Here is a 72,089-nt window from a genome sequence, read left to right on the forward strand (position 1 = left end):
ACGAAGCATAGAAGATTCAAGCATACGAAACATGACTTGCATCGGCTTGTTTGTCATGGAAAGTACTGATGTAAAATTGATAGCAACTGTATTGTGAGCAATTGAGGCGGCCATAATTTTGTTTTGAAGAAGAGAAATCGAAGTAAACACCTGTAAAAAAAGCTCAGGCTCAATTTCTCAGAAAAAAATTCGTATGTTATTAGCAAGGTAAGGGTGAGGACGATGCAAAATCTGATTATGGATTTTCGTTTCAAAGAGTCACAAAACAGTCCATGTGGAAGGCTATCAGTGGAGGGATTTTTTAAAATTTTGAAAAGTTTTATACGTCGGTAAAATGATTAATTTCAAATTTCAAGGAGATAATTGTCATGTCAAACATGGAGACGAAGAGTCTGAGTCATTTTTACTAAATGACGTGGAAATATCGTGCCCCCAAAAAAACGAAACTAAACCGGTTGGATGACATAATTAGAGATGAAGCGTTTGAAAAGTCCATTAATTTATCGACTAAACCAATATTCCCCCTAAACACGTGCATAAAAAATTTTCTTGGGAGATGAACCGGCGGTAGTTTGACAGAGAACTCTTCATATCCTTGTGTTAGACATAATGATGGCGACTCTTCGTATGGTTCTTATATATAAATACAAGTAGAAGGGTTAGCTACACAATCACTTGAAACACAACATAGGTAAAGCAAGATGGATAAGGGAAGCAGTTCAAGCCAGCCGGATCTTGCTGAGAAGTTCATGGAGTCAATAGTTGAGGCCCAGAAAGCTGCTATGGAGGATAGCGTCTTGGAAAGGACGTTGTCAACCTGGACGAAGGTCTAGGAACTCCAATCCTCCCAAGGGGGAGGACTTGTTGCGACCCCTAAAGGGGTGGCAACTATGAAGAAGTATCAGCGGCGCCTCCGCATTTCTGATGCTTCAAACATCTTCTCTGAGGAAGGTGTCTACCTCCTCATGCTCTTCAAAGAGCGGAGGACTCTGAGACCGATTGTTGTCTCAGAATACTTTATACGCACCTCCATCGGAGGGGTGACCACCTGGTTGGCCTTCTGGAGGATGGCGGTTAAGAAAGAAATAGCTGATATACACTCTCGTCTTCATTAATGAAACTACTGTTATGTTTTACTATTGTCTATCTCTTTTTATTTCCTGCATTACGAACAACAAAAATAAATCATATCAAGATAAATCGATTAAACCAAGAATATTTCGGAAATATGAAAAATTAGCCTATGGTAACAGTTTCGTGAATATATCAGCTGCTTGTTGATCCGTATGAACATATTTAAGTCGAATCTCTTTCTTCATGACATGTTCTCGGATGAAATGGTGTCTGATTTCAATGTGTTTTGTCTTAGAGTGCATAACAGGATTATATGTGGTTGCTATTGCACTGGTGTTTTTGCAAAAGATAGGAGATTCAGTAGCTTGAATGCCATAGTCTTTCAATTGATGTTGTATCCATAGCATTTGAGCACAGAAACTTCCAGCCGCAAGGTATTCTGCTTCAGTGGTTGATGTAGTGATGGACGTTTGTATCTTACTAAACCACGTTATCAGTCTATCACCCAAAATTTGACATGAACCGCTTGTGCTTTTCATGTCGATCTTGCAACCGGCATAGCCTTCGTCTGAATATCCTATAATATGAATACTGGAATCTCTTGGGTACCAAAGTCCCACATTAATAGTGCCCATAAGATATTTAAGAATACGTTTAACGGCAGTAAAATGAGATTGCATGGGATTTCCTTGAAATCGTGCATATAAACAGACAGCAAACATAATATCTTGTCGGCTAGCGGTTAAATATAATAGTGAACCAATTAATCCTTTGTACATCTTTGTGTCCGCTGAGATTACTCCTTCATGTTTGTCCAGTTTGATTGATGAGCTCATTGGTGTAGTATCTTGAGAGCAATTTTCCATTCCAAACTTTTTCAGCATATCTTTTGTATATTTGGCTTGGTTAATGAAGATACCATTCTTTGACTGCTTGACTTGCAGCCCCAGAAAGAATTTTAGTTCTGACATCATGCTCATTTCAAACTGTTCCTGCATTATCTTATAGAATCTCTCACACAATTTAGGATTAGTTGATCTGAATATTATGTCGTCCACATATATTTGTACAAAAAGAGATTACAATATTTTGAGAATTTAAACAAAGTTTTGTCAACCGTTCATTTGAGAAGCCATGTGATACGAAACCTCGTACGAATGAGAAGCAAACACGATTATCAAAATCGCACCCTCGACTCAATAACAAACAAGGATCGATTTGTTGTCCCGATCTTTTGAAAAAAGTAACGGTTTGTGATATTCACCTCTAAGTTATTAAAACTTAGCAACAAAAATCAACGATAAAACAATTGAATTTCAAACGAACCTTCAAAGATCTTGTTTTGACAATCCGAGAGAAAAACAATCGACAAACGCCACAAAGATGAAAATCTTTGATAAGTTTGATTTGGTTTTCTTCTTGTGAAGAACAAAGCTAAAAGCTTTGAAAATTGAGAGAACCTCAAGATTTTCTTATATCATTCAATTAACTTTCGTTCATGTCTATTACAATACATTATATAAGCAATAAAATACAAGAAAAGTAGTGTAGAAACATTAAATAAAGTTGTCTAGCGAGTTTGACACGGCATGGCGCGCGATGGCGCGACTTCTCGCGCGATGGCGCGCGAATTACTGCACTTCTGCAGCACCCGGCGCGCGGGGGCGCCACTTCTGGTGCGGCCGCGCGCGCAGCTCATCTGGCATGTGCTAGCGCGCGCTAGCTTCTGGCGCGGGCGCGTGCACAGTTCTGCTCCTCTGCACTAGCGCATGCTGCTGCTTCTACACATATGCGCTAGCGCGTGCTGCTGCACTGCTTCTCTCGGGCCATTTTTCACTCATATGCTTGATTGTTCGGTACTCCTTCATTATATTCTTTATTGAACTCCACCACTTGCTTGGATATGCTTGACTCATCATTATTGAGCTTGAAGGTCCGAAACAACGATGCTCTCTAAATCTCCTTCCACTCATTTGCACGCCATGCTCGGTCAGATTCGTATCATACTCCTCTTCTTCAAAAAGATTTGTCCTCAAATCTTGTCTACCTACACAGAAACGAAGCAAGTTAGTAATAACAAGAAGTATATTATCAATATGCTTACCTTTAAGCTCAAGATTGTAGAAGCTATCATTTATTTGCTCCCTCAGCACTGGAAACGCCAACTTCACGGTCGTCTTCCCTATGTATTCATCAACCTCAACATACATCAAATTATAAATGACACTAAATGATAAAATATCACTAAGTATCACAAATGTCAAATTCATCCTCTTCTTAGACCTAGTCAACACCAAAATAATATCCATACACGTGTACGACCATAGCTCACTAGAAATACGATATAACTGATGCAAGACATATGAATACACTCGACACGTCATTATCCCGTATGCAATACATGTATGACATTCACACTCAACACATCGCTTCATATGCAACCAACACATGTAATCATGCATTATATCAATGATAAAATAGCAACAGTATGCTCCACATAACTCATGCAATGAATTTAGAATAAACAATTTGTCCTCCTTAAAATTATATTCATTATGATCATAAAAATTATTATGTTCAATGCATGTTTCGCAATTCCACTCAGTGTACCTCCTCATATGCAACCATAGTAAAAATTCATCTGTCATATCTATGGCTCTAGTTACTTCATGGTTACCAATCAAACAAATGTCATGTGCCTCAATATCAAGCAACAACTCATGCAATGAATGTAGGATGAAAAATTTATTTTCTTTAAATAGGTATTCATCATGAACAAAGAAATAATCATGTTCATCCTTGCGCATCTCAAAACCATCATCAAACCAACATAAATCATGCAAATAGAACACACTAAATGTATTATCCATGTAATCTTCACAACCATCACTAATCAAATATAAATCACGGAAATATGACATGTCCCATGTACTATCGATGCAATATCTCATCTCATCACAAAAATCTAAGTCTAATGTATATAAAACATTTGTGCAAGCAAACCTCATCAACTTAGTAAATAGTGAGACATCAAAATTCATAGTAGGTACATGCAATTCATCCATGGTCTCAAATTCATAACAATCCAGGAATAAGGATAAATTTACATCCGACCCCTTAACCACCACACTTGCAACACATTTTCCAAGCTTTGGAAAATGATACATCAAAGAATTAAGATAAGGACGAAAGTCATACCTCATGGGTTTTGTGTTGGCAACTAACCTTACCTCATCGCGATGGTACTTGTATTCTCGAGGCTCGGACCCTTGGGTTCTCCCTTTAGTTAGACTCACTTGTCTCCTTGGCATGACAACCCCAAGAACCTGCAAATAAGAAATAGCAATGCTCGGGATTGAACCGGCTATATCATCACCATAACAATAAACCACTTTGTACAAAGGTACATGAAATGGTTTATGCAAAAATAAACATCTCTCCATCTCACTCTTTTGGGCCTTTAATTTCTTTTTCTTTTCTTTTTCTTTTTCCTTTCCTTTGGCCTCTTTTTCTTTTCTCTTTTTTTTTTTTATTTTCTATGACCATCTCACTCTTTTGTTATCTTTTTCTTTTGGCCATTTGAATTTCTTTTTCATTCAATTCAAGTAATTTCAATTGATTCTCAAGAACAACATTTGGATTCAATTGAACACATGAAATATTTTGTTCTTCAAGAAATTTATGCACAACAATTTTTCCTTGCCTATCCTCCTCCTCCCTAGTACATAAAGTAGGCACTTCTCCTCCAACTAATGATTCACTTTCCACTGTACATCGCTTAATAACATTCGACTCACCAACTAGTGGAATACTATAATCATCAACTTTATCAACCACAACCTCAAATTCATGTTCAAATTCACCAACAATCTCAACTTCAGATACAGGTTCAACAACAGCCTCTACATCCACTTGAGATTCAATTTCAACCGCAACATCAACCTCCATTTTAGATTTAAGCTCAACTGGCGATTTTACTACAGTAACTTCCTCACGTCGACATTGACTGATATCATGCCCGACTTCTAGACACCAACAACATATAATATCACAAGTACTAGAATTTGAGTTTTTAAATGTACCTTGATATTAATATTTTCTAGCTTCACGTCTCGATTCCTTCTTTGGCGTAGCAATGATTTTCTCTCCCAAGCTCCTCCGCCAATTGGGTTTAAAAGACACCCTATCCACATCACGTTCACTTCTTCTGCCCACTCTTCTATTCTCCTCACATCGCCTATCATCACCATGATCCACGTGCAAAGCTCTATCCCCACAAAATCTACTAACTCGTCTATTCCCATCATCTTGCCTATCATACTTTTCCTCTCCTTCACTCCGCCTATACCTCTCACGTAGAGGCTTAAACTCCTTCTCCCATATTCTATCCTCATATTTGCATCTACCCGCATTTTTAGATTTAAACCTACTCCCACTAGCACTACCCTCAAGCCTATCAAACCTCTCACGTAAAGGCTCCATTTGGGTCCTCATTATCCTACTAAAATGATCGAACAATGCCTCCATCTGGACCTTAGAAAGACCTTGGTTCGTGTCATCTCCTACCTCCTCCAATTTTCTTTCAAACATTGTACCTGCGAGAAATGTTAGTAGAAATAAAAATATTCCTCACCCAAATTCTCACAGTCACTCCAAAGAAAATTCGCTCCTCTCCTCTCTATCTATTTTTTTTTCACTTCAAATACTCACCGGTCACTCCAAAGAAATAACGCTCGCAATCAAGTGTTTTCACTCGAATATGATGGTTCTATCAAATATGTGATCAATCTTTATATTTTTATTTATCAAATTAACAAGATTCAATTTGTGGACACTCGCAACTATCTCACTTGGACTGCACAAATCCAAGAAATACGAAGAAATATATATAGATGTGTATATTTTTTTTATTCCCTTATATCTTGAAAATTGAAGACATAAAGATGAACAAATTTTTCGAGAATTCCAGGTTTACGAACGACGAAGGATGATAGAAATAACGCAGATCTTAAAACAGAACAAAGGATACACAGATCTGACAACAGAAAAGAAAAGATAACACAGATTTGAAAAAAGAACGAAATTTTGGAAAGATCTTGAATAAAAAACGAAAGGATAATACAGATCTGAGAACAGAACAAAATTTGAGACAGAATGAAAATAGCAACGAAAGGATAACACAGATCTGATAACAGAACGGATATTTTTTTTTAGACAGGGAAAAATAACAACAACAACGATAACTTACTTGAATTCAATGAGCCAAAGCTCTGATACCAAATGATGCGAAACCTCGTACGAATGAGAAGCAAACACGATTATCGAAATCGCACACTTGACTCAATAACAAACAAGGATCAATTTGTTGTCCCGATCTTTTGAAACAAGTAACGGTTTGTGATATTCACCTCTAAGTTATTAAAACTTAGCAACAAATATCAACGATAAAACAATTGAATTTCAAACGAACCTTCAAAGATCTTGTTTTGACAATCCGAGAGAAAAACAATCGACAAACGCCACAAAGATGAAAATCTTTGATAAGTTTGATTTGGTTTTCTTCTTGTGAAGAACAAAGCTAAAAGCTTTGAAAATTGAGAGAATCTCAAGACTTTCTTATATCATTCAATTATCTTTCGTTCATGTCTATTACAATACATTATATAAGCAATAAAATACAAGAAAAGTAGTGTAGAAACATTAAATAAAGTTGTCTAGCAAGTTTGACACGGCAGGGCGCGCGGTGGCGCGATTTCTCGCGCGATGGCGCGCGAATTACTGCACTTCTGCAGCACCCGGCGCGCGGGGGCGCCACTTCACGCGCGGCCGCGCGCGCGCGCATGCGCCGCTTCTGGCGCGGCCGCGCGCGACGCTCAGCTGGCCTGCGCTAGCGTGCGCTGCTTCTAGCGTGGGCGCGTGCACAGTTCTGCTCCTCTGCACTAGCGCATGCTGCTGCTTCTGCACATCTGCGCTAGCGCGTGCTGCTGCACTGCTTCTCTCGGGCCATTTTTCACTCATATGCTTGATTGTTCTGTACTCCTTCATTATATTCTTTGTTGAACTCCACCACTTGCTTGGATATGCTTGACTCATCATTATTGAGCTTGAAGGTCTGAAACAACGATGCTCTCTAAATCTCCTTCACTCATTTGCACGCCATGCTCGGTCAGATTCGTATCACCATGCTCAAGCAAGAATTTATTTAACGTGTCGTACCATGCTCTTGTGGCTTGTTTTAGTCCCTACAATGCTTTATCTAATTTATAAACATAATCAGGATGATTGTGATTAATAAATCCAGATGGTTGTTCTACACATACTTCCTCATTTAGCAAACCATTTAAGAATGCAGATTTAACATTCATTTGATATACCTTAAAATCTTTAAATTCCGCGAAGGCCAAGAATATTCTAATTGCTTCTAGCCTAGCTACATGAGCAAATGATTCGTCAAAGTCTATTCCTTCATCCTGCCTAAAGCCTTGAGCCACTAATCTAGCCTTGTTTTTTTTATTATCGAACTGTTTTCATCCTTTTTTTTTCTAAACAACCATCTGGAGCCAATAAAATGTACACTTTCAGGACGAGGAACTAGATGCCAGACTTTTCTTCTCTCAAATTGGTCGAGTTTTTTCCACCAGAGACATGGTCCATATGGATTTGGCTCGGTTGGTTGAGTGATTTCATCTTCTTGTACTAGTGTCTCTTCCTCTATTTGAATAATTTCTAGATCATTTGTCTGTTGAGTTTTTTCTTGAGCGGTTGGATCTTGCTCCAAGATGTGTTCATCTGTTCTTCTCAAATATATATCGTCATCATTACTAGCTTCAAGGTTAGTATCATCGAGTTTATTAATCAAATCATGAACGCTGCTACTACTATTGTCATGACATATGGATGATTCATCAAATACAATATGTATGGATTCTTAAATAGTGAGAGTTCTTTTATTATAAACTCGATATGCTTTGCTCACTGCTAAGTATCCAAGGAAGACACCATTATCAGCTTTTACGACGAATGCAGTTAGTTGTGTCTTGCCAGTATTATGAATGAAACGCTTACAACCGAAAATACGTAAATATCCAACTTTTGGTTTCTTGCCGTCCAGATTTCGTATGGAGTCTTTTCATGATTTTTATTGATCATAGAACGGTTTTGAGTATAACAGGATGTATTGATGGCCTTCGCCCAAAACCGTTGTGAGATACCGGATTCTGCCAGCATGGTCCTAGTTGCTTCTTTTAATGTGCAGTTCCTTCTTTCAGCTATTCCATTTTGTTGAGGTGATCTTGCATCTGACAGTTCATGTTTTATGCCATGATCTTCAAGATAAGATGACAGGAATTGGTTCAAAAAGTCAGTTCCTCTGTCACTCCTGATTCCATGTAAAGATGGAGAAGTCATCAATTACCACAAGAGTGTATTTCTTTCCCCTTAAGCCCATCACCGGTATCGGTCCAAAAACATCCATGTGAAGAAGTTCTAGGCATCTTGTTGATGAGTTTCTTCCTTAATTCTTGAACATTGAGCGGACTTGTTTAACTTTACCCACAGCTCTACCTTTAGAATTATCACCAAAGGTGATCGTTGGACCTCTGTAGTTGACTGCTTCTGATAAAAAAAAATTTGCTTCCAGTCATATGTCTGGAATAACCACTATCCAGGTACCAGATGGATTCTTCCAAGTCCTTTTTCTTCGATGCCTGAAATTATTTAAATAAGAAATTGGTACCCTTTCTTATTTGAGTACTGAGCTTATTAGACCCTTAGGAATCCACACTTGAATTATCCTGAAGGATTTTCCATGGTGTTTCCTAAGGTGAGTTCGGTTATATGCATAATTAGGTGGTGTATGCAGTGTCTTTTCTTTTTCAGTATGTTGTTTTGGCCGTCTGAAAATCACTCAATTTGTACTTCTTTTGAACAGGTCGGTTGTTGTAGTAACGGTTAGGTCTAGTTTCTGAGTGATATCCGGTTGAACCTGACTTTCTGCGGGCCCAAACTAAATCGTTGAGAATGGCTGTATTTGGCCTGCGTCTGAGCCATTATCAGTTGGATTTAGCACTATCAATTTCGACGTATCCTAAACCACATTGCCTTCTGTTGTTTTCAAAATTTACATTCTGAATTCCTTGAACTTCAGGCTTATCATGTTCATATACTGTAAAAGATCTGACAAATTTAATTGGTTTTAAATTGTCTTTCGCTAATAACGGTTGAGTTGGTGCTCCTGAGGTGCTGCATTCGTTGATGCTATAAACTAGTCTGGTTTTGTCTCCGACCGGTTTCTGCATCTCATGCATCCTATTAAGAGAGGCAGAGGACTTGTTCTATGTGTTGACTGTGTTTATCAACCGTTTGTTTTTTAACATGGCATGGAACAGTCTACACAGGTCTTTATTCTCAGCCGCTAGCAGACTTAACTTTACTTTTAAACTGTCAACCTCCTTTTGATGCGAACATTTAGAGAGAGTCAACTTGTTTTTCTGCTTTGGCTTCATTGAATTGTTGCGATAGTCCTTTGAACTCATTTACCATATCATGTAGTGTCGTGACCATGTCTTCTCTTGTGAATTCAATAGAGTCAAAGTTAAATATAATTTCTTCTGTGGATTCTGGGTCTTCATTAGCCATGAGACACTTTACCGTCTAATTTTCGCTTTCACTGGCTGATTCTTCATAAATGGATCTTTCTGACTCTGAGTCAGTCCATTTACCTTTATCTTCTTCTGCGACCAAGACTCGTTGATTCTTCCTTTTGGTGAACTTTTGGTCGTCTTTAGACTTTCTCCTGTCAACTAGTTTCTTTTCCTCTTTTCTTGTCCTACTTCATTCTGCAATAAAATGTCCCTTCTTTCCACAGTTAAAGCAGGCTTGACCATCATCAGTATGGTCCTTTTTGAAATAAAGTTTATTCATCTGTGAATGATTCTTACGAATGAATTTACCAAACTTTTCCTGCAATAAAATGTCCTTTCTTTCCACAGTTAAAGTAGGCTTGACCATCATCAGTATGGTCCTTTTTGAAATAAGGTTTATTCATTTGGGGTTGATTCTTACGCATGAATTTACCAAAATTTTTAACGAAAAAGGACATGGCTTCATTGCTTCGTAGCTCAGCCGATTTCTTACTTGTAGATTCTTCAACCAGAAGAGTCACTGTGGTAGCTACCAAGGATTTTGTTTGTTGGGAGGTGGATGGCTCTTCTTCAGTTCATATTCCAAGCTTGAATTCATATGCTTTAAGGTCTGCAAAGAGATCATGGAGTTCCAGCTTGTTTAGATCCTTTGACACTCGCATTGATATGGATTTTACGTCTCATTCTTTGGGAAGAGCTAGCATAACCTTCAGAGCAATTTCACGATTGGAGTAATCTTTTCTCGATGAAATGAGTTCGATGATAATACTGCTGAACCGTTCGTCAAATTCTGCAAGATTTTCTCCTGGCTTCATTTTTGAATTATGAAACTTCTGGATAGCAACCGTCAACTTATTTTCTTTAGTCTGATCGTTGCCTTCACATAGTTGTGTGAGTTTTTCCCAGATTTCCTTTGTTGTGGTGCATGTCTTGATTTTGGCAAACATATTTATCCAAGGTCTTGTAAAGAATATCTTTTGCTACATTGTCGAGATTTGCCTTCTTCTTGTTCTCAGCTGTCCATTCAGAGCGGTGCTTTTACACCATCTGAGGAGCACCTTCAGTGGTAATTGCAGTTGTATTCACTTTTAAGATCTTCATTGGCCCGTCAATGATAACATACCACATGTCGTCATCCTGGATGCTAGATGAGCCTGCATACGAATTTTTCAGTCGTCATAATGTTCTTTTGAAAACATAGGGATTTTGTTAAAAGATTCCATAAGTGATTTTTGAATATCGATGTTTGAGAAGCCCCCAGCTCTGATACCACTTGTTGGGATCAAAAAAGAGTTTAGAGGGGGGAATGAATGAACTCTTTCAGATATTTGCCTTTTAAAGTCTGTTTTCAACCGTTTTGAGGTGGTTGAAAATTCTTCTCAAACTGTTAGAAATGTGAACCATTGTTAAGTGCAGAAAACGGTTCACAATTTCGAATGATATCTTAAAACCGTTGGCAGGCTTATCAACAAAATATAGCTAGAAAAGTAAGGGTTTGCGAGAAACGAAAAACACAAGGTTTTTTAATTGATGTTCGGAGATTGAAGACTCTCACGTCACTCCTTCTTCCTCTTTAGGAATGATTTCACTAAAAGACTTTGACTTTACAAAACTCTTTGCAACAGCCCACTCTAATCAGGACTTATCACACTGCCTGTTTTGAAAATCTTAGTAATCACTTTATACTTCGGATTTTAAGAACACTTAATTCATCAGACACCACGACTTAATCAAACAACCAAAAGGTTACTGATGTAAATAAACACTCCGATGTAGGTAGCATGAAGATGATCCTTGAATGATCGAGTATTTTTCTGTTTTGAGCGTGGTGAATGAGCGTTGAAGTAAACTTTGATAGCGCTCTAAATATGTGGAGTATGCAAGCTTATGAAAATATCACTTCAGTGAGTTGAATAGTTTTTCGCATTGTTGATTTTTGTTGCCTGTTGTGGGGACCCGGACGCTGATCTTTTTCTTAATCTTCATTGGGACTAATTAATCAATTATAAAACAGGGTCTAATTTTTTTTTTTTAAATGCGGAAGGTAATGGAATCAACTTCTATACATATCAGTATAAAAGTATTATTCTGATAAGATATACAATCATACACACTCAGGTTCAACAACTATTATCAAGTGTTTAACCCTATCTCTAATCCAAGTCCGGAGCCTCCACTCTAATCATGATCTCTCTTCATCTTCTTGACCCTGATCCAGCCCCACCTGTTGTCATGCACACATACAAAACAAGACAACAGCCGGATAACTCCGGTAAGAAGTACATCCCAGTATAAACAATGTAAACATGCAATTATATAAAAACATATACAAAAGCATATATCAGTTATCATTAGCATGTAGCAATTCAACAAACATGAATGATATAAAACTGTAAATCAACATGTCATATCAGACTCAACTCAACCGACGCGTTATCTCAGACTCGACTCAACTGATGCGTCGTCTCAGACTTGACTCATTTCTATTCTAGGGATCCCGATGTCCGAATAATAATAATTATACCGAATCTCAGTCGCTAGGAATGACTCAATTCCTAAACGGCATCGATATAATTCATATATCCAGTGTCTGGGCGAATCAGCCGCAGAATTGACGAATCAGTCAAGAATTAGGCGAATCAGCCAATAACCAGACGAATCAGCCTGTAATTAAGCGAATCAGCTTAAGTTTAGACGAATCAGTCAATAACCAGATGAATCAGCCGGTGACTAGGCGAATCAGCCCATGACTCAACGACTCAGTAATCAATACATGCAGTGGCTATGAATCAATAGCCTACAAACATCAATCTCATCAAACATTAGCTATAAATCAATAGAATATAATCATAAGCCTCATTAATTGCAAAGATCAATGCAATAAATGAAAGTATGTGATTTAGGGAGACTCGAGTCAAACCTCACTCGAGTTGTGCAATCCCAACTCAACATTAATTTATACCTTTCTTTCTGATACTCTGACTCGGTCGAAGTCTCGAACCCCAAGCCTGTTAATACTCAATCTGACAAGAACAATATCGAGGAGTATAATATCAATACACCACTCGAATTAAATCTGTCCTGCTCAATACTCAATCTAATTCACTATCGATGGCATAACGGTATAATATCAATATACCCAACAATACCATATCAATCAGATATTAATTCTAATATCTCATAATCGATAACAAGTCAATTCTGATATTCAAATCAACTCCAAAAATACTCCGAAAACCATAACAATTTCATATGGTATCTGTTCCTCAGTCCGGTTTCAATTATACGATGTCTAACATGACAAGAACATCATATCTGAATCATATCAGATTCTGACAATACTATATTTTCAAATCATATCAAAACGTAGCAAAACTTATGTCCAGTTGTAGCCTACGTTGATAGGAACACAGTACCGCAGTCGGATTCAAAATCAGACGGACGGATTTCTCACAAAAGGCGTAAGGATTTTTCACACTTTTTCAGAAACTTTTCTCCATTCTTTTATCCTTCTTTCTGAAGGAATTTCGAAGGCATATATATATATATATATATATATATATATATATATATCTATACATATACGCTGCATGAAAGGCAAATGGCTCATCCCACCAATTCCACGTCTCGCGCTCAGGCGGTAAGAAAGTACCGCTCGAGCGCGACACTTTCTGTCCGGATGCATGTCCTATTATCCATTGGCACTCGGGCGGTAGTTTTCTACCGCTCGAGCGCCACACTTTCTGTCTGAAATCCCAACTTATGGTGCATTGGCGCTAGGGCGGTCTCTTTCTACCGCTCGGGCGCCACGAGTTCTGTACAAAAATCTTGTTTTTCTTGCACCGACGCCCGGCCTTTCCACGTAAGCTCCTACAACCTCAATTCTACCAATTCATCAACGTCTGATTACGGTAATTAAGTCTCGGGCTTTACACATACTACCTTCTCTGTTAATATAGACATTCTTTTCAACGGTCAGTATGAGTAACGTTAACCTGCAACAGAGGTAAGCTGTGTCACTATCATCTACAGCCGCATTAAATGTTCTTCAGATGAGCATTTAATGTTCTTTTTTCTAGTAAGGCCTTGAATCCCGTTGCTTGATGAGTTGCTTCAGAGTTACGTTTGTAGCATCTATTTTTACCCACACATTCTTGTAAGGTATAAATGATATTTCTTTTTCTGGGGTGGTTATAAATGTTGATCATTCTCGGGACTAATGCATAAACTAGTTGACTTTGAATCGGTGCAAACCATTAAATGTACTGAGCCGGTCAAAGAATGTCTTGTATTAAGTGAGCAATAAGTAGCTCTCTTAAAGACTTCTTCGAATCAGCCAGATCTTCTTTTACAACAAACAGTTGATCGCTTATTTACAGCAAACCAGTTGCGGTTGTACTCTCTATGCTTTAGCCGGTTGAGAAGTAGATTGGTTGTTTGAGCTAGGCGGTTGAAATGATACATGTTACACAGAAAATATGCAGCTGTTTCCTGAAACAGTGAAGTGTTGTTTTGATTTTGTCACTCACAAAATTCTTGGGTAATAATAATTTCTTAACAATTAGCCTGCAAATCCAAATGATAAACCTATGCTCAAATAAAATGATGCAACAACAACCCGGCAAGAGGCAATCAATGAGAATATTTTTAAAATTTTATGTGATACCGAAAGAAACTTTTTTTTTTTATTTTGAAGCATATACCGAAAGAAACTTGAATAAGAGAGAAGAATGGGAAAAAAAACATCAACTTTTTCATACAACTCACACAACACAATTATTGTACGATTACACAGATTATTTGTTTTATAAATTTAAAACTTTCTTTATTTTATATTATATTTTTTGGCTTCATTTGTTTATTATTTACATCACAAATTTGCTTCTGAATCGGATGATCTTTTTTGTATTTTTTATTGCAGCATAATTGGCATCATGTCCCACTTACTCTTTCCAACTCACCACTTCAATCATCTTCTTCCTACATGAACAAAAACAAAACCCATGTCCATGTGAAAGTTTAAACTTTAGATTTTCCGTTCTTGTGAACATGAAGAACTTGAAGTGTTCCATGGCCCACGCAGGATGGAGTAACTGAAGGACATAACTAATTTAGGTATTCAAGAAAGTCTTTAAATCAAATTTTAAAAAAAACAATCTAATCTTATTTTAAACTCATTCTTATCCCAAAACTCAATTCCCTGATGCAACAACAACCTGAATTATGCCCAAATAAAAATATTCGAGAATAATAATGGGAAGTTTCATCAAATGCAGTTTATGATTAAAAAACCTGGATTAAAAACACAAAGACGACCTTTAGATCGGTGGATTCAAGCGAACCTTGTTGAAGATGGTATATTCAGTTAGCACTTCCACATTCCATTCCGGCCACTATCGTTCCATTCCACCATTAAAGCGCCACTATAATGTCGAAGAACAACGCTATAGAGAAATCACCGATTTGCCCTAAAACTTGGAACGTCGGTGACCGTTCCCGTTACGGAACAGGCATTCCGACCGCGATGGCTAACCATGCCTACAAGTGTTTCAGGTGCGGAGAAGACAGGCATAAGGCTACTGATAGCCCGAAGCAGAGGCATCCCATGACTGGAAGGGCTTATCTGATGCATGCTGAGCAAGCAGAGCTAGAAACTACGCTTATTACAGGTATTCCGGCTATCTAAGCATTTTATATTGCTTTACTCCTTGAATTAATAAGAATGAATTCTATGATTAATTTGAGGTGCATTGAATTTGATGATTTAGAATGGCATGTTTAATTTCAAAATTATTAACTATGGGATCGAAATGTGGAGAATTGAGAATTTAGGGACTGAATTATGTCAATTTAGAAATTTATGGGACTACTTGGCAATTTTTTTGAAATTATTGAGGGAAAATTTGACATAATTCAAAATTGTGGGGGTAAATTGCCATAATTGGAATGCTGGGGAATTTATTGCTGTAATTCAAAAATTTCGAGCCACTTTGCAATATGTTCTAGACATTAGGGACTAATTTTCTAATATGAGAAACAAGAAGGGCATAGAAGATAGGAAATTCGTGGATTTTATGGCCTTGTTTGAGTACAATGCGACTATCATCACCTGTAGAATATTGTCAGCGGGTGTAGCTACCTACGCTTTGCTAGATTCTAGAGCTACACATTTTTTCATATCTGAATCCTTTGTGAAACGATTGGAGATCTTACCGGAGGACGTGGAGATGGGATTCAGAGTCACAGTGACTTCGGGCGAGCATGTGATTTCTACAATCATGGTGAAGGATGTGAAGCTCAAATTGCAGAAGAATGTTGTTCGAGCTGACCTTATTGTATTGCCGATGCCCGAGTTCATTTTGGGCATGGATTGGCTTACACTGAACAGAGCTACTATCGATTTCCAGCAGATGTCAGCATCTATTAGACCACCCAACAGGAAATCATTAATCTTTGAGGCCGTAAAAAACAAATAGTCGCCGCACATTATTTCATGTATTCGTGCGAAGAAGCTTATCCGATGAGGCTGCCAAGGTTTTCTTGCTAGTATTATATCCATACCCGACACTGGCAATTGATCAATAGAAGATGCGGAAGTTGTCAAGGACTTTTCGGATGTGTTCCCTGACGAATTTTCTGGCATTCCACCTGAGATAGAGACATCATATTGTCTAGCACCTGCTGAGATGAAAAAGTTGAAAGATCACATTCAAGAGCTGCTAGAAAAATGATTTATTCGTCCTAATTTCTCTCCATGGGGCGCGCCAGTGTTATTTGTGAAGAAAAAAATAGGTGTATGAGACTCTGAATCTATTATTGAGAACTGAATAGAGTGACGGTGAAGAACAAATATATGTTGCCCAAAACCGAGGATTTATTGATCAGTTGCAAGGAGCTTTAATATTTTCAAAGATAGATCTTTGATCGGATATCATCAGCTGAGAGTAAAAGAGACGGATGTGCATAAGACGAATTTTAGAACGCGCTATGGGCATTATGAATTTTTGGTGATGTTTTTTGGACTGACTAATGTCCCAGCGATCTTCATGGATCTCATGAATCGCATGTTTCAACCGTACCTCCATCAGTTTATTATTGTCTTCATCGATGATATTTTGATATATTCCAATAGCCGAGAGGATCATGATCAGCACTTGAGGATGACTTTGCAGGTATTACGAGATCGAAAATTATATGCAAAGTTCAGCAAGTGCAAGTTTTGGCTAGATAAGGTGGCATTCTTAGGCCACATTGTTTCGAGGGAAGGAATAGAAGTCGACTCATGTAAGGTCGAGAAAGTTAAAGAGTGACCAATGCCGAAAAGTGTAAAAGAAATCCAACTTTTCTTGCGTTTAGTTGGCTACTACCGCAAGTTCATCAAGGGTTGTTCGTCCATTGCAATACCCTTGATATCCTTGAAAAAGAAGAATGCAAAATTTGCATGGGGACCGGAGTGTCAAAGCAGTTTGATCAGTTGAAGCGAGCTCTCACCACCACATCAGCTCTAGCCATGCCAACAAAACAAGGGGAGTATGTGTTGTATACCGACGCTTTGAAGCTAGGATTATGCGCAGTTCTCATGCAACAGAATTGAGTCATCTCATATGCATCTAGACAATTGAAAGTGCACGAGAAAAATTATCCGACAAATGATATTGAACTTGTAGTAGTCGTATTTGTGCCTAAAATTTGGAGACACTACCTATATGGTGAAAAATGCAAGACGGATCACAAAAGTCTCAAATATTTCTTCACCCAAAAAAGATGAACATGAGATAACAAAGATGGTTAAAACTCGTAAAAGACTATGACTGCGATATTAGCTATCATCCCCGGAAAGTTAATGTAGTTGCGGATGCTTTGAGCAGAAAAGCGACAGCTTGGCTCAATTATCAGTACAGAAACCTCTACAGGCGGAAATGCACAGGTTCGACCTTGAAGTCTATACTAGGGGAAAGGATCCTAATCTCGCTTATTTAACAGTACAGTCTACTTTGCGAGACAGAATTCAAGCCAGGCAGATTAATGATGAACAACTGTAGAAATGGAGACAGCGGGATGAATCAGAGGGTAGGAAGTTATGCTCAGTCGAAGACGGCATTGTCAAATATTGAGGACGACTTTGGGTTCCTAGCGGGGATTCACTTAGAGTTGAAGTTATGATAGAAACCCATAGTACCCTTTATTCTATACACCTCAGAAGTACAAAAAAGTACAAGGACTTGCAACTTTTATATTAGTGGCCAAGTATGAAACAAAATTTTATGCACTTCGTATCCGAATGCTTGACATGTCAACAAGTGAAGGCAGAGCATCAAAGACCAGCAGGAATGCTCCGACTACTTCCCATTCTCGAGTGGAAGTGGGAGAACATCACAATGGATTTCATGGTAGGTTTGCCAAAGACGGTGAAAGGTTCAATGTCATCTGGGTGATAGTGGACTGTCGTACTATGTCAACACATTTCATACCAGTAAAGATAACTTTCTCCATGACGCAGTATGCAGAGCTATATATCGAAAGATAGTCATACTGCATAGAATTCCAGTTTCCATAGTGTCGAACAAAGACACACGATTCACTTCATCATTCTGGAAGAGTTTGCATGCAGCCTTGGGGACCAAGATACTATTCAGCACAACGTTTCATCCACAGACAGACGGAAAGTTTGAGAAAGTCATACAGATTTCAGAGGATCTACTCCGAGCATGCATGATTGATTTCCAAGAGAGTTGGGAACCGATGCTAGCTCTAGTGAAGTTCACTCATAACAAAAGCTATCAGTCATCCATAGGAAAGACTCTATACGAGGCACTCTACGGAAGGAAATGTAGATCGCCCATACAATGGGACGAGGTAGGAGAAAGAGCTACATTAGGACCCAAGATAGTTCAGCACACTGTGGATTTAGTCTCCAAGATCCGAGACAGGGTGAAGACTACTCAGAGTCGACAAGAAGACGGGGTATCAAATTTGCAGTCGGTGACCACGTATTTTTGAAAATAGCACCTATGAAGGGTGTTATGGGATTTGACAAGAAAAGCAAACTCGTTCCAAGATTCATTGGACCATTCGAGATACTCGACAAAATGGAAGCATTAGCACATCGAGTGGTGTTGCCACCTAAACTCGCAGGAGTTCACAATGTCTTCCATGTATCGATGCTTCACAAGTACATGTCAAATCCTTCACATTTACTAAATTTTGAGCCACTGCAGCTTACACTAAACTATCTTATGAGGAGAGACCTATTTTGGGCAGACAAGAGAGAAGGCCGCGAAACAAAGTAATCAAGATGGTCAAAGTCAAGTGGCTGAATCACACGGAGGAAGAAGCCACTTGGGAGATCGAGACATTTATGAGGAGTAGCAACCCGAAGTTATTCGATAAGTCTTAATATCGAGGACAAAATTTTATTTGTAACGTCCAAAAATCATTCCATGAAAACCGCGTGCATGCAAATTATTTAATTTGCTTATTTATTTTGTTTAATTGATTTAAAATGTTTAAATGATATATTTTATATTATTAAATGTTTAAATTGCATGATTTCATGAAAATATGGATTTTGTCCGAATATTCAATATTAGGCTGGGAAAAGGAGACCAGGGACGACCAAGATGAAATGTTTTTCGCTAAAAATTTTTAAGGCTCGATAATATGATTAAATAGGATTAATTTTTTAAAAAAAATTTGGAGTCCAGATTATTTGATGAGTCGAACCTTGTTTTATCTGAGAAGTCGGTTTTAGTCAAACAAATGACTTTTATGGACCCAAAAGTTATTATTTTTGAAAACCATCTTTGTAAACATTTATTTTGTATATAATTGGAAATGGGCCTAATCTACCTAGGATTAATGGGCCTAATTTCTTTCAAAACAACAGTCATAGAAACTCTAAACTATAAACTCCTAAATCACCAAAAACACAAAATTATAAAATCAAAATCCTAGGGTTCTAAAATTTCAATTGGTCGAAAATCACACACAACACACAAAAAATCACACACAACACACACATTAAATTTTTGAAAACCTCAAGGCAAAAATCCAAGGTTATTCGTCGCTCGTTCGTTCTTTTTCGCAACCCGCGCTCATGATCAAATATCCGAGCGTTCTAAACGCAAAGGTATGCTTATAAAATTTATTTTTGCACTATTCAAATCATATATGAATGATTTATGTTTTCTAGCATGAAAAACATTTAAGTTCAAATTATTTTACGTTTAGACGTATATTTTTCAAAGTTTCGATATTTCTATGTGAATACGAATTGTTGTAGACAATCTAAGAGACATGCCGCCAATATGATACGTATTTGAGTTGTAAAAGAGCCGTTTAACATAGGAACGTAGGCTGGAATGTGCATGGCAAAGGGAGAGTTGAACCTAGGGTTTTCTAGAGCCTTCCATGGAGTTTTGGGCACATGATGGTCTCGGCTAAGGGGAGGCAGCGCCAGGGCTTGGACCAAGCCCTGGGTGGCTGCGTCTGGAGGGTTAGGAAGGCTAAAGCCTGGCTGGACGGAGGCTAGATGAAGCAGGAAACAACCGCGAGCCCTAGGAACCATGTGGTGCGTGCGGCATGATGATAAAAAGAAGGTGTGCGCAGGCTGTAAGCTTGATCCAGGGGGCTCGGTAGGGTCCTAGGCAGGTAGAGGGTCGGCTCAGGGATGGGTAGGCGTCGGTGGTCCAATGGTTCGAGAGAAAGGAAAACCGCGAGGCTTTAGGAAGGAAACGCGAAGAGAGGCGCGGCTTGGGGGCAAGTCAGGGCGAGTCTAGGGTGGTCCAGGAGGGTAGGCTGGTGGTCTGGTCCTAGGTAGCTTGAGGGTGGTTCGAGAGATTTGGTGCAACAGCTCGATTTAGGGTTTAGGGTTCAAACATGGCTAGGGAAAAATAAGGGACTCGAACTGTGGTCTGCGGGTGTCGAATCGTGGTTCACAGGGATAGCATAGGGATGAAAAGTTTAAGTTTAAATTTTGGGAAGAAAATATTAAGTTTTGAATTAATTCGGGTTCGAAAGACTTCATGGTTTAGCTATTAAGTCATTAAATCAGTTTAGCTATTAAGTCATTAAATCGAAAGACTCGGGTTTACGTCTAAAAAAATATTAGAAGTCAAATTTAAGCTTATATGATGGTTCGGGATAGATTCAGGTCAGTAAAAGTAAGAAAAAGTCAAAATTGGGAAGGTCGGGGGAGGGTAAAATGGTCATTTTACTTCCCGGGTAGTTCGAAAGATATGACAGTGTCCCGAAGAATCATAATACATGATAAATGATATTTTGAAATGTTAATGATGAAAATATGATATTTTACGATATATGCTAAGGCTGAAAGATTTTCCTGAAAAATGTTATTTTACAATTTTTGAAGGATACGATATTTTATAAATAAAATGAAATAAAAAAAAATTTGAACGATGTGAATTGATTGTGACTTAAAGGATATAATTGGGGACATCGTGAGGGAAAAGGCTCCAAAGGAAACCCGTTTATGGGAGAAGGCTCCAGAGGGAGCCCGATGATCGTATTTTCATATTTGGTGACGAAATTTGTTGATCCGTCACCAAATACTTGGTGTAGCTAGACTGATCAATCGACCAGTTCATGATATGATATATAGTAGTCACTTTCAAATATCAAATTTCACCCAAAATAATATACGATGATGAAAGGCTTTACAGTTAATGATTTATTTACGTTTACAAGTTTTATGTCATGTTATTTTAAATAAAAGTATGATTTTTAAATTATGTGCTTGTATATGTATTATTTGTTATGTATCGTTAGAACGTGCTGAGTTATTAGACTTACTAGGTTTGGATGGTTGCAGACGATGATGATTTTGAGGGAGGCACTGACGCTTAAGTGGATCGAGTCTAGTAGTACATACTCGAGGGACATTTATTTTCCGCATTAACTTAGTATTTAAAATTTTTAAGCAAAGATTTTGAGGATTAATTTATTAAAGATTTTATGCTTTATTTTGAAGTTTAGTTTTTGGATTATTTTTAAAATTGACGTAGGATTTTGTGGTTGACGATTTATGGATCTTTATGCATTTGAAGTTTTATATATTAGTTTTTATGTTCGATGATTTTGATGTTGGAGAAAAATGTATATAAAAATTTTTTTTAGTATTTAAAGTTAAAAGTAAGGGACATTTCAAGTTACAAGTGAGGATGATTAATTTTTGCAAAGAGTTGTACTGATTGTTTTGATTAGGTTTGCTTTTGTGTATCTGGAATTGTGTTTTGTTTTTGTAATTGCTCTGAGGAGTTGAAGGTGCTTGTGATCTTAGGTTGTTGGTCAAACATTTGAAAAATTAGACGTTTTATTCGAGTTTTGTTTATGACTTATGTTTTCTTTAATAAAAATTATTCCCTACGAATAGACAAAAGATCCATACCTTATTCATCCTAAATTTTAAACAGAAACATATGATTTTTGGAAGCAAAATAAATATTAAAAAAAATCCATTTAAAATAGTATTCGATGTATGTTCCAAGGCTAAAAATAAATTTTATTTATCTTCATCATATCAGCCAAAAAAATCGTCTCTACAGGAAATCATGCAGAGGCTTATAAAAAAAAGTTAAATGTTCAATAAATTAAATTGTATAATTACGAGATTTGATCACATACTGTAATAAATATGGCATTTAAAGGAAGTGAGAGAGACATAAGAATTTAACATTTTTGGTAGAGATCAAAGTACTTGTCAAGTTGTCATACACGACGGAATCATCATCTCATTTCGCAGACCCAATTTAAAAAACAAACAAACCTTTCTTGGAGTTCAACTCCTAAAAATAAGCAAACAACATCAAGAAAAGATTACTAATACAATATACAATAACTAACTATGAGTGACAGCAGCAGAATAAATCCAATATCTTCCCAACCCCCAGAGAACATTAGCTGATACAAATTTACAAAAGATGAACTGGATCGATTATATTAGCTCATAAAAGCTCCCCCCGGCAGATTTGTTGCTCCTTGTGCTGAAACTTGTCCCTGAGACAATAAATGCGGCCGTCCAGCCCCTTGAATATAACCTTGATTCATTCCCGCCCCCACCATCTGTTGAGGCTGCTGTTGTAGTTGCGGGATTTGCTGCTGTTGTGGCTGCAGCTGCATAAGGGGTGGCGGTTGCTGAAGCTGCCCATGTGGTTGCTGCTGCATCTGTGTAAGCTGCTGCGGTTGGGGATGCTGCTGCAACTGTGAGAGCGGCTGTGGCTGTGGCTGTGGCTGTTGCTGTTGCTGCTGCACAAGAGGATGTGGCTGTTGCTGCTGCAGCTGTTGTGCCTGTAGTTGCTGCTGATTTGGCGGTTGTGGCTTAAATACAACCATATCCTGGTAAAAAAACATGATTAAAAGGTACAAAGTCTAAAAGATTGGTATCATATGTTGGAATACTGATATTATGATAAGGCTATGTTACCCCAGGGAAAAGCATTCCAATCAGGCGGTACGCTTTGTCAGATACTGATAGCAGCAATGTCTGGGACGGTAGCTGTATTACTGCACACTGCATAATTTTGCAATAACAAAGTGAAATTATCTTCATGAGTATTATAGACATTAGTCGGTGCTGAATGGAAGATGTGGTTGGTATGGACAACACTAACAAGCTTCTTCTCTTGAAGCTGTCCTAGAAACCCATGCTGATTCATTGCCCGGAAAACTAGAAAATCAGCCTTTCCAACATATAGCCTGGCATAATGTTGAAAGAAATCAACACAACCACGGATTGTCAATTTATTCATAATATGCACATTAGGTACTAGTCCACTAGGGAAATTACTTGTTATTCATGTGATCCTGCGATATCAGGCGAACTATCTGCATTGTTACCGGCCAATTCGCAGCAAGCCTGAAAGAATGGCCCAAAATGTCAACAGAATTCAAATCGAGCCATGTCTAGTATATAGGTAATATGCAAAAATGTCACACGGTGGAAATATTTTAAGGGTGTTCCCAGTATTGAAAGCCTAACTGGACATATTTTCCAATCATGCCCTACAAGTAAGGTTTTTAAACGCCAGAGGACGGGATTACTTGTTTCTCTTTTTTTTTTTAACTAATTTCTGCATAACCGGTGGTTGTGTTGACAGATAAATTAACAGCCAATCATAAACGGGTAAATGTGATGGAACACTATAATTTGATCTTGAAAGACTGCCAAATAAATTTTGATGGAATGTAACAAAATCGGTTCTTGAAAGATTCCTCTCACTAATTATTTCAAAGACTCATTACTTAGGTGGTATATCTGATTAAAAATCCACCTTCTAAAACCAAATTCATAAAAGAATATATCAAACGTGCAGCTTTTATCAATTTAATCACCGTCACAATAGATAGTCACAATCTAGTAAACCTTCAGAACCACAATGAAAATGTGTGAAAAATGTCAACAAATAAAAACATCAGACAAAAGTAGTCTTACGTCTCAGAAGCTGAGGCACTCCTGTATCCCTGGCACAAGGAACCAGGATGTTAGTAATGGAAGTAAGTTGAGGATTCTAAAACAGAAGAAGCTAAATACCAGAGAATAGTATACACAATATCCCATATGATTCGACAATATGGATACTGGAAGGGCATTCTGAATCAAGATCTACCCTCCTAAATATTTATCTTCTAAAATTTAGCATGACATCATTTATAATAGGACTGCTATTTTACACTTGAGAAAAGCATACCTCCAATTTGGTGATGAAAACAGGTTGACCTTGCCTCTGTCCCGATAAGTTTCCCTGGATCCATCAACATAAAACACTTGAGAATCTGCTAATCTGTTAAACAATGCTAGGAGCTCACAGCTATTCGCATCTTAGCATTTACAATAGTTTTGTTATTTGTGCATCCTCCATTTGTTCGTGAAAAAATTCTAGGCAAGATCTTTTGACCTGTTGCCGTTCAATATGAGTTCCTCAACCTAACATCTGTTTCACCGTGATCTTTGTTTTTGCTCACATAGAATCATATGCAATCATTAGTGTCCACCTATTCAAGTTTGATGCATACATCAAAGTAGTGGGCAGTGGACCCAAAACTGCCATTTTTGTGAATTAAATTGTATGGCCAAACAATTATGCGCCTCCAACTTGATTAAAATTGCTACATGAGGAAGAAACCAAATTTTGTGAAGCACTTCTCATTTCAAATAATCACGACGACAATAAATGAGCTGATAGTTATGAAAGAATAAATGGTGACACTATCAGCTCACTTCTTTCCCGTTTCTGTTACTCGGTAATGAGCTGATAGTTATGACAATGCAGTTTACAGCAGACAAACTTTAAAGATCCATAAAAAATCTCCAACTATACCCAGATGAAGATATTTTTTTTCTATATGTGATTGTGCAGAGGTGCTCGATTTGGGGGGTGCAGTACATTTCATCCAATAAATTAAGACAGAGTAGTTAAGTCACCACAAGTTTGAAAGAACTTTTTCACACAGGTCTACCATAGAACCAGATGTTAGAACCGAGCAAGTTGAGCACAGTAATGTTAATTCAGGTCATAATAAAAATACCGGGAACATCATAAAAGTTTCCATTCTCATACTCACCTCCCAGACTTTGACATATTTTGATTGAGCTGACTGCATTGCACTTGCTGTCTGCTGATTCAATGGCATATTTGTCACAGTGCTGTTTCCATTTACACCAACAGGCTGCATTCCTGGCTGCATTTGTTGACCTATTCCGGGGTTAGGAATCATGGCACCAGTTCCAGAAGGCATACCAGATGCACCATTGCTGTTCATAACGTTCTGACTCATACTCATCCCTGTTTGTACCATTTGAGTAACAGGAAGATTTCCTTGGCTCATGCCAGGAATTGTTTGCCCCATGCTAAGACTTTGAAGATTACTCAATGGTTGAGACATCCCAATACTCGAATTTACAGGCATATTAGAAGCAGTGGAAGTAAATGACGCAGAAGCAGAATTTTGTGCAACTTGGACAGTTCCTGCCATTGGTACTGACACGGATATTGATGTGACACTTGAAGTGCCGGTGGATATCACATTTTGGGCAGGAGGGATTGAATTCATTCCACTGGACACCGTGTTCGAGATCATAGGTGTACCCCCAATAGAAGGAAGTCCAATAGAAGTACCTCCAGCAAGGGCCTGACGTGCTTGAGCGACATGATTCAAAATTCTCACATTTGCTGCCGCACCGCCAACTGGACGTAACGAGGGTGTCATGTTATTTACCAGAGGCTTCATATCTGGTACAATTTCATTATTTGAAATCATTTCCTGAGATGTTGACGGAGGTGAAGATGTCTGCAAGGAAGGAACAGCTTGAGAAGCAGCTCGAGGAACAGATGGCATATGTGGAAATGGAGGTGTCGTCACAGAAGGCACAGAAACCACAGAAGTCGCAGTGATGGGCTCCTGAACAAAGTTGACAGGATTATAGTACCAAAGACAAGCAGAAATATTGAACAGAAAGGAACCAACATATTTTCCCAACAGAGGAGTTCAGAAACTTTATATGAAATTTACCACTTTTATTGTTGCAGGGGGATTGGGCATACTTCCAACAGCCACTGGTTGTCGACCCATTACAGATCCGTTTGCTGAAGAAAAAGGCACACAATCAGCATTAATCTTACATCTCAATTCTAGCAGCATTAAATCAACACAATTGCACAAGACAAAGAGTGATGAATCAACACAATTACAAGGGACTCCCTCAGTACGTCCCACCCCCCAACTTCACACACACACACTCCCGTGGATGTTACTGTTATTTGCCAAATGAAAAGGAGCATAAATCACCTGATGGAACAGAAACAGGAGGTGTAGCAGAAATGGATGGAACAGGAGCTGCATCCATCTTTACAGGGCTTTGATTGGATGGCAAATTGGTCATTCCTGGTCGACTTAAAGCAGAACGGGCCTCCACAAAATTTTCTGAGATGAGGACAAGGAAATGAGGATTCTTGACATTGTCTATCAGAGGATCTGCAGCTCGTGGATTACGTTTTCCCTAATCAATACATTATTGATAATGTCAGTGTTGTGAAGATCAATCTTTTCAAAAGAAAGATAAATAGATTACGAGAAGAGAATAGTTTTTCAGACATATTTGATCTTTTGCCTGCGAAATTCATCTTAGATCAAAATTTATTAGGACCACAGAAATAGTGATAACGGCCAATATAGATGGAAGAGAAAATGCAGATAAATTCATGCTGGTGAAATTTGACAGTCAAGACTAATACCAGATATAAGATGTAAACAAAAGAATCTACGATCAACGTCAGGCATGGTTGTTATTATGCTGACCCACTTAAGGGAAACATACATTTCTCACTTATCTGAAATCGATTTCTGAACCAACTAAAAGCGAACAATAAATTGGATTGTATTCAAGAGGTTTCAAGAAGGATTTTCCAGGACAGAAGCTACAAGAAACATTTTTGTGTTTCCGTCATGGCTTTTATAGAAAGGAAATAGCCAGTTATATATTCACCTAATGAGAAGTCTAGATTTAAAGGAAAAAATTCCAAAAAATTTAGTATGCAAAATGCCCATCTGTCACAGAAACTCAAAAGAGTTTTCAATTGCACGACCATATTTTCCATCTCTTCGGTAGAAGATTCAGAATTGTGGGATTTGAAAAGTAGAATATGGAAACCCTTGTTAAAAATATATAAAATGTGGGGAAACTGCCATAACTAATTATGCTTCTGAAAGTGCAATATTAGTTTGCTTTCATGTTAGAGTTTTGATTAAAACTTAAACATTTGATCGTATTTTCTATTTATTTTCGAGAGACCAACAGAAGTTATGTATAACTCGAAGAGTATTTATGAATCATATCCTAATGAGTCAAATGGGCTGAAGGTCTTCAAATTATTTTCCATCCATGTAGATGTCCAAATCTTACAAAGTGCAGTCTTTGGTACACAAGCAGACTCTTGACAGTAATTTGAAAGTTATATGGAATTAGGTCAATAAATAAACAACCTAAGTCCAGTTGGTTCTGAAGTATCTGGGATTCTCGCATAGCTAAATGGTTTTGGTGAAGGAATATCTGATCCCGAGTAACCAGTTGAAAGTAATCTTAATCTATAACATAGGAATGGCATTTTAGGAAATGATATAGTAATGCATCACTATAAATCCTAGCAGTCGTCAATCAAATGAGGAGATCTGTTAGCCAGTAGAATCAAGGGATTAAAAACTCGTTAACAAGGTCAGATGAGAACTCATAAATGCTCAAACAGATACCAACTTATAGTAAGACTTCAAATGAGAAAATCATAGGCAAGACTAGCATGTAGCAATAAATATCAATAATTTCAACAAGAATTAAAGAATGAGTTACGTGTAAGCACACATCATTACCGCATTATAAATCGCCCTAAGTTTGGGGAGCTGTTTTGGACAAACGACGGACAAAGAAATTGAACCCTGTAAAGAAACATATTTTTAAGCTACTTGGTGATGTAGACTGGATTTTGAGATCAGATGGCATTGGCAGAAGGTACTTTTACCAGTACCTGAGCAAATGATTTTGCCAATGTCTCTGCGTCAGATAGATGACTATCTGGTTGCTTTTCAGATGCATCGTTCTGCTCAACATTCTGAAGCTGTGGTCGATATACTGGTGTGGGCAATGGGCAAGGATTGCTTGCAGCAACGAGAATACAATGTCTTTGTCCATCCATATTTTGATTTTGGCTTCCACTTGGGGAAGAGAACATCTACTTAAAAAGCAAAACAATGCTTACAAAACAAGTTTATGAAACATTGAAAGTTTTGTCAATCATTCAAATAGGAAAAAAAACTTTTGTAACAATTTCAAGTTACCAGCGTGATACGGATTCATTTGATTAAAATAAATTGATGAACAAGTTTAGTGACCATTTCAACAAAGGACGCTTGACACACAAGCTTCTATCCGTCTCAAATGCATTATACAAATGATTTAGTTGCCAAGGTCAAACATATTTAATGTTAGATCTATGAAGTCTACTATCCAATATAACTTGAAACCAGTGAGCAACCATGGATAACAAAAATTTATCAATTTACAAGCAATAACGACATTGCAATTCACCTTAAATCCATAATCCATATGTTTATTAGTGTAAGAGATGGTTTCAAAGTGCTCCTTCAGCCTTTAAAACTCCCAAAAGTGAATTGCATCCATCGGCTTGTGTGTTTTAACCAACTATGCTTCTCATATTATCATACTCCTATCAACTTCTATAAGTAAATATACTTCTATTTCAAAAATAACAATTGACATAAATCTGATACCAACAACACAACATATTATATCTCCACAATCCACGATTCTGTGGATGAAAATAGTTTGATGATTGTCTTTCATAGGTTCATTTTTCAAGAAACATTTGTTCACTATCAGTGCATCTTCACAAATTAAAACTCTATTTAAAGTATAGTGAATCTAATCTAAAGTTCTAAACTCTAACAAAGCTCAGATAAAACAAGAAAATAATAAATTGCCAAAGTAACAATATCACTGGTGTAGCAACTATAATTATACAGTTGTAATAAAATAACGCATAAAAATGAAGTAAATACAAATGTGCACTAAAAGAATTGACATCACCACAGACCATTAGAGCTTCTGCAAGTCCTTCTGCAATAGCAGCATCATTGAATCCACCACCTCCAAACGGTATAGCTAAGAGCCATTGAAAGAAAATATCCATGTCTCTCGTCCAGCCACTCCTTTGCACGAGGAAAGCTGAAAAAATAAAATATGTGATTGAAAGATCAGAAAAAGAATAGATAATACATAGAGTGAGCCAAGATAATTAAGTCGTAATGCAGATTCTTAACTTAAGTCGATTTTTTAATAAAACTTTAACTAAAGAAAACAAGATTTAGTGTCTTGCACTACCTTATACCCAAATACACAACTCCAGATCATGCATTAATAGAACACTATAGTAACACCACAAAATAATAGGTGGGTTTAAGCAAATTATTCATAAATCTTCTCTGGGCTCTTATCAATAGATTAAACCAGTTGCATGGGAGATCTCGAGAACATACAAAACTTCCATTAGTACTAGGCGAAAAATGAGGTATGCAACTTAACTGGTATACTACGTCGTTTTAAATTTTAACCACAAAATTTAAGAGTTGAAAGACTACAGGCTGGCTGACTGAGCAAAGAGCCAAAGATCATTACTCTATTCAAACTCTCCTCTACGATGTCTTCCACAGTAAATTACTTGGAAATGTAGGACTTTTGCCAATGGTACCATTTGATCCGAAAGTGAGAAAATAAAACACCACAGGCTCCAAAAACAGAGAGAGAGAGAGAATAAAAGCACGCACCGCTATAAGATCCATGAGCGTTGAACATAACTAGGGAGAGCTCAACATGGAGAGTAGATTGTTTCTGGAAAAAAAAGATGGAATAAAAAAATCAATATCAAAAGGTTCAGGTGCTGCATGTCAAACACAAGAACATCAATAAATACTCATCTGGTAGCACAAAAATCTCATCCTTGATAATTAAAATATGAAAATTTAGATAGCTAAGGTATAAGCGATGTCAGTTTTATCTACCTGATTCGTTGTCTCGTTTCCACAAAAAGATCTGCAAAATTTATCATAAACTCAAAACTTATTAATAACTGAATAGTGAATATATAATCAAAGGTCGACAGGATTAAGTTATTACAGTAAGACAATGACGGTGAAACACATCACAAGATTTCTAATGGGGGTGGGTATGGTAATACGTAAATGGCTATCCCTTATAGTGTGTTACACGTCCATTTTATGCTACACCTACATTTTAGAGGCAATCTGTTTTTCTTCTCCATTACAAGGTAGAATTTGAAACACATCATCTTGTAATTTCTCTTTTAGCATTATACAACAACGATTTTGAAAGGAACAACAGTCATGATTTTATTGCAAACTAAAAAAGTATATAAAATAAAAATTGATAGGTGAGAAACATGAACGCCACCAGTCATGATATTTAGACGCTCTGAAGAGGTTTCACTCAGTAATCTATACACGTCAACTAAGTGCGTAAGCTAAATCACAGCGTAAGAAAGGTCACTCCAGCTCCCCAACAAAACACCGCACTCACCCAAGGGAAGGCAATATTCATTTATAACCTCCATCACAAGCCAAACAAATTCGAAACACAAACATTGGTAAATATCAGAAAACAATTTCAAAACTGCAGTCAAGTTACTTCAATAGAAACCCAATTGAACTGTTGATTCAATAAATCCACTCCCCCCACCACACCAAGCAATTACATTTGGGTAAACAACCTCTCCAATAAACATAATCCCCAGAGGAAAAATAAACCCTTCCATTCTACACGCGCACAAACGCGGTTCAGGGAGTGTCATTACCGGACGATCTTCTCAAGGTAATCGGAGACGATGGTTTGCCAGAAAGGTCCGACGGCGGCAGTGCCTTCGACCGCCACGATCAGCTGTTTCGGCACCATATATTTGAGGAATTACGCCAAAATCCAATCTTTATCTTCCTCGTTCTTCTCTTCCGCTGCTTTTCTTTCAACGAGTACAAGCTTACGAAGTCTCCGCAATAACAACATATCATGAATTTGCCTCGATATTTGTTTTTATCTATTTTATAGAATAATGTTTTATTCAAAATTAATACATGAATTTATATTTTATTATTATTCAAAATTTTATTATATTAAATAAATAAATATTATATTACAATGTTGGAAGGTTATCATAAGTAACTAATAAAGCATGAGATTAATTTTACTAGCCAGGACTCTTTGTTGTCATCCAACAGCCTCCCTCAAATCTAAGCTCATTAGACTTCATCACACCAAGCATATTCTTCTACGTGAAGAAAATCTCGCATTTCAATGATTTTGTGAAAATGTTAGCAGCTTGTTCTTCAGTCTTGCAAAACTCAATTGTTCTCTTCTTTTGTTACCTAAATCAATGATGTAGTGATACTAGATTTCAAGTGCCATCTACAAAACTAGGCAAGCATTTGTCTCGACCAAACTGTTAGTGTAGAACAATTTGTTGTTGATTTGTATTCGGCTTCCGCCGTCGACAAGGGAACTACTTGTTGCTTCTTTGAGGACCAACAAAAAATTGGGATCCTAACTAAAATGCATAGTCGGAAGTACTCTTCTGTTGCTTGGTGTCATCGCCCCAATCATTATAAGTATATCCCACAAATTGAAAACTATCAAACTTAGAGTACTCCATCATCTGTAGTCCTTTTATATATCTCAAAATTATCTATGCTGCCTGCAAATGAGATTGCTTCGGATTCTCCATATACCTACTTATGATCCACACACTATACACAATGTCTGGTCTGATTGAAGTCAAGTAACGTACACTCCCTGTTAATTTCTTATAATACGTTGAATTAACTAGTTCAATGGTACCTCCCTTTGTCAATTTTAGCCTTTCTTCCATTGGAGTACGAATGGTTTGCAATCCTTCATTCTGAATTTATCAAAAATGTCTTTAGCATACTTTTTCTGAGAGATAAAAATTCATCTGATATGAATCTGGCTGGGCACCGTGTGCAAATGATTGGAAGGAGATTTAGAGAGCATCGTTGTTTCAGACCTTCAAGTTCAATAATGATGAATCAAGCATATCCAAGCAAGTGGTGGAGTTCAACAAAGAATATATTGAAGGAGTCCCGAACAACCAAGCATATGAGTGCAAAATGGCCCGAGAGAACCAGTGCAGCAGCACGCGCTAGCGCAGATGTGCAGAAGCAGCAGCATGCGCTAGCGCAGATGAACAGAACTGTGCACGCGGCCGCACCAGAAGCAGCGCAGCAGCGCGCGCTAGCGCAGGCCAGCAGAGCTGCGCACGCGGCCGCGCCACAAGCGGCGCATGCGCGCGCGCGCGGTCGCGCCAGAAGTGGAGCCCCCGCGTGCCAGGTGCTGCAGAAGTGCAGTAACTCGCGCGCCATCGCACGAGAAGTCGCGCCACCGCACGCCCTGCCGTATCAAACTTGCTAGACAACTTAATTTAATGTTTCTACACTACTTTTCTTGTATTTTATTGTTTATATAATGCATTGTAAGGGGGATGAAAGAATTATCATTGATGAATATGAAAATTGCTTGAGTTTATTCTCAACATTCAAAGCTTTTAGCTTTGTTCTTCACAAGAAAAAAACCAAATCAAACTTATCAAATATTGCATCTTTGTGGCGTTTGTCGATTGTTTTCGCTCGGATTGTCAAAACAAGATCTTTGAAGGTTCGTTTGAAATTCAATTGTTTTATCGTTGATATTTGTGGCTAAGTTTTAATCGCTTAGAGGTGAATATCACAAATCGTTACTTGTTTCAAAAGATCGGGACAACCCAATCGATCCTTGTTTGTTATTGAGTTGAGGGTGCGATTCTGATAATCGTGTTTGCTTCTCATTCGTACGAGGATTCGCATCATTTGGTATCAGAGCTTCTGGTTCTGTTTGATTCAAGGAAGTTATCGTTGTTATTTTCATATCTGTTCAAAAATTCGTTCTGGTATCAGATCTGTGTTATCTTTTGTGTGATAGCCGAGCCCGGTGTACGGTACGGTCTAAGCTTTTCATGTTATTTGGGTTATGTGATTAGATGTTAGAGTTGTGTTTTGGGCCATAGTATTATTGGTTATTATTGTCTTGAGGTATTAGTTGTTGTTTGTTGTTTATTTCAGAGTTTCGGATCGATTTTAGTTGGTTGAGTATTGTTCTTGGCCGTGACCAGAGTGCACCCGCGCTCATAGTAGGAGTGCCCCCGCGGTGTACTGTTCATGATTTTGGAGTTGGGAAGCCGTGGCAGGACCGCACCCGCGGTGGTTGCAGCGCCGCACCCGCGGTGTTTGTGTTCCAGTTTTATTGTGTTGCGCCGTGAGCTAGGCGCACCAGCGGTGTTTGTGGCAGCGCACCCGCGGTGAAGGTATGGGCGAGATATTTAGTACCTTTTTGATTGAGTTGACTTCATTTCTACCTTTCCTTTTCCTCTCAATCTCGTTTTTCTCTCTTTTAGACAAGGGTTTTCTCCATTTCTTTCATTTCACATCTTTGATTCTTGGAGCTAGTTCGATTTTCGAGTTGAGATCGAGGTTCTTGGTTGCTCTAGGAAGCTAAGGTAAGATTTTGGTGCGATTCTTTTAAGGTTTTGAGTTAAGAGTTGACTTGGGTTTGTTGTTTTTATGGATTTATGGATTATTTAGCTTGGATTCTTGGATATAGAGTTGATGTTGGTGTTATTTATGGATTATTGTTGTAGGTGGTGTTCAAGGGCTTTGATTGAGGTGTTCTATTGGTTTGTAAGTGGAATTTCATCCCTTTGCTCACATGATGATATATGTATTGTGTTTCAAAGATTTTAAAGTGTTATTCCCTTCATTTGATTCATAGTTATGTATTGATTCAATTGTTTATCTATTGGAGGCATTGTATGTCTCATCTATTGAAAAGGGAATACAAGAGAAAAGAAAGGGTTTCCAAAGTGATTGTTTAAATGCTATAGAGAGAATTCAAAATTGATTTATGGATTGATAGATACATAGTCAGAGATTGCATGCAATTAGTTGATCAACGCCCATAGGCTTATATCCCTCAGAGTTTTCGGTTTATATCGATTTGGGATACGAGCACCACAGTCAGAGATACTATTGATATCAATCCAACCAGAGTAAAGAGAAATACCATCTCATTTTATGCTATAGCTATGATATTCATGTTCAGAGTTTACGATTCAGAGTTGATGGTATTTATGATTTCAAAGCTATGTTTTACAGAGTTTATAGTTCATTGCTATGTAAGAGTTCCACTTGCTGAGATTTATTCTCATTTCAGTTATTTCATGTGATGCAGATCAGAGTGGAGGCCCGGGACGTTGACTGTGGATAGGGGTCATATGCATACACCGTTGGAAGGAAGATTTTGGCATGATCATAGGAATGATGTTTTGTATTTTGTTATGTCATTTAAATGATCATGTATTTATTTTGTTGTAAAGATGTTTAAAGAAATGTATTTTGAAACTCCTTCCATATTTTAAAGAAAATTTTAATTTCCGCTGTGTATTTTATTTAAAGAGGTCAAAGGTGTCACATTTTGTTTCTATTTTCATATCTATCAAAAACAAAAACAAAATTTCGTTCTTTTTTCAAATCTGTGTTATCCTTTCTTTTCTGTTGTCAGATCTGTGTATCTATTGTTCTGTTTTAAGATCTGCGTTATTTCTATCATCCTTCGTCGTTCGTAAACCTGGAGTTCTCAAAAAATTTGTTCATCTATATGTCTTGAATTTTCAAGATATAAGGGAATAAAAAAAAATACACATCTATATATATTTCTTCGTATTTCTTGGATTTGTGCAGTCCAAGTGAGACAGTTGCGAGTGTCCAGAAGTTGAATCTTGTTAGTTTGATAAATATAAATATAAATATTGATCACATATTTGAGAGAACCATCATATTCGAGTGAAAACACTTGAGTGCGAGCGTTATTTCTTTGGAGTGACCGGTGAGTATTTGAAGTGAAAAAAAATAGATAGAGAGGAGAGGAGCGAATTTTCTTTGGAGTGACCGTGAGAATTTGAGTGAGGAATATTTTTATTTCTACTAACATTTCTTGCAGGTACAATGTTTGAAAGAAAATTGGAGGAGGTAGGAGATGACACGAACCAAGGACTTTCTAAGGTCCAAATGGAGGCATTGTTCGATCATTTTAGTAGGATAATGAGGACCCAAATGGAGCCTTTACGTGAGAGGTTTGATAGGCTTGAGGGTAGTGCTAGTGGGAGTAGGTTTAAATCTAAAAATGCGGGTAGATGCGAATATGAGGATAGAATATGGGATAAGGAGTTTAAGCCTCTACGTGAGAGGTATAGGCGGAGTGAAGGAGAGGAAAAGTATGATAGGCAAGAAGATGGGAATAGACGAGTTAGTAGATTTTGTGGGGATAGAGCTTTGCACGTGAATCATGGTGATGATAGGCGATGTGAGGAAAATAGAAGAGTAGGCCGAAGAGGTGAACGTGGTGTGCACAGGGAGTCTTTGACATCCACGTCGAAGACGAGCTTGGAAGAGAAAATCAGTGCTAGACCAAAGAAAGAGTCGAGACATGAAGCTAGCAAATATGTTTATCAAGGTACATTTAAAAACTCAAATATTAGTACTTATGATATTCAATGTATTTGGTGTCTAGAGTTTGGACATGATATTAGCCAATGTCCAAATGAGGAGGTGAATGTACTGGATTCTAGAGTTGAATGTAAATCTAAGGATGCAGTCGAATGTGGAGCTGAAGTGAGCATTGATGTTTAACCTAAAGTGGAGGTTGAGAGAATTGAAGAGGTTGGTATTCCATTGATTTATGACTTGAGCATAGAATGTTATGCTATGGAGGGTGAATCCTTAGATGGTGAATTTGTTTCTAATGTGTGTGCTATGGAGGAGAAAGAAGAAACGTTGTTGCTCAAAATATTTGAAGAAAAACATATTTCTTTTGATCAATTGAAACAAAAAGAAATTCTTGATGATCAATTGAAGTTTATTGAAATGAGTAGAAAAAAATGTGATATGGTCGAAATAATGAGTGAACAAAAGAGTGAGATGACCATAAAAAGAAAAAAAGAAGAGAATGATCTTTTGAGATCATATTGTGCTGACTGTTTCTTACTCCCTCTACAAACATATTCACGTTACTATATCTTTGAGAAGAGTTTGTAATCTGGAAAAGAGTCTTTTCTAGAACTTTGTTGTATTTGTTTTATTGTGTTGAGTTACTTACAGTTTCAGTTGGTAAAGGATAAGTCCTGCTGAAGTGGGTGTGTACAAGTGTTGTACTGTAAAAACCAAAGTCTTTTAGTGATACCTTCTGGAAACAGAAGAAGGAGAAACATAGAAGATTTTATCTTCGAACTTCCATAAACAGCCATTGTCTATTGCCTACTGATCTATTGTATTTCACCGTACTCCATCGGATCGTTTTCGCACTTTTTATATTGATCTGGTGGACTTACTCTTGAACAAGATTAGCTATAATCTCTAACAGGATTCTAACACCCTTTGCAAAATCGACCGTCAAAGGAAAGAGTTTATTAACCTACCCCTCTTCTAAACTCTATATCGATCCCCAACACTATATTTTGTTGTATTCTATTTTTAATATTTATATATGTATATAATATAGAAAATGGTTATTCGGAGAAAATTTGATCAATAAAGATGAATGATAATTGTTACTACATAGTATAAAATCTATATTTACTGTTACTATTGTTATTTAAAAAACTTTAATTTAGTTTTTCTTCACAGAAAAATATTAGCAGTTTTCAACTTTGTTTAATTTTTGATCAAATCTACTAATAAGATTACAATTACGAGCAATTTGACCTCTAAATAGTTCATCAATTTTAAAGAATTGAAAAATTCAATTCACTTATATCATATAACCTTGACAAAGTATATATATATATATCAATGTTTTTATAACCGGACCGTTAATCGAACCGGTCAAGCCTTAAAAAATGGTTCAACCGGTTCAACCGGTTCCACCGAACGGTCGAACCGGATCAATAAAATTAATATTTTATTTATTTTATATAATAAATAAAATAGTAAAATATTGATTATTTATGTTTTTATAGTTTTTACTTAACTTTTAAGATGAAAATTACAACAAATATCCAAATAAACATCAATTTTCAAATTCAAAAATCCAAATTATACCTAACATGTAACCAAATAGTGATGATCAAGTTTAAGTGGCCAAGAAAACATCAAGTTTAATTATACAAAAAAGTAGCAAACATCAAGTTTCTTATACAAAAAGTATCAAACATCCAGTTTCAACTTTCAAGTTGCATCCTTTGATGACCACACCGCATCCAATTCTTGAAGTGTTCTTTCGTAGTCATTATCAACTTCATCCCCACCATCCAAAAGTTCTTCCAAGTCCAAAGAAGGTGTTTCTTGCATTTCACCAACACCTTTATCTAAATCTTTTTTAAAAAATTAAAATAATACATGTTTAGCAAACAGAAAGCAAAAATTTGTTAAAAAAAATTATTATTAAGACATAAACCAAGAAATAATTATTTTTTCAAACTATTTAACAAAAATAAAGGAAAGAAATTTACTTTCTTCTTCTTGATATTTATTGGAAAAGCTTCCTCACCATAAATTATCTCATCCAACTCATCTATGTCTAAAATAGGTGAAGAATTTTCTTCTTCTTCTTCCATAACCCAAAAATCAGTTTTATCAATGCTCTCATAATCAATAGGATCTTGACAATTCATTTGGTTATCAAGCCTACAACAACAACAATAAACAAAACAATAATTCTAAATTTCAAGAATTCAAATTGAAAGAGTAAGTAAAAAAACCATCACCTTTCTTTTAAACGCAAGTTGTAATGGACATACACAAGATCATTTAATCTTTGATGCTCCAATCTATTCCTTTTCTTTGTATGTATTCTTTCAAACACGCTCCAATTTCTTTCACATCCCGAAGAAGAAGAAGTTTGGCTCAAAATCTTAATAGCCAAATTTTGCATGTTTGGAGCACTACATCCAAACACTCTCCACCATTCATCTACAAGAAAATTTAAACTTTTAAACAATGAGTACAAAATATAAGAATTACCACAACAATAATATTTAAAATAATAATGCATACCTGGTTGCATACTCTTTGATGAATCAATAGCAAGTTGTCGAGCAAAACTTTCTAATCTATCTTGATAAATTGCTACTTCATCAATGCACTTTCTTTGAACAGATCTATCACTAATCAAGGTAGTGACCATCTCAACAAACCATCCATTATCTCCTTTTTAGTGCACATATTAAACTTGTCATATGCAAAAGCAGGGTTCAGGAGATATGCTGCTGCATGAATATCTCGTCGAAGTTGTTTGTCCCATCTTGTCTTGACAATACTTGTAAAAGGCTTGTAAAATTTCTTTTTATTCTTGAAGATATTTTTTATTGCTTTCTTTGCCCTATACATTCCGTCATAGACATAACCAATTGAAGGCCTTCGATCAGTATCTATTATACGCAACATACGTATTAGAGGAGCAGCAACACCAACTACAACTGTGCAATCACTCCAAAATCTTGTATCAAGAACAACCGCCAGAACAACACTTGCTTTTTTGTCTTTGAAGTATCGAGAATCCTTAAATGTCTTACTAGTAAAAAAAGCTTGCAAATCATGTTGATGTTCAAGGATACTCTTCAATGCAATGAATGTAGTAGCAAAACGAGTTGGCCCTGGACGTACAATCTCTGTCCATCCTTCTCTCTTTCTCAACCATGCCAACAGAAATGCATGATTGTAAACGAATTTTGTTACCAAAGAAGCCTTTTTTGTAAGATTACTAACAAGCTCCATTTTACCAATATCACCAAGAATCAAATTCAGACAATGTGCAGCACAAGGCGACCATTTGATAGAGGGATACTTATCATGAAGCAAAACACCGGCTGCTTTATAGTTGGCCCCATTATCAGTTACCAAATGAACGATATTATTTGATCCAACCCATTCCACTAACTCAACAAATAGATTACAAAGTGTGGTTGCATTTTTCACAATATCAGAAGCATCAACAGATCTCACAAATGATGTTCCCCTCTTGCAATACACTAGAAAGTTTATAAGTTGCCTATTTGACCGATCTTGCCAACCATCAGCCATTATAGTGCAACCTCTTTCTTCCCAAACACTTCGATAACCATCAACTACTAATTGAACTTCCTTTTTCATGCTTCCTAATAAGTTTGTTCGCAACTGATTATATTTCGGTGCTTTATAACCGGGACCAACAGCAGCAATAACATCCACCATTTGTTGAAAATAAACAGAATTCACAGCATTGATGGGAATACAAGTATCATAAAAAAACCTAGCAAGGCTCATATCAACATTAAGTAAAGCTTCTTTACTTACGAGCACACTTTTGATAGAACGTTGTGCACCGACAGTAGTTCTTGGTGCAAAAAAATTAGGCATCTTCTCATCTCTCTTTCTCTTTCCTTTTTGAGAATCCGCACCAAAAGAAGATTTATCTTTCCCCCTTGTTTGAGTATGTGGTGGATTCAAGATTTGTCATATGAGGACCATCAATATTATCATCTTCAAATGATATCGGAGCTATGCTTTTTTCTTCAAATGCCTTTAAAGATTGTTCCATTTGATATCTTACATCATATGGAACTTTTTTGCATGATGCAATATCTCCTTTTCTACCTGCTAAATGTTTTTTCATCCTATTGATCCTTCCACCCCTCCACACATTATTGCAATGCAAACAAGTCCAACTTCTTTTCCCATCATTACCCACATCCTCTTTAAAATGAGCCCATGCTGGATCGGTTTTGCTTCTAAACGAGGAAACAGAATTAGATGTGGAACTAGATTTTTGCCCGCCACTTGATGAATCCATCTATATTTTAAAAAATAATGAACTTTAATGCACAGTTGATGAAGTATAGTAAAAGAGGAAAAATAAACAATAAATTATGAACATATGAGTAATTCAATATAATAATTGAGAGATACATCACAAAAGGAATATAAATTTGATAAGGTAACTAAACTACACGAAAACATGAGTACAAAATTATTTTTAAAAAATGGAATCCAACAGCTATTTCACAGTGAACTCGATGGAAAATTGGGAAAAAAATATCAAAGAAATGGAAGAGCACGTAACTCCTTCGAGGAGCACTTTGGCAATGTGAAAATTAATGGTGCCTGAATTACAATAAGCAGCATAATAAAAACTCCTAGCGATGCCAAGAAAGTTTTTCTTGGTGCCACTGTCCAAATCCTTCGAGGTTTTGGTCAAAACTAATTTCACTAATTCTTGTACGTTTTATGATCCAATATATAAGAAAAGTTAACCATGTCTAAGCAATACACAGTCCTTGTCTAAACTTTTGGCACTTACACCGAAAAAAAGGCTCTTTTTTTCCCCATTATGGTAATGCACATAGCATAGTTCCAACTTTTTTCGTGGAGCCTTGCTACAAATTTTCATTTGATTCGTTAAACATAGATTTGAATTTAAATTATAAATTAATATTTGCATAAATATAAGATTTACTTCATTTATAAGAACACGTACACAGATATATGCATAAAACACAAATGATCTCAAAACTACAAAATATTACCAAAAGCAGCAATCTTGTGTGCACAGAGACTTGTAACAAAAAATAAGAATGAGGAACCACCTTCTGCTAAGCGACTAAGTTGTTCATCTGTGGAAGCCACTGCGAGGGAAAGCAACGAGTGTAATTTGTGACATGAGAGTGATTCGATTTAGGGTTTCGGATTGGAATCAAAATGGTGAAAGGGAAAATTATTTGGGAAATGTTTTAGGGCCCAGCCGCTCAGCTTTAAGGAGGCCCAAATTCATACAATGCCCATATTTAGTTTTCACAGACCCGTCCGGTTCCTAAAAACCAACCGGTTTCCGGTTTTTCCGGTTTAACCGGTTTTTAGCCGGTTTTTTTCGGTTAAACCTGTTTTCCGGGTTTTTATGTATCTCCGGACCGGTTTGGAGTCCGGTTCGCGGTTGAACCGGTCCGACCGGCCGGTCCGGTCCGGTTTTGATAACACTGATATATATATAATTTTATAATAATACTTGGACAAATCTGTTATTTCCTCTTGCTTTTCCCTTTTTCAAAAAAAAAAAACTAAAAACTGTTGTGAAAAAGTAAAAATTTATGGTAAAAAGTAAAAATCTCAAACTCTCAAAATTTACCAAACTACACACTTTATAATATTTTTCTCTCTACTCAATTGTGATTTTCTTCACAAATGAGAGATCTATTTATAGAGTTTCATTACACATAATCCAAAAATAAAATACATCATTACCTACATCATCACACACAAATTTCTAACTTTACAACTCTTATTTTCAACATTCAAATATTCAACTATTAATTTTTCAATATTTAAATATATTATTTTCAACACTCCCCCTTGTGATGATCATGGTACGATGATGTCTTCATTACGTGTTTTGTACTGCCTCGTTAAAAACCTTACTTGAAAAAACCCATTGGGATAAAAACCATAGTAAGGGAAAAAGAGTGCAGTCACGTAAACTCCCCCTGATGTTGACATGAACAATTCTTCACAAATTTCGTAGATTGTGCATCCCAATATTATATATGTGCTTTCTGAATGTTGACGTAGGAAGTGCCTTTGTGAAGAGGTCTGATGAGTTTTCACTTGATTGAATGTGACGAACATCAATACATTTATTCTTCTCAAGCTCCTTGGTGAATGCGAAGAACTTAGGAGGAATATGTTTAGTTCTGTCGCTTTTTATGTATCCTTCTTTCATTTGAGCAACACATGCAGCATTATCTTCATATAGTATCACAGGCTTCTCATCGAATGATAATCCGCACGAAATTTGGATATGTTGGGTCATTGATTTTAACCACACACATTCACGACTTGTTTCATGTAGTGCAATAATCTCGGCATGATTTGATGAAGTTGTTACGAGCGTTTGTTTCTGTGAACGCCAAGATATTGCAGTGCCTCCACGAGTAAATACATATCCAGTTTGGGAACGTGCCTTGTGTGGATCAGATAAGTATCCAGCATCAGCATAACCAATTATACTTGGATTAACATCTTTTGAATACAAAAGTCCCAAGTCTGTCGTTCCTCGTAGATAACGGAATATATGTTTAATTCCGTTCCAGTGTCTCTTTGTTGGATATGAGCTAAATCTTGCCAACAGATTCACGGCAAAAGATATATCAGGCCTTGTACAATTTGTAAGGTACATAAGGGCACCGATGACACTTAGATATGGTACTTCTGGACCAAGAATATCTTCATCATTTTCACATGGACGGAATGGATCCTTTTCTATGTTTAATGATCTAACAACCATTGAAGTACTTAAAGGATTTGCTTTATCCATATTAAAACGTTTAAGGATCTTTTCTGTATAATTTGTCTGGTGAACAAACATTCCGCATTCTTTTTGTTCAATTTGTAAACCCAGACAATACTTGGTTTTTCCAAGATCCTTCATTTCAAATTCTTCCTTCAAGTATGACACAACTTCTTGAATTTCCTTATTCGTTCCAATGATGTTTAAATCATCAACATATACAGCAATAATTACGCATCCGGATGTTGTTTTCTTAATGAAAACACAAGGGCATATTGAATTATTTACATATCCCTTTTTCATCAAGTGATCACTTAGTCGATTATACCACATTCGACCTGATTGCTTTAACCCATATAATGATCTTTGTAATTTCACAGAATAACATTCTCTGGGTTTTGAACTTTGTGCTTCAGGCATCTTAAATCCTTCAGGGATTTTCATATATATATCACTATCAAGTGATCCATATAAGTAAGCTGTAACAACATCCATAAGACACATTTCTAAATTTTCAGATACCGCCAAGCTAATAAAATACCGAAACGTAATTGCATCCATCACAGGAGAATACGTTTCTTCATAATCAATTCCAGGTCTTTGAGAAAAACCTTGTGCAACAAGTCGAGCTTTATATCTTACTATTTCATTTTTCTCATTTCGCTTTCGAATAAAAACCCATTTATATCCAACGGGTTTGACACCTTCAGGTGTAAGGACTATAGGTCCAAAAACATTACGTTTATTTAGCGAATCCAATTCAACCTGGATGGCATCTTTCCATTTTATCCAATCCTGCCGATTTTTACATTCACCAAAAAATTTTGGTTCATGATCTTCATTATCATTTATGATGTCGATTGCCACATTATAAGAAAATATATCATCAATTTCTTCTATATCTTTTCGGTTCCATATTTTTCCAGTATTAATGTAATTGATAGAGATTTCATGATTCTCGTTAGTTTGTGGTTCTGACAGAACATTTTCATCATCATGTGTTTCTTCAGGAACACCATTCTCTATTTTGTGATCATCATGTGTTTCTTCAGAAACATCATTCTTTATTTTGTGATCATCGTGTTTCTCTATGAATTTTCTTTTTCGAGGATTTTTATCCTTGGAACCGACTGGCCTTCCACGCTTCAGGCGTTTAATGACATCATGAGTATCTTCCATTTGTTTCTTTGGAATTTCAATTCGAGCAGGGGCATTTGCAGCATGTATATATGATTTAGTTACCCCTTTTGTGTCTGCAAATGCATCTGGTATTTGATTTGCTATTCTTTGCAAGTGTACAATTTGTTGTACATCTTTTTCACAGTTGTTTTGTTCTTGGATCCAGATGTAACAATGATGATACATACCATGTAATTTCCTTTTCGGTATGTTTCTGTTCTCCCCCTAACATTGGGAAGATTTCCTCACTAAAATGACAATCAGCAAAACGTGCTGTGAACACATCTCCTGTTTGAGGTTCAAGATATCGAATGATTGATGGACTATCATAACCGATATAAATTCCAACCTTTCTTGAGGTCCCATTTTCTTTCGTTGTGGTGGTGCAATAGGCACATACACCATACATCCAAAAATTCTCAGATGAGAAATGTCTGGTTCTTTACCAAATGCAAGCTGCAATGGGGAGTATTTATGATATGCACTTTGTCTGATGCGAATTAATGAAGCAGCATGTAAAATTGCATGTCCTCATATAGAAATAGGGAGCTTTGTTTTCATAATCATTGGTCTAGCAATCATTTGCAGACGTTTAATCAATGATTCAGCCAATCCATTCTGTGTATGTACATGAGCAACCGGATGCTCAACAATGATTCCCATAGACATACAATAATCATTGAAAGTCTGGGAAGTAAATTCACCAGCATTATCAAGTCTAATTTTCTTGATTGTATAATCGAGAAACTGATTCCTCAATTTTATTATTTGAGTAAGTAATCTTGCAAATGCAACATTTCGAGTTGACAATAAACATACATGTGACCATCTGCTGGAGGCATCAATCAATATCATAAAGTATCTGAATGGTCCACATGGTGGATGGATTGGTCCACAAATATCACCCTGAATACGTTCAAGAAACATTGGTGATTCAGTTTGGATTTTGACTGGTGATGGTCTTATAATAAGTTTTCCAAGAGAACATGCTTTACATTGAAACTTATTATTCTGAAAGATCTTCTGGTCTTTCAGTGGATGACCATGTGTATTTTCTATAATTCTTCGCATCATTGTTGAACCAGGATGTCCCAATCGATCATGCCAATTGGTTAATATCGAAGAATTATCAACTACCATGTTTGATTCAATGGGACTTATATGTGTATAATGCAATCCAGTAGGGAGCATTGGTAGTTTTTCAATCACATATTTCTTTCCTGATTTATATGTGATAAGACACATATATTTCTCATTCCCTTCATTCATTGTTTGAGTATCATACCCATGGGAATATATATCATTAAAACTCAACAAATTTCTTTTCGATTGTGGTGAATATAAAGCATCATTGATAAAAAATTTGTACCATTAGGTAACAAAAATTGTGCTTTACCACATCCTTTAATCAAGTCTACAGGACCTGATATTGTATTCACCGTTGTTTTTGTTGGTTTTAGTTCCAAGAAATATCTTTTATCTCGGAGGATAGTGTGCGTTGTACCACTATCGGGTATGCAAACTTCAGCTTTGCTCATAGCATTTTCCATATTTGAACTTCAAAAAAATATGCAATGAAATAAAATTACTGAAAATACATATGTAAATATAACACATATCATAATTATACAATAAAACATTATTACATGAATACATGAAAAATCAATTATTGTACATTTATATTCTACCATTAAATTGTTCATTTTCAGAGAAATCATTGAGAAAATCTGTAGCATCAAAATTGTTCATTTCTATCCCACCAACATGTTGATCATTTCCAGAGAAATCATTCATAAAATCACCAGCATCAAAATGAGTTGAATCACTCAAACGGTCACTGCGTTCAGTGAAGTTGGTCTCCTTTTCTTTCTCCTTTAATGATTCTTTATAAAGTTTACAAAGATGCTCAGGGGCTCGACAAACTTTGGACCAATGTCCTGGAGTACCACATCTGTAACAAGAACTTTCATATCTTTTTGAGTGATTCTCATTAATACTTGTATTCTCATGATGCCTTTTCTGTGGATGGTTTGGGACGCTCTTTTGAGATGAGTTATAAAAATAACTATCTCTATTATTTTCAAAACCACGGCCTCGACCACGACCACGGCCAATTCCACGTCCACGTCCACGACCTCGACCTCGACCTCGACCAAAATCTTGTCTATGAATTTGATTTTGGTTCCGAGGTTTAAATTCATTTTTACTTACAGCATTTACTTCGGGAAATGCTGTTGATCCAGTGGGTCGGGACTGATGATTTCTCATTAATAGCTCATTGTTCTTTTCCGCCACAAGAAGACAGGCGATGAGCTCAGAATATCTCGCAAATCCACGTACTCTATATTGTTGCTGAAGAGTAATATTTGATGCATGAAACGTGGAAAATGTTTTTTCAAGCATCTCAGATTCTGTGACTTCATGTCCACAAAATTTTAATTGCGAGATTATTCTATACATCGCCGAATTGTAATCACTGACTTTTTTAAAGTCTTGGAATCTCAACGTATTCCATTCATCTCGGGCGGTCGGAAGTATAACTTCCCTTATATGTTCGAATCTCTCTTTTAATCCCTTCCACAAAACCATGGGATTTTTTTCAGTCAGATATTCACATTTCAATCCATCGTCGAGATGTCGATGCAAAAATATAATGGCTCTTGCCTTTTCTTGTGACGTGCATATGCCATTTTCTTTAATGGTCTCGCTTAGACCCAATGACTCAAGATGCATTTCTACATCTAGAGTCCATGGCATATAATTTTTCCCCGTAATATCAAGAGCGATGAATTCGAGCTTTGTCAAGTTTGACATGTTGGTACTAAAAAAAATTACGATGCATTTTATTAGTTAATGAATATCGCAATACAAAGTAATGGATAAACAACGAGTACAAGCATTTGTAGAAATAAAGAAAACACACGAGGAGGATATTCTCCGATAAATACAAGACTCGTGAGTATGATAACCAAAATAATTAAAAATAACCTTGAGAAAGACATCTTCTTTTTTCTTCGAAAAATTTGATGAAAAATAATTTTTAGAGAAGAAGAGAAAGTTGGAGTGATTGTATGTGTTTGTGAGATGATATTTATAGGGCAAAAACTAGCCGTTTTGTTACCGTTTATGACCGTTGGTGTACAAAAAATAAATGTATGTATTTGTATAATTTTATGGTAATAATATGATGTATATAATATTAGACATGTTTAAATAATTATGTATATCATATCATAATATTATAATGTGTGTCATAATTTATTTTGTTTAAAAACCTTATAGGCTTTTATACTTGTCGTATCCCTTACCGGGAGTGTGGGATGTCGTCTTAACATCCTCCCAGGATTTATAACAAGTTTATGAAAAATTTATTTTTATTATTTCTAATAATAACATTATATTGTATATTAAATAAATACACAATAAATAAATAACAGTAAAATAAATATAATTACTTTTGTTACCTTTTTCTTCTGTTTGGAGCTTGGAAAAGTATGTAGGACTTTTAGAGCTTCGTGCTGATAACGTGTTGTGAAAAAGTAAAAATTTATGGTAAAAAGTAAAAATCTCAAACTCTCAAAATTTACCAAACTACACACTTTATAATATTTTTCTCTCTACTCAATTGTGATTTTCTTCACAAATGAGAGATCTATTTATAGAGTTTCATTACACATAATCCAAAAATAAAATACATCATTACCTACATCATCACACACAAATTTCTAACTTTACAACTCTTATTTTCAACATTCAAATATTCAACTATTACTTTTTCAATATTTAAATATATTATTTTCAACAAAACAACATTTTTTTCCTTTAATTTCCTCACTCTCTTTCTTCAAAGAATTTTAAAAATTTCATGGAAACTATTTGAGTTTAAAATATAAAAGATCAATATCTTTCTATGATATATATATATATATATAAATATTAATTTACCATTGATTCCTCTCCAAAAATGAATTAACATTGAATCTAAATAAATAAATATAATGAAGAAGTAAATGAGGCAAAAATTCAGAATCCCAAAGAGGCGTGGACCTCGGGGAGTCGGCGGGTCGGCTCAACTCTGGCTTTCGCCACTGATTCAATCTTTGCGATTTTTTTTGAAGGTTTAATATAATTAATAATCACGATACTTAACCAAAAAGGAACACGATTACACTTCGTAAGCGCGTGTGTGTAGTTGAGGCGGCGTTGAATTAATGAAGTAGTTAGCAAGAAAGTATTGTGTCCGAGGTGGGGTTTTGGGAGATTCCGAGTCGGAAGGGTATTGCCACGCTTTTTGGGGAAAGATCGGATTTGATCGAAAGCAAGAAATTTTCTTGGTGGGTCTTTTGGGACGTGAAGATGATGATAAGTTATCAAGGCCTTTCAAAGTTGAGGACCAAGCTGGTACGGCTTTTCCGCTGAATTTTATGTTTCTTTCCAATGTTTAGATAGATGGGCTTTGATGTATACATGGAAATTTGAATATGGGCATCCGTCGTTTTCGGTGGTGGTGGTGTGTGCGTGGGAGGATTAGTTAAAGTTCATATATTTTCACACAATTCGAATGCTTGCTAATGTGGTGTGTTATATCGTGAGAAGTTTTGGGATTTACAATATCAGACAACATATGTGAAGCAATTAATAATGGCTGTGCGATTTTGATTCGATTTCTAAAATGTTTGTAACTTTTTATTCACTTTTAACCTTTTGGAATTATGAGAAAGTATTGTTTCTAAAGTTGCATGTGGTAGGTGAGTGAGGCTGTATTGAGATGCTATCAGACCAAAAACAATTTTTTTCCTACAAAAAAGTACTTTTTAAGTTTTTTTTTTAATAGTGATGACTGAATACAGTGCTTACGAAACAATGTTCTAAAAGGTAGAAAATATGTCACAGAGACTTGTAAGTCAGTTTCTCCTTTAGAACTTTTTCCAAGAACACTAGTTTTTTCCCTCTTTGGCTTTAAACATGAAAACTGTTTCTAGTTTGTTAAAGAAAGTTACTTAATAGTTTTTTTTTTTTATAATACTGCTTGTGTTTTCAAACTGGCCGTATTTGATGTTTAGATCTATCGTGTTGATGATTACCAGATTGAGTATGAAAATGTCTTTTTAGCAAGTGATTCTGGCACACTCGAACAACTTAAGGAGATGAGCTCCAAGCGTAGAGCAATGGAGGAGTCCATCAATGAGAAAAACCTTGTTACCGCCGCTATTGCGAGGGAAATGTCTGGAGGTCTTACCTCCCGTTGTCAACAGGTAAACTACTTTCGTATCGTATATTATTGTAATTTTATGTAAGAACATGGTACTTAAGCTGCCTAATAAAATGAAATTTTTGAATTAGACCCTTATCACCTATTATAACTTTTTATTGATACTGGGGCATACACTTGATCCTAAGACCATCGAGTAGTTATAGTTGCGACGTGTGCAAAAACTATCATTGTCTAGTTGTGACTTTCCATAGTAGTATATCGCTCTAATGTTCACGAAGTTTATTGTTTCAGGACATTCAGAAGCTGGAATATTATTTGCCTCTATTGGAGAACCTCGTTCACCACATGAATTTGATAAACCAGAATCGCCGAATGATTTCTTGGATTTCAGATCTTAAAATTAGGTGGAGCAGTGTTTTCACTTCATCATCCATCTTCAACCTTTTAAGTCCAAAATTTTATCAGTTTGATAATGTCTACTTTGAGCTTGGAATGACATTATTTGTCTACGGTGCAATGCTACGTGAACAAGCTTTGGAAGTTCTACCATCAGGCAAGGTTAACTCTTCCGTTATTCTGGGATTTTAAAAGGATAATTGGTGATCTGGGGTGGAAACTGTTGGGGGGAAATCGCCATTTTAAAATAATTTATTTTAACTAATAATAACTTTTAGAAAAATAAAAAACTGCAAGTTACGGACCCCAAAATCCATCACTTAACTTCCCCTCCCTGTCGCATCTCGCAGCTATCTCCTAAACTCCTGTATACACCCTGGTGGTGTTGCTTTTCTTATTTTCTTATTTGTTGTTGTAGATCTAGTGCATTCTACTACCCTTTTCCGAAAAGCTGCTGGAGTTTACACATATTTAGCTGAAGAAGTTCTTCACCACATAGTTGGTACACAAGAAAAGCCTCCTGAAGCTACGTCTCAGGTTTCTTCTGTGATGAGTCTTATTTGCTTGGCTGAAGCGCAGGTTTGCCCAAATATAATCTTATACTCGTGTTTATTCGATCACTTAATGCTTATAAAGCTTTTGTCTTTCTCTTGTGGTGGCTATATACAATGCTCGATTGAAAATATGTAGGCTGTAACAGCGAGGAAGGCCGAAGAAAACGGCAATACTGGTGGCCTTTTAGCAAAGTTGCATTATGGCGTGACAGATCTCTTAGCTAAAGCTATGGTTATGCTGCAAATTGCCACTAAAGAATGCAAGGATATTTCGCCTTGCTTTACGGTATGTATGCACTTTTTCAAGTATAGGATGCAACTTAAATTCCCAAAAATCTTTTTAACTTGTGGTCTCAAGTCATGACTCATAAATGACAGTCGGGAAGAATCAATAAAAATTCATGTGAATTGTGACGTGGAGGGGCAATGACTAATAAATATGAAGAGTTATGCGTGATTTGTGTGGTGTTTCTGTTCTGTGCAGGATTTTGTCTTGAGTTGCAAAACTTTACATGAGTTAAAGAGTTGCAATTACCTAGCGGAAAGCCTTAAAAATGAAGGTAAGATTGGCACCGCAATAGGAGTTCTTCACAGGGCCTTGTCGAATTCACAGAAAAACCAACCGATTGAAGATTCTTGGAAACTAGTTTACAAGCTAGTATTTGATGACATGACTCAGTTGCTTCAAAAATAACAGCACGAGAACGAGTTTGTGTGGCACGAGAAAGTCCCTCATCACAGTGAACTGCCTGCTCCTCAGGCTGTGAAAATTGTTAGTCCCATCCCTTATCATCCCCAGAAATGGGAAAGAACACTTGTTTTCAAATTGTGAAGTGTGCATATTTTATCGGTACAGTATCCCTCTGTTCTCTAGGACAACCATTTTATACATATAAATCGAGGTTTCAGTATTTTTTTCTGCAGCTTTTGATGATCATTTACCGGAATGAGTTGTATTTTTTTTTTTGGTTTCTAGGGGCCAAACTTTGTGTACATATAAATCGAGGTTTCAGTATTTTTTTATGCAGCTTTTGATGATCATTTACCGGAATGAATTATATTTTTAGTTTGTTGGACTAACTTTATCAGTTTTGTTGACATTTTCTATGCCAGAATGCTCCTACATTCTGTATTTCTTGATTGTCCAAGGTTAGTTGCTTCCTGAATGTAAAATGGTTGAGATTTTTGCTTAGGATCGGAAATTACAATTCAGATGGGAGAACGAACTATTATACAAATATGATAAATAATGAAAAACTTAAATTGTATCAAGAGTTCAAGTTAATATTTCAAATAGACGGAATAAAATTGGTCATTTTAATATCAAGTGCGGAAACAACTCAAAGTACTAAGTGAATAGGATATATGTGAGTTTAACATATGAGTTCGAGTAAATGAATGAACATCATAAATGATGACAGAAAGGACAATAAGATTAATGAAAATGAAAAGAGACAATAATTTGTTTATGGAAGTTCGAATGCTAATATTTTATGTGTGAGAACCCGAAATTTCCAAAGCAAATCTTGTAAGAAATAAAACTCGAAAGCTCAAAAATTTAATCTGAACTATAAAACTCAAATGTAAACTTAAATTTTTAGCTAACATGGCTTGATGAAGTAACTCAAAGGCTCGAAGACTAGCTCAAAAGGGATCTATGTCAAAAGAAACCGCATCAAACAAAGAGTCGTCATCAGAGGAGTAAACCTTTAGCTCATAAACTCAATATTTTTGCTCAAAGAAGCTCAACTTTTATAGTCCTAAAGAACCGAGAATGGAGCTAAGAGATGAGCTAAGAGGCTTGGACATATTTATTGTACAAGAGTTGTCCCTTTAGTCAACTAAGGTGCCTCTTGAGTTTGGATAGAACTTTGACCACATTGAAGGCTTTCTTGGGGAGCAAAGGGGCGGCCAAAGGTAGCTTAAGGGACAAAGTTTCACCTGTAAATAGCACACATAGGCTGAAGGAAAAACACTTCAAAAACACCACAAAAATTCGGCCCCTTCCCCTTCCATAAAAAGCCCTCGTCCGCCACTAGCAAGGAAGAAGAAGGACATGTCGTGCCGGCGATCTCGTACTGGAAATTATTGTCAACACTGTAGAAAGATCATGTCCAAATTTCGGTCACCACCTGGTCCGAATTCAGCAAGCTTCGTATATCCGAGTTTGAGCAACTTCCGAACTACAACTTCGAATTCCGGTAAATGGGTTTTTGTTACGTATTTTTCTTGTAATTTGAATTTTGCATAAATATAGCATGACATGCTTGTATGTGTGTCCTTATTTTCGAAAAATGCCATCTTTTATTTTTAAAATCTCGATCGATTAATGTTATGTTTTTTCTAATTTCGATATTATTTGATTCCGCTGAATTCGTTCAAAATTCTGATAAGTTCTATTCGGTAAATTTGATTATGTGGCACTGTTACAATTCGAATTTGATGTAGACGATAATTTTAATTCTGTCTGGCTGTGTTCTGGTCCCCATCAGTGGTATGAAACTATGTTCTGTCTGGCCCCCATCACTGAGTACAAAACTGTGTTCTGGCCTTGCCCCTTAGAGAACTACCATATTAGGGACTATTTGACCATGGAAAATGAGATGAGTAACAGTGTTATGTTTGTTCTGTTTATTCTGAATTGTCTGATAATATTTGTCTCATAATTCGAATTTGATTTGATTCTGTTATGATAAGTCAATGTAATAAGTTTTGAAAGTTTGTTAATATATGCTTTAAAATATCTCTATATGTATTTGTGGAAATCGATCGGCTCCACTTGTTGAGTGTTTCCCAAAAAACACTCACCCCTTACATCTCTCCAGATAAGAACGAGGAGCGGTTGAATGAGGAAGAACAACAGACGTTCTGGGGCTAGTGATTATATCAAGAGTTCAAGGATCAAGATTTTGTATATTGTTGTATTCAGCTTCAACAATTCTATTAATGTAATTTTCATTCTGTTGTCAATGTAAAAGACAATGATTATTTATGAAAAAGACTAGTTTTTTGGCTATTTATTACAAGGCTTATTGTTTTCAAATAATTGTTAAACAATGCGGATGTCACCGACGCTTCGGTCTCGGGGCGTGACATTATTTCTCTCATTCTTATATTTTCCAAAGGATTTTACTAGAAGAATTGATTGGTATAACATTTTGTACAAACCTACTTCAGTTCAGTTCACCAACCTTATTAAGCTTAAAAACTCGTAGAAAATCTTTCTGAACTTAATCTGTTCAGAAACATGCTTTTGACAATTACAAATATTCTCACAGTACGATAAAGTTTGTCTATAAAAATGATAAGTGAGAGCAAAGTATGCACAAGATGATCCTTAATCGATATGATAGAACTTTCGTGTATGCAAATCAACTTATAATAAATCTTCTTGAGAGATGCTGATTATTTTGGGAATGTTTGATGGTGTTCAATGTAAAAGTAGTCTTCTTCAATTCTGATGCATCCCCTTTTATAGATGTTGGTCCCCAAGGTCAATAAATATAGAAGATACTCACGGATGTACTGGGTAGTTGACAATTGTGCAAAAGATGTCACGTATCCTTGTCATGATTCCGAAAATAATAACATCAATTCAAATTTCTTGGACACTAGCTAGAAATAGTAACCAACATGTATTTTATAATTTTATTATGTCTTTGGTGACAACGTTTGGAATATACTCGGAGATAACTATCTGTTTTCTTCAGAGAAACTTGTCAGATCAGTCTGCAAGTTGATATGTTTCTGCTATATAATATATGTGAACATCTTGGTTTCATCTAAGCTGTTGTAGATGTTCTTCAGATCAGTTTAGTTGTTTTGTCCGTTTCATCTTGTATCCACGTAGTATGTCTTTCAGCGAGTGATTTCAGTTTAGATTATCCGTGTAAGGTCTAAGAAATTTGAACTACGTAACCTGACTGGATACGATCTAGGGTTTTTATTTAAAATATGTGTTTAATGATTTTTTTTGCATTTAATGCATGGATATTGCGTGGTTAGGTGTTATTGCATGGGTATTTTAAAGTCTCATGCATTAGGGTTTTAAGTTGTATTTCGCGCTCAAACAGGTAACGGAGGCCGGAGATAATCAGGAAAAATACTTTTATTGAATAGTAAATTTAATTATTTAAGATGATGTGTTTTTTACCGTATTTTTTGAAAAACGGGCTTTCGTGGGTATTTTACTCGTCGGGGCATATTTTTAACTGATACGCAAAATTTAGCGAAACAATGGCTTTTTGAGGGTTTGGTTAATATTTTCAAAAACGTACCAAAACGAAATATTTTTAGGGGTGTTTTTGGGCTTGATGAGTTTATTTTAATGCTTAATGGGCTCAAAACCCTTTTAATACCTTTAATTTTTATGTTAGGGCCCATTAATGCTTAATTATACCACTAAAAAACCCTAATTAGCAAACCCTAACCCCATTAGTCCATAGCAGCCGTCCCGCTACCCTCCCAATAGCAGCCTCCCCACGTTTTTATAGCAGCAACTTCGAAAATTCCTCAAGCTTTCAAGAAAAAGTCTTCCCCGCCTCTCCAGTTCACGTCCCGCGCTTAGATCCTCGAGTTTTCAAGTATATAAACGTTAAGGCATGCCATGTATCCCCTTTTTCATATCATTAGCGCAACTTATATGCTGATGTATATTTATTACCACGAGAAATCATTTGTTCAAGCATGATGTTACGTTTTTGCAAATATTTTGACATGAACATGCACATATCTTTTATACAACTCACATTTTTCATTTTCTTGTGTAAGGGGCTGCCACGACTGGGCTTTTATAGGCTGAAAACGACGGGGGTCATGGTGTCATGGTGCTGGAATCATGAAAGGGTCGAGCTAAGTAGAGAACCGATAGGCTTTCTTGTGTTCGGGTTAGGTTGGAGGCTTGATCGATGATTACGTCGAGGGCAGCGGTGTAAGGGACGCTTCATGGACGTGAAGTAGACCCTGGTGGGTCTAAGTCACGGCCTAGGGCAGCTCGTGCACACTGGTCTCGGGCTAGGAGAAGATCGAAATTGATTTGGCGATTAGGGCTCAATTTTGGTGTTTACGAGTGCTCGTGTTTTGGTAGCGTGCATGGGGTTGGGAGCTAAGGCTAGGTTGGTCCAGGAGGGTTCAGAGGTGGGCTTGGAATAGTTGGTTCGGGGCTGGTTCGAGTCGGTTGAGAGTAGGGTAGAAGTTGGCTTCGAAGTGTTTGGAACACCTTTCTGCCACAGGGTTAAAAGTAGGTAGCGCTGTAGTGCTGACAACGCCATAGTGTTAGCATCTAGGCACTAGTCCAGAGTATACGGGGCTTCAGTTTAGCGCTATTGTCTCGTTTGGATATTGATACGTTGTTATGAAGAAATTCAGTGAGGGTTAGATTGAGTCATACGAGGCTTGATTAGGAATCTTTGAATTATGATTTAAGCGTTCCCCAGTCCGAATCACAATAAGCTGTTAGAGATAATGAGCTTTGTGTAGAGAGCAGAACTCCTTTACCAGGCGTAGACTTTAGATATCGCAGCACCCTCAAGGCTGCCTGCAAGTGTGACGTCTACTAATTTAAAATTGCAGAAATATTTTTTTTAAAAAAGCTCACATTTTGAAATAACGCTTAAATGCTTCGCATGCATGCGCTCTGCTGAAAAATATGACGTTTAAAAATGATCTTAAATATTTGACAGTAAGAAAAATAGTGCAATTTAAAATAATGAAACTCATCCAAAATTTTACGCAAATGTAAAAGAATAAAATTCTAAAATCACCATCGTATAAATATGTTCATATCCTCTCAAATATCATAAATTATAATGTGGAAAACATATGGTCCTCGGGTCGTGTCACGCCACTAGGTCTGCCTACTCAGAGTTCGGCACCTCTAGTCCCCCCAACATCAAGCTCACCTGCATCACACACTCCTAGTGAGTCTAAAGACTCAACACACCTGTACCAGACATAAAAAGTACATATACATGGCACACAACAGTGAAAAAAATACCTTACTCAACATATATTTCGTGAACTTAAAAACATGAACATAAATGTGTCGTATAAACTCAAACGTGTCAAAGCATGTCTCATCATGTCATTGTATACGTATACATTTTCTTTTAATTGAATTCAGTTCATTAGTTGTGACTTTCGTATCAGCTCTATCTTATCAGCTCCATTCGATTGATCCATCAACGTATAACCGTGGTACCTAGCGGCGGGGAAATCAACGACAGCATTATCCGTCCACTGAGCCTTGGCCTCAGCTCATAATATCTCATGTCATCGTATACATATACATCGTCAGTCACAACCAACTCACATCATTCAAAAACATCATCATATGCACCACTTAATAAAAACATGCATATACGTAACTTTTTCTTGAAACCAATCATTCATCGTATTTTTCGTAAATACATAATAAATTCATAAATGTAACGATCATGGGCCATTAGGCTGAACCAACATGGGTCTCGGCCAATATCCATGCACCACTACTGGTCATGGGTCGTTAGGATGGTCCTGAGGCCCATGCTCATGTACCGCCACTCATAGAATATCTCACTCCTGGAAAGTGATTTCTTTCTCCTCCCCAAATACTTAAACTCAGGACCTCCACGCATAAGTACCTAGATTCTTAAAGTGTTTTACTAGTTGGGCTAGTAGCTTAACTGATATCCACACTTTAAGAATCTTGGTACTTATTCCTGGAGGTCCTGAGTTCAAGTGTTGGGGGAGACGAAAGAAACCACTTTCCAGGAGTAAGATATTCTATGAGTGGCAATGTCTCGGCCCATGATGGACCATCCTAACGACCCATGACCAGTAGTGGTGCGTGGGTATGGGCTCAGGCCCATGTTGATTCAGCATAATGGCCCATGATCGTTATCAAAAAAGGCGAACCAACACGGGACTCGGCCCATACCCATGCACCACTACAGGTCACGGGTCGTTAGGATGGTCCAGCATGGGCCCATGCACCGCCACTCATAGAATATCCTACCCCTGAAAGTGGTTTCTTTCGTCTCCCCCAACACTTGAACCCAGGACCTCTAGGCTTCACTACAAGAAAAATGATTTTCCGCAGCACGTCATCAACAACGTGCATTAAAAGCACGTTGCGAATACTACTTTTCACGGCGTGCACCCATATGTGCGCTGTTAATAGTGTTGCACTTGATACTATTAACGGCGTGCATTAAAAGCAGGCTGCGGATAATAACTTGATACTATTAACGACGTGCAGTAAAAGTACGATGCGGATATTACTATCCACAGCGTGCATTAAAAGCACACTGCGGATATTACTATTGACGGCGTGCATTCAAAGCACGCTGCGGATACTAATTTGATACTATTAACGACGTGCATTAAAAGTACGCGGCGGATATTACTATCTGCAGCGTGCATTAAAAGCACGCTACGGATATTACTATGGACGACGCGCATTCAAAGCACGCTGCGGATACTAACTTGATACTATTAACGGCGTGCATTAAAAGCACGCTGCAGATATTACTATGGATGGCGTGTATTAAAAGCACGCTGCGGATAGTAAATCATTTTTTTTAAAAAAAATCGTGTTCAGATATTAACGGCGTACATTAATCGCACTTTTAACTTAGCGACGGTTTTTGAGTAAACCCATCGCTAATTTAAAAAGTACGACGATTTTTCCGCCACATTTAGCGACGGTTTACAGAAATTCGTCGTCGATTTAATATCGGCGACGGTGTTTTGTAACCGTCGCTAATAAATATACATCGGCGACGATTTATTCAAACACCGTCGCTAAAAAAATCGCAAATTTACTATTTATATCCGATCTCCGTTCTATTTTCCTCCACACCACTTCGAACACTTAAAATTTTCTCTACTTATACGATTTGTTTCAATTTTTTGTTAATTTTTTAATTGTTAATTATAATCATGAGTATTATTAGTATTATTATTATAGTTGTATGGTATTTTTTATAAAAAATTATTAAATTGTAAAAGTAAATTTTTTTTATTTTTACGCAAAATGTAGCGACGGTTTACTAAACCGTCGCGAAATTATAAAACGGTCGCTATATGTAATGACCGTCGCTAAATTAGCGACGGATTAGCGGATTTGATTTGTCGCCAATGAGCGAAGGTTTGTCAAAAACCGTCTCTAATATTTATTTTTTTATGACTATTAGCGGCATACATTGCACACTGTGGAAAGTTGTATTAACAGCGTACACATGCACGCTGTTGATAATAGTATTAATAGCGTGCACTTGTACGCCGCGGATAATCCTGAACTTTTAACGACTTGGAACTTTGCAGCGTGCAATACGCGCTGCGGAAAGCCCATATGCACGCTGCGGAAAGCCGTTTTTGTTGTAGTGCTTACCTAGATTCTTAAAGTGTTGGTACCAGTTGGGCGTAATGTCCTGAAAATCTGAAATCCACGTGAACAACGTCCATGCAAATTATTAAAATAAAGTTCTTTTAAGGCATAAAATGCATGTTTATTTTATTAATTTGTGTTTAATTATTTTTTGCATTTAATGCATAATTATTGCATGGTAGAATTTAGTTCATGAAATTTTAAAAGTTCATGCACTAGGGTTTCTAGTTGCATTTCGCACTCAAACGAGGAACAAAGATTGAAAAATTTTCAAAAAATTATTTTTATTACATGATTAAATTTTATTAAATAGTTTAAGGTTTTTTAAATATATTTTTCAAGAAATGAGCTTTGTTGGGTATTTTTTTACCCGCCAGAGCATCGAATCGAGGGACTTTTGAGGGTTCGGCTAATATTTTTTTAAAAAAAGTTCAAACACGAAATAATTTTTGGGAGTGTATTTGGATTTAATGAGCTTAATTTTAAGCTTATTGATCTTAAAACCCTTTTTAACCCTTTCTTTTAAAACTAGGGCCCATTAGCTAAATTATTTCGATTTAATTACCCCACTAATCAAACCCTAACCCTACCTTCCTCACATCCGACACTCCCCTCCTCCACCACCTTTCTCTCTCGTTTTCAGCATTATTTCTTCAGCAAGCTTCGGCCATGGATTTTTCTTGCAAAAGAAATTCTCCGGCACTCTCCTGACGTTTGATCTTAACCCTTCTTGCGTAGAAATCATAAAGTCACGGCCCATACTCTTATTTTTGCATCATATACGCCATATACATGTGTTTGTGTGTTAGATTGTATGTGAAACCTTCGATCCAACATTATTCATGCAATTCGCCCGTTTTGATTCAAAATTTATGTATTTCTTGCTTCAAAGGAGTTTGATAAGATTCGGCTCAATTTTATAGTTCCAGGGTTAAAACGATAATTTCCGAGTGTCCCGGGGCAAAATGGTCATTTTGCACCCGGGGTGAGATTTTGGTCATTGCAGCGTCCTGAGCATAAATTTATGATATTTTAAATGTTTATGTATCATTTTCATAATTTTTACGTGATTATGATAAATACTTTGCATGCTTGGTTTAAAGAAAAATTATGTATATGCATGCTTTTATTTAAGTGGTGATTATGATGACACGTTTTAAATGAGGTAATTTAGTTGTGAATAACACGATGACATGATGAAATGTAAGGCCGAGACTCAGTGGGCGGGTAATTCTGTCACTGATGTCCTTGCCGCCAGGTACCACGGTTACACGTAGATGGATCCATCGATTGACATGATGATACGAAAGCCACAGCTAATAAACGGAATTTAAATTAAGAAAATTAACACGTATATGCTGATACTATGATACATGCTATGATTATTACTAGGTTTTGACAAGTCACGATCGTGCATACGATATTTACTGCAGTCATGAAATGTATGTTGTTTATGCTATGTTTCACTGCTGTGTGCTACGTATATGTACTCGTTATCTCTGGTACAGGTGTGTTGAGTCTTTAGACTCACTAGGCGTGTGTAATGCAGGTGAGTTTGATGCTGGGGAGACTGAAGGTGCTGAACTCTGAGTAGGCAGCTCTGGTGCGGTGACATAAACCGATGACTGCATGTTTTTCCGCATTTGATTATGAGTTTTTTAGAGAAGTTAAAAAAATTTATACGTTGATGGTATTACGATTTTTACTCGTTTATATTTACGATTGATCTCGGATGATGATGGTTATTTTAAACTGCGTTATTTTTATTGTCAGATAAATACGACTATTTTAAATGTTATTTTGTAAATACGAGCTTTAAAAAAAATATTTCCGCAATTTTTAAACGGTGGACGTTACAGTTGGTATCAGAGCAAGGTTCCTATATAGGGTTGTGCCACCGCCAGCTTCTGCAACTCAGTCTTAACGCCTCAAGTCAGCAAGCTTTAAATGTTTTAAATGATTTGCTGCTATCATCTGCATGTTTACATTATATACGTTTTATAGTACATGTTTATCTGTCAATATCTTTTGAGATTATATGCTTTAAAATTTTTATGCATGTTACGACATGAAATGAGAATTTATATGATTTTCATGCATGCTGGTTTTGTGGTGGAATTGGACATGATTAGGATTATGGCTAATTGGGCGTTGGAAAAGGTTGGAAATGAATTGACTATATTGATTTTTGATTAGTAGTATTGATGTTCTACTAATTGGTCATAAGTTAAACTGGACAATTATGAATGATTTTGGGACTTTTAGATTTTCTAAGAAATTACTGATGGTTCGTGGTTGCTAGTTGAGTTAATTTTTGAGGATTTCTTATACGCAATAATGACTCGAAGACTACGGCGATCTTTGGAAGTATAAAAACGTAAAATTTATTTAGGATGCATCCTCTACCTAGTTGGGCTTAAGGATTGAATTGCATGAATTAAAAATTTTAAGGACCTACTTGTAATAACCCATAATTTGTGGACCAAAGTGAAAAAAAACAAAATTCTAAGGTACTATTGTCGAATTTACCGAATTTTGGGATTAAATTTTTTTAGTTCGAGAGTTTTAAGGTTTAATGGGGTTAAATCGAAAATTTTTGGGGACGAAAATACAAATTTCGAAAATTTGTATGGCCAAAAATGTAATTTTCAAGAACTTTAAGGGTCAAATTGAAAATTACGAAATTTTTGGGGATTAAATTAGAACTTTTGAGGAACATTGGGGATTTTAAGTATTAATGGAAATGTAAAACTGGTTATGAGAATTAATTTTGGGTTTAATAAACTTAAGGCTATTGAACCTTATGATACAGAAAACCTATAAAATGGAATCAAGAACGCCAAGAACTTATGGGTAATTGTGGAATTTTTTAAATTAAGGACAAATTGGATAAATTTGAGGAAATTAAGAATTTATTTTGCATTTTTTTTTAATTTGAGGATTAGTTTAGCAGTAAGTGAGAAGAGAATTGTTTAAATGACATGAAATTTTGATGATTTAGGTTTGAAGGGATATGTAGAACCTTGAGATATAAGGGTTATAATTTTATAAGGAATGATAATCAAGGACATTATCATGTGCTTGAAAATTTAAGCGTTAGTGAAATAATGCTGTGAACAATTAAGAATTTAGAGTGATGATAATTTAGGGTGAAGTTGATCATTTAGCTAAGCTATAAGAGTAGATCTTGAGTTAGCAAATTTTTGAGAAATTAAGTTTGTTGTGTCATAAGTTTTAGTCATGATCTTAATGGTTAGGACTATACCTTTGTTGGGATTTGATTTTTCTAGAAATTTGGGTACGATTGATGGTTAGGTTACTCGATAGATGTATGTAAGAATTGAGGTAGACACCTTGCCTTGAGGAATTTTTGGTAAGTCATTAAGAAACTTGGGAATAAGTGAATATGTGTGTTGAAATTATTTTATCTAATACTATTTGGATCGCGTAAGCCTGAATTTTAAGTTTATTAATTAGGTGTTCGTACGAAAAATTTTGGGTGAAATAAAAACAAAAGAGAATTTGTGGTGGTCAGCATAGGTTATCAATGAACGAACATAAATATTCTTATCGAGTGAGAAATCTAAAATCTTAATATGAGGATTCTAGAACTCTACGAGTTATAATCGAAGTTGATTTATTAGAGTTAGTCCAATGCTACAATGAGATAACTTATTAAGTTTTATACGCTAGGATTATTTAAGCATTGAGAATACGTAAGAACGCGGTATTCATTTCAATGAAGATAGTCCAATGTCTTAGGCCTCAACTTTATTGTGATAGAGAAGATAATAATTTAGGCATGTGATTGAGGTTAGAAGGGTTTCATTATTTATGTAGGAGATCGATCGATATGGGATATTTTGGGTTTTATAGATTATCACTACTTGAGTTTAATATTTGCAATGATTTTACATTTGACATGTATTTGTAAATAATTAAGTTAGGTAAGTTAGTGCCGTAAGACAAAGATTCGATTTAAGGATCTTAGACTAATATTATTATGGGATTGAGGTAAGGTTTAACTTTTAAGTGTATTACCAATGATAAAAGTCGATCAGTAAAATTTGGTACTATTATTTCTTAAGTTGAACATCATAAAGGACAATGTAATAGGCTGATGAACAATATGGATATTGTATAAGAAAAATAAGGTGTGATAAGTTTGGACATCTATCTCTAGTATGAGGAATTACGAGATAAGTCAAAATACGAGGTCATAGTAGAATAGAACTAAGTCACCATAAGTTGTTTTAAGTTGCGATTCGCAAACGAGGATTTCAGTAGGCAAAAATTAGGATTGAGGAGACATAAGGACAGTTTAACACTTGTTTTATCAGAGTAGCGCAACAGAAGCGTCGATTATTGGGATATTAGAACTAAGAGTCTAAACTTTTTGTTTATCGAGGATAAGCGAATTTCGGGGAGGAAATTCAATTTAAAGGGGGTAGATTGTAACGTCCCGAAAATCTGAAAGTCCACATGAACCACGTGCATGTAAATTATTAAATTTCTTGGGTATTTTATTAAATTCTTTTAAAGCATAAAATGCATGTTTATTTTATTAATTTTTGTTTAGTTATTTTTATCAATTTAATGTATAATTATTGCATGGTAGGATTTATTTCATGAAGTTTTAAAAGTTTACGCACTAGGGTTTCTAGTTGCATTTCGCACTCGAACGAGGAACGGAGACCAGAGAGTTTTCAGAAATTATTTTTATAACATGATTAAATTTTATTAAATAGTTTAAGGTGATTTAAAGGTATTTTTCAAGAAATGAGCTTTGTTGGGTATTTTTACCCCTCACAGTATAATTTTCAACGATACACAAATTTTATCGAATCGGGAGACTTTTTGAGGGTTCGGCTAATATTTTTTAAAAAAACTTTCCAATATGAAATATTTTTCGGGAGTGTGTTTGGATTTAATAAGAATATTTTTAAGCTTATGGGGTTTAAAACCCTTTTTAATTCCTTTCATTTAAAACTAGAGCCCATTAGCTAAATTAATTCTATTTAATTACCCCACTAATCAAACCCTAACCATACATCCCCTCACATCAGCCGACACTCCCCTTCCCCACCATATTTCTCTCTCGTTTTCAGCATTATTTCTTCAGCAAGCTTCGGCCATGGCTTTTTCTTGCAAAAGAAATTCTCCGACGCTCTCCCGACGTTCGATCTTCACCGTTCTTGCATGGAAAACATCAAGGCACGCCCTGTACTCTTATTTTTGCATCATATACGCCATATACATGTGTTTGTGTGTTAGATTGTATGTGAAACCTTCGATCCAACATTATTCATGGAAGTCGCTCGTTTTGCTTCAAAATTTATGTATTTCTTGTTATTCACCTCATGGTTTTCTTCTGAGTTGTTGCAAGGGGCGGGCTACTGTATGGTGTGTTAAGGGTCTGTTATCACTGGGAAAGAAAGGATTTGTAGGCCGGAAATGAGGCCTGGACGAGTGGAGAAAGGGCCGAGCGTGTTTTCTTGAATTTGTGACTCGTAGGTGGGTAGATCGATGGAGTGGCATGAACCAACGGTGCAAGGGGAGAACCGAGCCATGGACCAGTCCCTGGTAGGTCTGAACCATGGCCTAGGAAGGCTCGACCACTGCTGGGACAAGCCACGAAGCCGATCGAGCATGGGGTAGGAAGTTGGTCATGCGTATGTTTGAGGTGCTCTTCGATCGGGTGAGCTGCGTTTATTGCATGGGAGGATAGCCGTGGTATCATTGGGTCTAGTGGAGTCCTAGGGTAGTGTAGGGAAGGTCGGGTCATGGCTGGTCTCGTTGGTTTTGGGCTAGGGACAAAAGCTTGGATAGGTGATGAACAAAAAGGTTCGAATAGGTGGGTTATGGATATTTCCAGCAACATTCAGGTCAGGCTCGAGGGATTTAGGCGCATATTCTTGATGATTTTAAGGTCCTTTAAGTGTTTATTAGGTGTTGTAAAAAGTTGGGAAAATTTTGGTTATGTTTCGAGTCGATTCGTGATAAAACCGGGGCCCGATCCTAGATTTAAAACGAATCGGTTAAGTTGTAAAATAGGATCAAGTTTATATCTAAGAATGCTTATTAAAATGTTTTGGAACACTTTAAGGAGTTTGGAAAGCTTCGGGTCAATTTTAGAGATCTAGGGTTAAAACGATAATTTTTGGGTGTCCAGTTTATGATATTTTAAATATTTATGCATCATGTTCATTATTTTTACGTCATTACGATAAATACGTTTCATGCTTGGTTTAAAGGAAAAATTATGTGTATGCATGCTTTTATTTAAGTAGTGATTATGATGACAAGTTTTGAAGGAAGTGATTTAGTTGTGACTAAAACGATGACACGGTGACATGTAAGGCCGGGACTCAGTGGGCGGGTAATGTTGTCTCTGATGTCCTTGCCGCCGGGTACTACGGTTACACATAGATGGATACATCGTCTGACATGATGATACGAAAGTCACAGCTTATAAACGGAATTTAAATTAAGAAAATTAACACGTATATGCTGATACGATGATACATGCTATGATTATTACCAGGTTTTGACAGGTCCCGATGACGCATACGATTTTTACTCTAGTCATGAAATGTATGTTGTTTATGCTATGTTACACTGCTGTGTGCTACGTATATGTACTCGTTATCTCTGGTACAGGTGCGTTGAGTCTTTAGACTCACTAGGCGTGTGTGATGCAGGTGAGTTTGATCCTGGGGAGACTGGAGGTGCTGAACTCTGAGCAGGCAGCTCTGGTGCGGTTACATAACCCGAGGACCGCATGTATTTCCGCATTTGATTATGAGTTTTTGAGATGAGTTAAAATATTTTTTTGCGTTGATGATATGTTGGAAACTTAATTTCGGTGGTTTGAAAAACTAAGATATTAATTTATTGGACTAAACTGATCAAACTTAAATCAACTGACATTTGCCTAACTGAAGATTAATGCGCAGTTTATGGAAAGAAAATGAATCCAGCTGAACTGAACTTAAGAAGACAACTGACTGATCAGTTGGAAACTGATCAGTTGATATGTTCAGTTGGAAGCTTACTAGCGAATCAGCTGATCATTCAGCTGTACATATCATCAGTTGTTGAAAAAGACATTCAACCGACAACAGTACAAAGCAGACTGCAACTCGTAGTGGAACGCCGCATTTTAGAGTTTACAGTGTATAAATGTCAGAAGAATATTGGCATGGCAATCAACAAATATAAAGATTCAAATAGTATTTAATGTTACGGTTGAAGAGAAGCCTACAAATAGGTGAGAAGAGCAGTTGAAAAACAACCCTCATCAACATGATCTATCTATTCTCTCAAGCTTGTTGTTATTCTGCTGAATTAATTACTCTCATCTGAGATTCAAAAAGCTCACACTTATCAGAATCATTCGTAGCATTTGAGGCTACTTTTCGAGCTTATAAGCACAAATTTTTTCATCATTTATTTGATCTTTAACTAGATCAGTTGTGCTAAGTTCAGTCAAAGAACTATGATATTTAGTAAACTAAGAGTTTCAGTTTTAGCATTGTTAAGTCCAAACTGAAGTGGGTCTGTACAAGTTTTGTATTGATCAAAGTCTTTTAGTGTATATCCTATCCTGTTGATAGAAGGGGTGACGTAGAAGTTATTCAATCTCCGAACATCCATAAATCTTCGTGTTATTATTTCAGTTACTTATTCTATCTTTCAGTCAGCTTATTTCTGCAATTGTAATCAGTTAAACTAATTGTTATCGACTGACAATATTCCTAAGTTTCAGTTTGTCACAAAACTGACACTTCTTTCGAAAAGATTCTAAAATACGTGAGTGTTTATTCAACCCCAATTCTAAACACCTTTCAACCTATCAACCGATCCTAACAAGTGGTATCAGAGCAGTTGAATCTTTTCTCAGAATATTCTTATTTACAAACTGATCAACATGTCTTCATTCAACAAAATACCGATGTTTTCCAAAGAAGATTTTGATGAATGGAAAATCAGAATGCAGGCTCATTTAGTTGCACAAGATGAAGATATGTGGTATGTCATCACTGATGGTCCCATAAAGATCCTAAAAGCAAATACTGCAATTGCCATTACTGATGGGGTATCTCATCGCATAGAAAAGCCCAGAGAGGAATGGACAACTGGGGACAAAAGGAAAGCCAATCTAGACAATGTGACTAAGGTTCTCTTATACAAAACACTGGATAAAGTCACTTTCAGCCAAATCAAGATGTGGAAAACTGGCAAGGAAATTTGGGAAAAACTGATCCAGCTGTGTGAAGGAAACGAACAAACAAAATAGAACAAGCTATCAGTTGCTGTTCAAAATTTTGATAACATCAAGATAAAAGATGTTGAATCCATGCATGACTATGATGAAAGGATCGGTGGAATTATCAATGAGCTAAATGCACTTGGCAAAGTGTATTCCAACAAATAAGTGGCACTAAATGTGGTCAGAGGTCTTCCCAAAGAATGGGATGTTAATACCATGGCAATGAGAGAGTCCAAGGACCTTAACAAGGTCGAACTTAGTGTCTTGTTTGACGATCTAAAGGCTTACGAGTTTGAACTAGAAACCAGAGAAGGAGAACTTTCTACACCTGCTGCCACAACTGCTTTAACTGCTGTCAAACTGGAACCAACTAGTTCAGTTGACAAATCTACCGATCAACTGAGCAATGATTCTATGTCATTGTTTGTCAATAAATTTGGAAGGTTCATGAGGATGAATCAAGGGAACTTCCAGAAGCAATATCAGAAGAACCAATCCAAAGAAGAATCCTATGTTTGTTACAACTGTGACAAATCTGGTAATTTCATAGCTGACTGTCCTAAGCCAAAGAAGGAAAGTCAAATATCAACTGATAAGGGAAAGAAGTCCTATGAGCACAAAAGAAGGACCAAGGATGACAAGAAATCATTCAAAAAGAAGCATGAAGTTCTCGTGGATGAAGAAAGAAAATCTAAGTGGGCTGAAACTGACAGTGACGAGTCAGAACCAGAAAGCCCAATCAGTTCAAGTGATGATGAAGAGGAAGTCAAGTGCTTAATGGCAAATGATGCTGAACTAGAGTCAGCAAGTGAACATGTATTTGAATTCAGCTCTACTGATTTCACTCGTGAGGAACTCATTACCACATTGCATGACATGGTAAAGGAATATCACAAACTTGCTCGATCATTTTAGAAGGTTAGAACTGAGCAAACTGATCTCAATGACAACAAAACAGAAACTGATGAGTCAGTTGAACTGTTGAGTCTAAAAAGGGAGATTGCACAACAAAAAGTTGAAATGATTTAAAATCAAGCTTCGATATGTCAGTTAAAAACAAAAATTTCAAAACATACTCAACTGATTCAAGCTTGGAACAAGTCTTCAGTTGCATTGACTAAAATGCAAAATTCTCAAAAATCAGTTAATGATAAAACTGGTTTCGGTTTTAATAGTCTTGATGACAATTCTGCAAGTGATACAAAGGCAAGGTTGTATGAAAACAAAGGAAATTACATTACCTTTGTAAAACCAACTATGATAAATGAATTCTCAGAACCTAGTAGACCAGCTGTTCAATTGACTGAAAGTAAGAACAAAGGCAAATAGTATGGTATTGGATATAGCTCTGAGAAACTGGTCACCTAAACAATTCAGTCACAAAAATCAGTTATCAAGGAATGACTATTACAATTATTACAACTGTAAGCCAGTTCAGAAACGATATAAAAAAAATAGTCAGTTGAAAAATGGTACAAATCATACTGTTTCATCCTCACATCACACACATATTACAAAACATTTGAGAAAAATCATTTTGAACACAGTAACGGGGAAATCAGTTAGACTGATTCAAGTCTGGGTTCCTAAAAAAGACTAATCAGTTTAGGACCCAAATGAATATGGGTAGCAAAATTATATACACTGTGTGATTGCAGGTAACAGGTACAAGAAAATAATCAATTTGGTATCTAGACAGTGGTTGTTCGCGACATATGACAGGAGATGCAAATTTGCTATCTCAACTGATCAAATATACTGGACCAAACATCAGTTTTGGAGACAACTCCAAAGGTAAAACTTTGGGTAAGGGTAAGCTTATCCATGGTAATTTTACAAATAAAGATGTTTTTCTAGTGGAGAATTTGACAGACACACGTGTTCAGTTAGAGACTCAACTGATGAGGTCATCCTAACTGGAAATCGTTGTAGTAATACTTACAAAGTCAGTTGGACTGAACAACCTTATGCACTTCCAAATTTTCTAAAAACTGGTTGTGGGATAAGAGATTGAACCACTTAAACTTTAAATCTATTGCCTATCTGAGTAACCATGATCTTGTAACTGGTTTGCAAAAAATAGATTTTTCAAAAGAAAAAATTTGTTCAGCATGTCAGTTTGAAAAACAAGTAAGATCTTCATTCAAGAACAGAGGTTGTAAATCATCTTCTCGATGCTTATAACTGTTACATATGGATCTTTTTGGTCCAATACTAGTCATGAGTTTAGGGGTAATGAAATACACCTTAGTAGTTGTGGATGAATTTTCAAGATTTACTTGGGTAATTTTTCTCAAATCAAAAGACCAAATTGCTGCACAAATGATTAAGCTCTTCAAAATTCTTTTAAATGAAAAATCAGTTGGGATTGATCGAATAAGGTCTGATAGAGGGACTGAATTCATCAATTAAAATCTTTCAACTTTTTTAGAAAATACTAGAATCAAGCATGATCTCTCAGCAGCTAGAACACCTCAGCAAAATGATGTAGCCAAGAGAAAAAATCGGACCCTTAAAGAAGCTGCTAGAACAATGCTTGCTGATTTTAGTATTTCTCAAAGGTTTTGAGCTGAAGCAGTAAACACTGCATGTTATGCTCATGACAGATCAATGATTAATAAGAATCATGTGAAAACACCATGTGAGATCTGACATGGAAGAAAAAGTGTGTTTCTTATTTCAAGATATTTGGCTACAGATGTTTTATTCTTGATAATGGTAAAAATCATTAAAAGCCTTTGATGCTAAATCCCTAGAGGGAATATTTCTTGGATATTCTTCAGTTAGCAAAGCATATAGATTTTTTAATAAAAGTTCTTTAAATGTTGAAGAATATATTCATGTTGTTTTTTTATGAAACTACACTAACTGATAAGCCAACTGATCTAGTTGAGCTAGTTGATCGATTTACAGAGATCAGTTTGGAGGATGAAAATGAAGAAGAAAATCATATCAATAGAAATATTCGTCAAACACCTGAACCAGAAATTTTAGATCAATCAGTAGAACAGGAACCTGCTCCTGATAATCAGTTAGTGGAGTAAACATATGGTATTCAGTTACCAACTGATATAGCTCCAATTGAAACTGAAAATATTCAGTTGCCAACAGAAGCAGTTGCTGACATGGAAGCAACAAATAATGAGCTCAGATCGAAGAAATCACATCCACCAGAATTGGTGATAGGTAATACATCTAACCCGATAAGTTAGATCGTAAAAAGCTTTTGCTGGAAGAAGGAATGACTATGATGAAACGTATGCACCGGTTGCAAGACTGGAAGCAATCAGAATGTTCATTGCTTATGCATCCTTCAAGAACTTCAAGGTCTATCAAAAGGATGTAAAAAATACATTTCTGAATGGTCAATTGCAAGAAGAGGTGTATGTTGAACAACCTCCAAGTTTTATCAATCAATCTTTTCCTGATCATGATTTTACTATTGGATCAGTTGACAAAACCTTGTTCAGATTTTCTAAAAATGATCATATTTTACTTGTGCAAATTTGTGTTGATGATATTATATTTGGGTTAACTATCCCCAAATTGTGTGAGAAGTTTGCCAAGCTAATGCAGGACAAATTAGAGATGAGCATGATGGGTGAACTGAAATTCTTTCTCGGACTGCAAGTGAAGCAACTGGAAACTGGTATCTTTATTTTTCAGACCAAATACACGAAAGAATTGCTCAAGAAATTTGGCATGGAAACATGTTCAGCTGCAAGCACTTCCATGAGTTCATCAGTCAAACTGGACAATGATCAAGGAGGAATATCAGTTGAGACGACAATCTACAGAGGTTTAATAGGTTCATTATTGTACATAACTGCTAGTCGTCCTGATAGTGTATATGTTGTTTGCATGTGTGCTAGATTTCAAGCAAATCCTAAGCAATCGCATTTTACTGTTCCAAAAGATTTTTAAAATATTTAAAAGGCACTCAAAATATGGGATTATGGTATGCTAAAGACTCTTCTTTCAATTTAGTTGGATATTCAGATGCAGATTATGCAGGATGTAAGTTAGATCGTCAAAGCACCAGTGGATCATGTCAGTTTCTAGGAGACAGATTGATCTCTTGGTTCAGTAAGAAGCAAATGTCCATAGCTACTTCCATAACTGAAGCAGGATACCTTGCTGCTGAAAGCTGCTGTGCCCAACTGCTCTGGATTCAGCAACAACGGAAAGATTATGGAGTTGATTCTAAAGAATCTCCCATATTTTGTGACAATACGAGCACGATTGCAATCACTTATAATCCAGTTCTTCACTCAAGGACCAAGCATATTGATGTCAGACATAACTTCATCAGAGATCATGATCTGAAGAAAGATATCAGACTGGAATACATGTCAAATAAACAACAAACTGCTGACATCTTCACCAAACCATTGCCAGAAACTAAGTTTTCTCACTTTCACAATATACTTGGTTTAATTGATTTATCTTAATTATATCAGTTTTATTGTTGTTGTGTCAGTTGATGTTCATTCAGTTTTTCATTTATATGTTTGTCAACTGATGTCAGTTATTAATTTATCAGTTATGATAATCAGTTCGTTCACTGTCTGTCAACTGATGTCAGTTATTAATTTATCAGTTATAGTATTCAGTTAGTTAATTATCTATCAACTGATGAAAGTGAAGTTTTTTGTAGAAAGTAAAGAGACAACAATGATGAAAAACAGGATTTCATTAAGCATAAAATAGAAACCATACAACATCATTCAGTTGTCTTCCTACAGCTTCTTGCCAATCATTTAACCAATTTACAAGTTCTTGGCTATGCAGTTCTCTGGCGAATTCAAAAGTAGAGACCTTCTCAAGCTGATGTCATTCATTCCACAGCATCACATGCCACAGAACTACATCAGTGACAAGCTGTGAAACGTGATGGACGTTAAAACGTCTGAAGTACTTTCTTGCTACAGCTCTTTGTTGAGTAGTGGGAACTGAACAGTGTTTCCGTATAAACTAAAGTTCATGGACTTTTTTTAAAAACGATTTTAGTGAAAACCGTTGTCGTATGGCGTTTTTTTAAGCAAAAGACAATGGTTTTATAGAATCGTTGTCTTTTTTTGGGAGTGTTTACGACTGGTTTTATAGAATCGTTGTCTTTTTTTGGGAGTGTTTACGACAACGGTTCTATGACTCGTCGTGAATAAGCGTGTTTTTTTGGACATTCTACCACGGTTTTTGAAAACCGTTTTCGATTAAAGAGGTTTTGTTGGCAAATAACAATGGATTTAGCGACAGTTTCACTAAAAACATCGCTATATTTAGCAATGGTTTTATAAAAACCGTTGCTAGTTTAAAATGGCGGCGGTTTTGATTACAATCATCGCTAAAAGTAACGACGATTTTAGGTAGAACTATCGCCTTCATAAATATAGAGACGGTATTTGTAAAACTGTCGCTAAATTTAGCGACGGTTTTAGATAA

The 72,089-nt window shown here is 36.4% G+C and overlaps 3 protein-coding genes across 8 annotated transcripts; 1 reads left to right on the forward strand and 2 right to left on the reverse strand.

The window, feature by feature from the left end:
• Positions 1 to 22,393: 22,393 nt before the first annotated feature.
• LOC140807083 (mediator of RNA polymerase II transcription subunit 25-like) lies at positions 22,394 to 31,331 on the reverse strand. 3 transcript variants are annotated; one of them, XM_073163756.1, is made up of 15 exons: positions 31,109 to 31,331; positions 30,300 to 30,330; positions 30,066 to 30,129; positions 29,336 to 29,466; positions 28,250 to 28,453; positions 28,095 to 28,160; positions 26,520 to 26,730; positions 26,244 to 26,317; positions 25,296 to 26,021; positions 24,422 to 24,475; positions 24,166 to 24,194; positions 23,521 to 23,589; positions 23,345 to 23,429; positions 23,158 to 23,244; positions 22,394 to 23,069 (listed from the first exon to the last, which is right to left on the reverse strand). In XM_073163756.1, exons 1-15 carry the CDS (start codon positions 31,204 to 31,206, stop codon positions 22,674 to 22,676), a joined length of 2,325 nt encoding a protein of 774 aa, XP_073019857.1. In that variant the 5' UTR covers positions 31,207 to 31,331; the 3' UTR covers positions 22,394 to 22,673. The 3 variants fall into 3 exon arrangements, with proteins under 3 accessions (XP_073019857.1, XP_073019856.1, XP_073019858.1); XM_073163755.1 differs by having other exon boundaries at positions 25,296 to 26,132; positions 31,109 to 31,330; XM_073163757.1 differs by lacking the exon at positions 30,300 to 30,330 and having other exon boundaries at positions 25,296 to 26,132; positions 31,109 to 31,244.
• Positions 31,332 to 37,206: 5,875 nt separating this feature from the next.
• LOC140808470 (uncharacterized) lies at positions 37,207 to 41,155 on the reverse strand. Of its 4 annotated transcripts, none has more exons than XR_012112899.1 (4): positions 40,910 to 41,149; positions 38,403 to 40,176; positions 38,114 to 38,318; positions 37,207 to 38,033 (listed from the first exon to the last, which is right to left on the reverse strand). XR_012112899.1 is itself a non-coding variant. In XM_073165626.1 (4 exons), the coding sequence occupies exons 2-4, from the start codon at positions 38,530 to 38,532 to the stop codon at positions 37,814 to 37,816; spliced, it is 522 nt and encodes a 173-aa protein (XP_073021727.1). In that variant the 5' UTR covers positions 38,533 to 40,176; positions 40,970 to 41,155; the 3' UTR covers positions 37,207 to 37,813. The 4 variants fall into 4 exon arrangements, 2 of the variants coding, with proteins under 2 accessions (XP_073021727.1, XP_073021726.1); XM_073165626.1 differs by having other exon boundaries at positions 38,147 to 38,318; positions 40,970 to 41,155; XM_073165625.1 differs by having other exon boundaries at positions 40,970 to 41,154.
• Positions 41,156 to 47,859: 6,704 nt separating this feature from the next.
• LOC140808349 (uncharacterized) lies at positions 47,860 to 50,968 on the forward strand. Its single transcript, XM_073165450.1, has 6 exons — positions 47,860 to 48,243; positions 48,930 to 49,097; positions 49,349 to 49,610; positions 49,872 to 50,032; positions 50,144 to 50,293; positions 50,492 to 50,968. Exons 1-6 carry the CDS (start codon positions 48,199 to 48,201, stop codon positions 50,699 to 50,701), a joined length of 996 nt encoding a protein of 331 aa, XP_073021551.1. The 5' UTR covers positions 47,860 to 48,198; the 3' UTR covers positions 50,702 to 50,968.
• The last annotated feature ends 21,121 nt before the right edge of the window (positions 50,969 to 72,089 follow it).

Source organism: Primulina eburnea, chromosome 12 (assembly GCF_022965805.1).
Source record: "Primulina eburnea isolate SZY01 chromosome 12, ASM2296580v1, whole genome shotgun sequence".
Lineage (NCBI taxonomy): Eukaryota > Viridiplantae > Streptophyta > Magnoliopsida > Lamiales > Gesneriaceae > Primulina > Primulina eburnea.

Excerpts from the sequence above, each read along its gene's own strand:
- LOC140808470 (XM_073165625.1), bottom strand. The coding sequence starts at position 38,532 with ATGGTCACTACCTTGATTAGTGATAGATCTGTTCAAAGAAAGTGCATT. Across the intron at positions 38,319-38,402 it reads ATCAAAGAGTATGCAACCAG|ATGAATGGTGGAGAGTGTTT; the intron begins GTATGCATTATT and ends ATTTTCTTGTAG. Across the intron at positions 38,034-38,113 it reads AACTTGCGTTTAAAAGAAAG|GCTTGATAACCAAATGAATT; the intron begins GTGATGGTTTTT and ends TTGTTGTTGTAG.
- LOC140808349 (XM_073165450.1), top strand. The coding sequence starts at position 48,199 with ATGATGATAAGTTATCAAGGCCTTTCAAAGTTGAGGACCAAGCTG. Across the intron at positions 48,244-48,929 it reads CAAAGTTGAGGACCAAGCTG|ATTGAGTATGAAAATGTCTT; the intron begins GTACGGCTTTTC and ends GATGATTACCAG. Across the intron at positions 50,033-50,143 it reads TTTGCTTGGCTGAAGCGCAG|GCTGTAACAGCGAGGAAGGC; the intron begins GTTTGCCCAAAT and ends GAAAATATGTAG.
- LOC140807083 (XM_073163755.1), bottom strand. The coding sequence starts at position 31,206 with ATGGTGCCGAAACAGCTGATCGTGGCGGTCGAAGGCACTGCCGCCGTC. Across the intron at positions 30,331-31,108 it reads TACCTTGAGAAGATCGTCCG|ATCTTTTTGTGGAAACGAGA; the intron begins GTAATGACACTC and ends TAAATTTTGCAG. Across the intron at positions 30,130-30,299 it reads GAAACGAGACAACGAATCAG|AAACAATCTACTCTCCATGT; the intron begins GTAGATAAAACT and ends TTTTTTTTCCAG.